Source organism: Telopea speciosissima, chromosome 4 (assembly GCF_018873765.1).
Source record: "Telopea speciosissima isolate NSW1024214 ecotype Mountain lineage chromosome 4, Tspe_v1, whole genome shotgun sequence".
Classification (NCBI taxonomy): domain Eukaryota; kingdom Viridiplantae; phylum Streptophyta; class Magnoliopsida; order Proteales; family Proteaceae; genus Telopea; species Telopea speciosissima.
In genome coordinates this window covers 61483052-61542183 of record NC_057919.1, presented here as the reverse complement: position 1 = coordinate 61542183, position 59132 = coordinate 61483052, and the positions used below count along the sequence as shown (strand labels likewise).

General features: G+C 38.8%; 2 protein-coding genes and 2 long non-coding RNA genes across 4 annotated transcripts; 2 read left to right on the top strand and 2 right to left on the bottom strand.

The window, feature by feature from the left end:
* The first annotated feature begins 5787 nt into the window (after positions 1-5787).
* On the top strand, positions 5788-8046 carry LOC122659504 (myosin-11-like). The gene has a single exon (XM_043854607.1). It carries the CDS (start codon positions 5788-5790, stop codon positions 8044-8046), a length of 2259 nt encoding a protein of 752 aa, XP_043710542.1.
* A 2140-nt stretch (positions 8047-10186) lies between these two features.
* On the bottom strand, positions 10187-16167 carry LOC122657795. Its single transcript, XR_006332360.1, has 4 exons — positions 15996-16167; positions 15248-15253; positions 14897-14966; positions 10187-10286 (listed from the first exon to the last, which is right to left on the bottom strand). It is a non-coding gene; the product is annotated as an uncharacterized LOC122657795 (long non-coding RNA).
* LOC122657796 lies at positions 11230-13931 on the bottom strand. Its single transcript, XR_006332361.1, has 4 exons — positions 13642-13931; positions 13115-13288; positions 11842-11982; positions 11230-11479 (listed from the first exon to the last, which is right to left on the bottom strand). It is a non-coding gene; the product is annotated as an uncharacterized LOC122657796 (long non-coding RNA).
* A 29648-nt stretch (positions 16168-45815) lies between the features above and the next one.
* Positions 45816-47929, top strand: LOC122658191 (pentatricopeptide repeat-containing protein At2g30780-like). Its single transcript, XM_043853102.1, has 2 exons — positions 45816-46303; positions 46593-47929. The coding sequence occupies exons 1-2, from the start codon at positions 45878-45880 to the stop codon at positions 47718-47720; spliced, it is 1554 nt and encodes a 517-aa protein (XP_043709037.1). The 5' UTR covers positions 45816-45877; the 3' UTR covers positions 47721-47929.
* The last annotated feature ends 11203 nt before the right edge of the window (positions 47930-59132 follow it).

Sequence of the window (59132 nt, the reverse complement as noted above, 5' to 3'; positions counted from 1 at the left end):
GATATATTTCATGCATCTAGGGTTTTTTCATAGAGAAACGGTTGGAGGCTAATGAGGGGAATCAGGATCGGTTGATCCAATCTAATTTTCAAAACCCTCATCTTATTTGATTGGAATAGGGACATGGAAGTTTACGGCTGTATTGGCCGATCTGTATTGGTATCAGCTCATACCGATATGGATAATTGACATCGTGCGGAAAGAGGGTAGTAATGTAAAAAAAAGATAATATATCGGTATCTTTAAGAGAAAAATCATCCGATATGGATCAACACCGATGCGATATCATATTGATACCAAAAACCATGCCCCCTCTAAGGGTGTCAATTGGGACGATTCCTGGTATTGGGAACGGGTTTGTATCATTATCGGTACCAAAAGTGTCAATGTACCATCCCATTTAGTAAATCGGACCAAACTTAGGTCCCAGTCTCGATTATTAACGGGATGGGACAGTACCAGTTCCTATTAGGTTCTAAGCCTAATAGAAAGGAAGTTTAATGGTTCCGAGATTGTTCCATTATTAAAAAGCAATTTAAAATACGAAACCAAGATAAATATCATGGATTTACTTCTTCAAACTCCTCCTTAAGATTATAATCTTAATGTAAGCTTCTCAAAACCAGGTCTAATAATTAATGAAGATGCAATAAACAAGTCCATATATGGCTTTAGTCCCATCACAAAACAAGTTTATAGAAAAAGAACTAAAGGTCCTCTATCAAAAAAAAAATTGAACTAAACGTCCATTAGTTGAAACCTCTTCAAGAAAAAATACCACTAAAAACATTAAACTACAGTCATAAACCTTCAACACAAGAACATGATATATACCTTTTGAAAAGATACTCATAGTTCCAGTATTTCGAAACTGGTACCATTCAGAATTTCATCCCAGAACTCTCTCATCCCATTTATTATTTGGTACCAAGATCAGATCCCAATACCGTCTCATTCATTAATAGGACGATCCAATATCGGGTTTTAGCGAGATGGTTCCGGTTCTGATCCCAAATTGACACCCTTAGCCCCCTCCTTCAATTATCCATGATAGAAATAAAAAATCTTATTTTGACAGGGAGTAGATGGTCATGCTCTAGCCTAATTTCAAGTCAAAACACAAGAAAGGTTGAAACATATACTACTTCAATATTGAGGCAAAAGGCCCTGGACCATGAGTTCAGTAGGGTCAACCTTTTCCCCCCTCTTTTTTTATATCCCTATCACCTATAATTAAAGTGTTAATGCTGCTTAGGTTAGCATTGGAGTGTTCTATATGTTTGTCATCTTGGTCTTTTGTAGAAAGAACTCTTCTTCTTGTCTTACTTCTACTTCCTTAGTAGGGGCCCTTAACTTTGTTTTTTTATATATATCTTTTACGGTAACCTAACACAAGGCCCACCAAATTCTCTGCTGAGGTGCAGGAGTTACATAAAAAGGGACCTCTAGAGTAGTGGACATTGTCTATTATTCTTGTCATGGTCTTATGGGTTTTGCTGATTATTATGCCTTGTTATGATGACATTGGTACTTTCCCATAAATACCTTTACCAATGTCCTAAACATATGATTAGAACCCTAAATGAGATAAAAGCAAAGTACTTTGGTTCTAGATCTCCCTTCTTTTTAATGTGTGAAGGAAACCCTTTCATATTTTGACCATTATATGCCCTTACTATCATTTTACTTGTAACTCTTTCACTTTCTTAATAAAACCTTATGTTTTGTATTGACAAAAAGTTTGGTGCACGGCTGTGTACTATTCGCGATCCAGCACTAACCGTGGGATGGGACAATAAGGGTCAAAATGACTATAAATCCCCCATTTGACTCATCATAATAATCCTTCCTCTCTCATGCGGCCGCGCATGAAAACCCTCTCCTTTGGTATTATACCACATAGCTCTTGAGGGTACCCCATCCCCTCAGAAAAAGGAAACATGAGTCATTTTTTTTTCCTCTTATCATTGTCTTGCACATTTTAAGTGTACATGAAAAATAACACGGGATTTTTCCTCATTGGGAAAAAGTGTAGTACCAAAAAGGTCAAAGAATAAATTAGGAATTGTCAACAAGCTAAAATTTTTACTTGGTGGCAATATATAAACCCTAATAGATGTGGGACAATGCTTTCAAATTGTAACATTTACATGTGGGACAATGCTTTCAAGCTAAAATTTACTTGGTGGATAAATGATGACAAACATATTGACAAATATTTTGGGACATCTAGACAACCTCATCTTGATGATCCTTGAGGGAAACTATATTAATGATGGTAAGGGTGTAAATTGGTCCGGTTCCTAATAATACTTCTATTTATCTAATCGGTTTCAAATCTAAGATCTAAAATCGTTTATGAATGGATGGGACGGTTCCAGTTCCTAATTGGTTCTATGTCTAAAATTCCAAATTTTTTACCTCAGCATACAATTAACCAAATTTCTATAAGCATAATTAGTTTAATGGGACTGGTAAAACAACTTTGTTTTCGTGTTTAAAACAACTCAAGATTCCTCAAAAATACAGTCAAACAAAGGGGTGTCAAAAAACCCGACCAGTCCGAGGCCTCCCAAACCTGCCTTGAGCATGGACAGGGCTGGGCCGGGCTTGGGGATAAGCAATGGTCAAGTTGGGTTTGATATTTGCATGGCCCTGGCAGGGCCGGGCTGGGGTTGAGGTCTCGACCTTGGTAGGGCCAGACCGACCTTGTATTATATGATATATATATATACACAATATATAGAGGGTCAAGGTTCTATTGTGACCAAGTGGTTACAAGTCCGAGTCTTGAAACAGCCTCTGTGAAAAATGCCCTTTTTTTTTTTATAATCTGGGCTTTGTTAAGTGGGTTGTGATTGGACTTTGTTATTACCACAACTTAATGGGCCAAGATATTCAGGGTTAATCAAGATCGGGCCGGGCATAGGAAAACCCTGCCAAGGTCGGGCTGGATTGAGGGTATATTTGGCCTTGGCAGGGTTTACTTGTGCTGGGGTTTAGGTTAAGGCTTCTAGGGTTGGGCTAGGGTTTAGGGCAAGCCCAACCCATTGACACCCCTAGACTCAAACATTTCAAGAAACAAATCAAAAAATACTGAATGATACATGTTTTAAACGTTTAGATTTGAAAATAGTAGACCAAAAAAAGACAAATACACATAAATTGTTACTTTATTTATCCTATTCTATGGGAGAGGGGGAGATGTGATGGGCTTCCATGCACCAAATACTACCAAGAAGTGCGCTAGATACTTGTTCACAACAAATTATGTTCTAAAGCATGCAAATAACTAAATATCCATCCCTAAGTATACATAAAAATATGAACCAAAATACTTAAAAAGAAACCCCCGTTACTAAGCATACCCAAAAATCCATAATTCCAAACTCCATATCACCAACACCAAAGATATGATTATGGGCAAGATATGATTATGGGCAAGAGAATGCTAATTGGTCGTGTAACCCCTGCACCAGTGCGATAACCAATGAAAGTGCGCATAGAGGTATTGTTTGGATGCGATTTTTTATTTCATTGAATATTCAAAGGTCTTTTCACACACAAATGCATTGGTTTGTGTCTAAGCGAAAGAACCATATGACTGATTAACAGTTTTTTTCCCTATGATATGTGCAAGTTTTAAACAAGTCCTAGCTATTCCGATCCCAGTGATCTAAAACTTAACGTATTGGTGGGTCGGTTCCATTCATAGCAGTCGGATCCAATCCGATTTTTTATTCTAGTCCTAGATTGACACTCTCACTCTCAGATGATGATACCAAAATGTTCTCTACACAACCCATCTATTTTTGACACGTGTCAGGGCGGTTCTACATTTACAACCATGGGATAGACAAGGTTGTCGAATTTGAAAGCCAAACCAATCACATGCCCCAAGTCAAAGCATTTTTATACCTTTATTTTGCAATGTAGCCAAACTGCATTACCACTGAATTGCACATGGGTAAAACTTTCACATTTGTGTCACAAGACACCCCTTGCCAGATTATTATTCTCTTCAATTCTTGAAATTCGGCAGTGCGGCAGTGTTAGGTAGAGATGCTAATACATGGCAGCTCGGACATCCAACGGTCCAAACTCAACATAGTCAATGAGCTACCACGTGTTGGCATCTCCACCTAGCATTGTCACACTGCCGAGCTTTAAGGAATCGGGGAGGATAATTTTTCCCCCTCCCCCTCCCCATGGTTTATAATCTTGGGATCTGATCGTTTATCGGATTGGCCAAATAAGACATACTTACCCCTGTTTTTTTAATTAAAAAATTGTTTTTAATTTTTATTACCATTGTCCATACAGGTGTATCAGGATCAGTCTCGACCGATACCAATCTGATCAGGGCAATTTTCCTAATCCAAGACCGAGATTCTGAATCTTACTCCATCACTTCCCTAGTAGCTAAAAAAATCCCCCTTGTGTAGGGACTTTGAACCTTTCTCCATCACTTCCCTATTTGGCCATAAAATCTCTGCCTCAGGGCAAATATTAAGGTCATGGAGGAAGGTTTTCCTAGGAAGGATGTTCTAATAATAACTAAAACGTACTCCAACCGTCCACTTTCTGTTTTTTACCATTCTTTGTTTTTTTTTTAACGTTTTATTTGTCTGTCCGTTTGCAATTGTCTACCGTTTAAAACCTGAACCATAAGATTCCATTTTTTTTTGTTGTTCCTGTTTTTACTACCTATGGCTCCAATAGGGCTAAGTATGACATGTTAGGGATCTTGTCTAGGTAGCAGCCACCCTCAGCCTAGGGGTGTCAAATGCTAGCCAAACCAGTAGGTCTCACATCTCGGACCGACCGATTATTATGGTTTGGTTTCAGCCTAACCCAATTATGAAAAGGGTCGATAACGTTGTTTGTTTTGTAACCCGATGAGTGCCTGACCAGTAATATCAACCGACTGTTTTTAATCAGTTTAAGCCCATTTGGACCGATTATAGCAGTTTATGGCCTGATAATGACCAACGGAATAGAAATGTGTCGTGCCATAGCCTATGAGGCACAATTACGGTGTGGAGCCTTAAATTGGTAAGGACCGATTAGGACCAATCGAAACCTACCTGATCCAACCGGTTGACACCCCTAACCCAGCCCATCTGAAATTCAGGGTTGAAACATGAAACCAAATAGAACCCGATTTATGAGATCGACCAGATACTTGGGCTAGTTGAGAACCCAATGAGATAGACATAGCTACACAAGCATGGTAATGAACTTAGGTGGGCCAAATATTCCTAAGCCCAATCTCCCAAAAAAATCTGAGTTTAGTTGGGCTTAAACCCATTGGCCGGCAAGATGCTGTGAATCTGCCGATTCATCTGCTGCTGAAACCATACGAACGGGCAAGCGACCACTGAGTTCGTATGCCACGTGGAAATATGTAAGGTGTAGATTATTTTATACTTTTCTACGCCCATTATCAGAACACGTGGCACACGTTAGCGACTGTAAATAAAATCAGATCATATGATTGTCACACTGTTCGGTATAACGACGAAACACGTTGACAAACCTTTCGCCTCGTATTACGGGTTTCGACTCTTCGAACGTTGTGTACGATTTGAATTCGAAAATAAAACCCCACCGATAGTCGATATATAACGAACTACCCTTTTTATCTCTCTATCTCCAACGGCTTCGTTTTTCGACCATAAACCCTAGAAGGAAAAACCCTAACCTCTCATCTGCAATCGCTTCCCACCGCCACGAGATTATTATCATCATCATCATCATCTTCCATTACCAATCCAATAACCACAAATGGCGAGAAAGAAAGCTTCCCAGCAGCAGCAACAGAAAGAGCAAGAGAAGCCTCCCAAAGAGGTCTCCCAGTTTGAGAAGCCTCACGAGACTTCCATGGAGGATTCATCAGAGAAGGTTGCCAGCTTGAAAACTCTCAATGCTCTTCTTCTCAAAGAGACAGTAGAGCGCAGACAACAAGTCGACGTTCTTGTCCAATCCAAAGAGGCCCTCGAATCGGAAATCTCTCGCTCTTTGCTCGAGAAACAGAGATTGGAGTCGGAAAAGAAGTTCTTAGAAGACGAAACCATTGTCGCCGAACTCGAGCAGAGACTGACCTTAGCTTTCGTCTCTTCCCAACTCAATCAACAAGCTGAGAGCTTGAGGGACGAAATAAGGAGAGCAGATGAAGATATGAGATCTCAGACTGCTATTTTCAAAGCTAAACTTGAGGAGAAAATCAATGACAAGGAGAAAGCACGGAAGGCGACGGAGACGAAGGTGGAAGAGCAGCAGAATGAGATCGATCAGATCAGCGAAGACTTCCGTAGGTACAGGAATGAAGTTCGAAAGGATCTGGATTTGAAACAGAAGGAGGCTGACCGGTTGAGGTCGACGGTGGTAGAGCTGGAGAAGAATAATGCTGAGGCTCGGGAAGTGATTGGACGTTCGCAGATGGAACGCTATGAAATTCGACAAGAGATGAAGAGGAAGTATCAAGACTTGAAGAAAGAGATGGAAATTGCAGTTAGGGAGAGGGAGGAGATTGAGTCGGAAAGGAACGAACAAGTTCGTGAGATTGGTTACTTGAAGAAATCAGTAGATGCACTAACTGCCGACCTCAGCAGTGAGAGAGAGGTGTCTAATCGTGTTCTTCGTGAGAAGGAATTGATTCAGCAGGACCTCGACACCCGCATGGAGGAGATAAAAGGTCTGACGTCAACTCTTCTGGAGCTGGAGAAGAATATATCCGAGACTCATGATGAGCTCCTTCAACTACAGATAGAGCACAAACTACTTTCTGAATACAAAGAGAAGATGGAGAGAAGCCTTGCAGCGCTGGAAAGAGACAAGGCCTCGGCAGAGAGAAGCCTGACGCAGTCATCACAAGAGATAGAAGGTCTGAAGAAAGAAATCACAGAACTTATGGCAGACAAGAAGCAGATACAGAATGAGAAGACTCAGCAGGCAGTAAAGATTACTGAAATGAAAAAACAAGTGGCCCAGCTCAGCTCCACCATTTCCAGTCTACAAAAGCAGGAAGAAAGTTTGCAGCTGAGGATTTCTGAGCTGGGAACAAGCAACGCAGATGCTCGAGAGAAGCAAGAGCAGTTGTTGATGGAGTTCAATACTTTGGTTGAAGAGAAAAAGGAGAGGGAAAGACTGTTTGATGAGTTAATGGAGGAGAAAATTTCAGCCATGCTGAGTCTTTCAGAGTCCTCACGGAAACTAGAGGAGCAAGGGAGAAAGATGCAGGAAATAGTCGTTGAGAAGGCAGAGATAGAGCAGGTGAAGCTTAAGCTGGAAGCTGAAATCTTCAAGTTGCATGAAGAGATGGGCAAGTTAAGGGCTACTGTATCCTCACTGCAAGAATCATGTCTAGAACATGAAGAGAACAATATCCAACTCCGATCGGAAGTCATCCAAAACAGAGATGCTCTTGATGGTGTTGCTCTTGAGAGGGATGACGCTCTGAAGCTACTTGATAAGGAGAAAAAGGAGTTGTCTAGCTTGAGATTGAAAATTCTGGAACTGGGAAAGAATGTAGAGAAGACCAAAGAAGAACTTGCTCAGCTAAGTACAGAACGTGATGGCCTAGTTGAAAAGAAGAAAGAAAGGGATAGCAGCCTTCAATTGCTGAGTGAGGAGAAGGCTTCATTGCAAGAGGCCCTATCAGAAGCTCAACAAGGTCTTGAGGATCTGCAGGTTAAGATGGCATACACAAGCAAATTGTCTGAGCAAACTTTATCCATGTTGAAAGACACTGTAGCCATTGTGCGTGGACCTGTACAGGAGGAGGAGAAGGATGGAAAGGGAGAAGCAAGAACTGATGCAGAGAACAATGAAGTAGAGATTCAACCATTTGCAACAGAGTTGGAAGTAATCAAAAAAGCCTTCAGAAACAGAGAAGCAAAGGTGGAGTACTTGTCCCAACAAATCAAGTCCCTTGAGAACTCTGTAATGGAGGCAAAGAAGAGGAATGGCTTCTGGACGTTGCTGTCCTCCGCAACAACAATTTTTGCTGCTGCATCTGTGGCCTATGTTGCCAGGGGACGCTGACTGATCTGTATCTTCTGTCTTCTTTCGAGGTTATCTCTCTTTTTTTTTAGCAGCTTCTTAAGGTTGGATCTCTCCAATGGCTAAACAAAGCCAGATGGTTTCTTTTTCCCTGAACAATGTAGGGCTTTGAGGTTCTTCCAACTAAGAAGAACCATTTTCTGATCCTGAAATGAAAATCTCAAATGTTTAAACTGTTCAATTTTATATTGACAATGCCTCAAAAGTCTATATTTTTGTTTCCCCACATGATTCTCTGTTTCCAGATGGTTGTTTTCATGTTTTTTTTTTAATTTTTTTATTTCTATTCAAGTCTACAATGCCTTTGTTCATCCATTAGGATGGAATTAGCAAAAGAAACAAACAATGGAACTGCATTACAGATGGATGTGATGAATCAAAGTTAACAGACCAATTGAATGATTTAGATCCATTGACGAGTTATCCAGCAAGCCACCTGCAGACCACCCAGTAGCACTATATCATGGGGTGGCATTTCCTTGGTGTCCCTCTTTAACCATGAAAATCATATTAATCTTACCTTGATAACAAAGAACCATACCCTGGACATGTTGAAGATCTTACTCCCATGATATTTAGGTAAAAGATAAACTACATACACAAATATCACAGGAACAGAGGCACCAAATATTTTCTGAAATGGGGGAACTGATGTTAAATATGAATTTACATGAGGAAATAGACCGCAATAACATTCAACAATTCCTTACAAGGGGGATGCTAGGTGGTGAATCTGCAACTTTCTATTGAGAAGGGTTTACAACCATATATAACTATTTTCTCTTCCCACTGTTCATCAAAATAACTTGAAAACACCAATTCATAACTACCAGATGTAACACCATAAGCTATTCATAGTTTTCAATAGATGTCTCCTCCAGGTCCTCCTCTGTGTACAACAGGAGCTGGTGCTTCCCCATCTCCAGGGAATTCCCATTTGGCTACGACCTCAATCCCAAGAAGAGCTGACAAGCATATTGGATAGGAAGGGTCTTACAGTTGATTCATGGAACTCAAGTCTAGCCCCACTCACCTGCCAAAAAGAAAAAGGGCAAGCATTACGAGGTCAGTATAGAGGACTACCTCTGTTGTAGTGAAGACAGACTTTCTATAATGCATTTTTGGTTTCACCCTAATGTATATATGTGGCTAAAACGCATGGGGAATCGGAACTAAAATTCATTTCTAGGTACCGAGCTATCACTCACTCTGTTCACAAAAGATTTTTTCGTTTCAAAAAAACCTTCAATCTTTGGGAGTTTTTATTAACACTCCAACTTCCCACTTTCCCTAAATTATTTTCCAAGTTTTCCTCACTAGCGTGATGATGAGTAAAATGGGAAAATAACTAAAATTCAACCATTAAAATATTGGAATGGACTAATATCTTGGAACAGCTAAATGCCCCGGGGTGCACAGTTTTCAAGGAATGGCCAACTTTTTGGACAGCAAAAAATTCAGTAAATCTGACTGACTTTTTTCTTTCAAGTCAGCAGAAGACATACATATTAATCTAATGATCATCAAGTGGCATGTAAAATTTTCACAAGAACATCGCTTAGGGAAACCTTCTTGAGGTGTCCCATGTGAAAACTGCAAAGCAAAGAAAGAGAGGACGTACCAAATCATAAATATACACAAAATGATTATTAGAGTCAGTATAAATGTATTTTCGACTAGTGCTGCAACAAGAGATTAGTTACAGATTAGTCAAATTTTGGAATCAGTTTCATCAATTCGATATGAAACCTATTTCAATTACCATAATTGAATACCCCAAGGGGGTTGCTCAGTTGGCAAAGACCAACACCTCGCAAAGAAGAGGTCATGAGTCCAACTCTCCTTGGGGCCCAACTATAAGAAAAAAAAAAAAAACTACCATAATTGAACTATTGAGCATGAGAGAGAATTGAGATTGACTCATTCTGTCCATCCCATACCAAGCTTTGACACTTCGAGTCTTTGACAAGTTAGGTGCTACTCAGCTTATTCAGTATGAATGAAGATTCATTAACTTGAAGCTGAGTTGACCTTACTGGACTGAGTTTGATCAGGACACACACATGCATACACGCACACAGAGGAATTCACAGGATTTCTTGATCTGACTTTAAATGATATCTAGATTATATCACCCGTCAGCTGGGGAGAAATAACGACGAATCAGAGTTCACAAAACTGAATGGCCTCTGTATGTAGCCAATGATTGATCACTTGGATGTCTTAGGTTGTGTTTGGTTGGAGGTGTTGGCGGAGCCGGATTCTGATTTTGGATCAGCTTCTTAAGAATCTGGTTCATGTGGATTCGTAGTTGAGAAAAAAAAACTGTTTGGTTACCCGGAGTCTGTCAGATGGAATCCTTCTGAATCCATCTGTATAACTGTTTGGTTACCTGGAGTCTATCAGTTGGATTCATCCTGAATCCATATAAAAAACTGTTTGGTTATCCCGAGTCTGTCAGATGGATTCTACTTGAATTTTGTTTGAAAAAAAATTTTAACCTACTTTTGGTATTCAACATATGCATACATTTAATATGAACTTTATAAAAAGTAAGATAATCAATAAATTGGATAAAAAATTTCCCAATATAATCGTTCCATAATGCCTCTACTAGAAATTCTTCTCTCTCTCTCTCTCTCTCTCTCTCTCTCTTTTGTTTCAATCCCTGCTGTGTCTACTAAAGCTCTAGAGAAGAGCATGAGAAGCGTTCACAAGGGAAAGCTTATAGATTCAATGACAAGAGTAAGCAGGGAAGTTAACATTTCCTTCTAAATTATACCAAAAAATACTTGTAAAATCATTTTCTCTCTTACCAATCTTAACATAAAATTAAAATATCTCATTAACACAACCAAGTAATTATACAAATATGTCAAATTTCAAAGATGGCTATGCTATGAACATTTGAATAAAAAGGGCCTTGGTGGATTCGAACCACCATCCCCTTGGAACATGCACATGTGTGCATGTTCCAAGTGCTCTACCAATTTGAGCTAAAGACCAATCAAGTTTTGAATTTTTTTTTCGTGGGGGTTGGTGGGGTTGGGGAGAAGAGTATCATTCATTACAGCAGAAGCATTCCTAGGCTCATTACCATCAGGCATCCTAATATTAACCACATAATATGGTATCAATGCCCCAGATTGTTCCAAGTTTAAAACAAAGTGACAAATCCTTCAAAGTTCTAGCTCTGTGGAATAAATCCCTAATAATTTTTCAAACCAAATTACCTTCCGATATGGCTTCCTTTCAGAAGCTCAATGAAAAAAGGCTAACAAACATACACTAGGAGGGGAAATTTCCTAAGGTGCATTCCAAAGGCTGACTTGATAACCATTAAGTACTATGTCTTGTCTTTGACAACCGAGAATGCAGTACCCCTTCCTCAACCTGGATAAGGAGACTAACCATTCTGCACAACAATGGCCAAGTAGCAGAGGACATCTAATTAATCATCCAGATTTAAAGGCAATAATCAATAACAGCCTCGGGTAGATTTAGACCCCAATTCCAACAAACATATAAGCTACCTATGATATATTTGAGGTTTGCATTAATGATGAAAACCACAATTCTGCTTGTGGCTCCCACCAAAAATACCCAAACCTCAAGTGAACCAAAGCTGACCCAACGATATATTGAGATCAATCTGCATCAGCATGATGCCATAATTTCTGTCACAAGGAAGCATGTTGTATATTTCACAATCTATGAACTGAATTATTCAAGCACACGTCTATCATCTCCTCTAAATGTGAAAATACAGTTAGAAACTCACTGTTCCATATCATTTCCACACTCAGCTGTGTTTTTGTGAATCTTGATAGGAAAGGAGTTAACAACAGATTCTGGAGCTGGGACAGAGACCATTGTTAGTGAAAGTGACATGGGTTGGCGATGGATTTCATCCAAGACCTGCAATCACACATTAAAGACAGTTTAAGATGGCAGAACATGTGATAATTTCAAGATTTTTCATATTACAACGTAGCAAAATCAACACAAAATAGCATCACTAAAGGAGGAGGAGGGGGGAAGAAAATCATGAAAAGGTGCTAGTTGACGCTGTAGAATCTACAAAGCCATAGCAATTCTGATCAGAATATGTTAGCCTACTGCACAAATCAGTAGTTCAATTATGAAGTCGATATTGGAGTATATGCTCAATCAAAATGACAACCATTGGGTATAGCTGTGTTCAAGCCAATAGCATAATAGAGTTAAACGACCATTGCCCTCAAATGGGCCAGGTATACCCATCCCGAAGAATTACACACTCAGAAAAAGGAAGAAGTAAAGTGAGCAGGAACACGAAAAAATAACCCATAAATAGAAAGAGTTAAGAGACTACAAATTTTTTTTAAAAAAATAGTAAGTTATGGATGCAATAGAAAATCCAATATCCCTTGCTCCCTCTCCCAAGCCCCTGTGTCTAGTGTGACTTCATAGGCATTTTCGCAACAATGGCAATCCCAATTTCCGTTCTCACTTCATAAAACAACAAATAGCTGGGAATACAAACAAACAAAGTGGAGCTATTAGTATCTACTCTCTCAAGCTAAGTGTGAAATAACTGTATATTCTGGTTAATATATTGTCTGGTATTATGCCATATCAGAAGACCCAAAAGCATAATATTAACTCCCCCCAGGACCCCCCCCCTTCTCTCTCCTAAGAACATTAGTTTAGAATCATATTCTATCAATGTTTAGGATCTGGTAACTTATTGGAACCAAGTTCTGAAAATGGAATAACTCTACATGTGCCTTCAATCCCCCTAAAGCTTTTGCCCATTTCAAAAGAGCAAACTATGACACAAACCATTAATCAACTCTCTAACAACAAATTCTACCAAAGACTTCATAAAACTAGACAGCAGAACCATAAGATGTCGGATTTACCATGCCAATGACAGTTAGACAACATGAAAGGAAGTAGATAATTTATTTACAGACATCTAATTACCAACCCCAAGGAGGAGGAAGCAATCCTAAGGAACATAAACCGACAAGAGAAAAACAAACTATTCGATTAAAAGAGAATCTACCTCAAATAATGCCTCAGCAAGCATAACTATTCGTGAAATACTTGCATGAGTACCAGACTCTTATGTCATCGAGAAACTCTCACATGAGCAGGTACCATCAGGGTGAAGCCCAGATGCACAAAAACTAGTACGTCGGCCACTCTCATCAGGTCCACCACAAAGTCTTTCCCAGATCTGATAAGACCAGCAAGATAACTATCAGTAACTATGGCTTTTGTTTCCTAAATAAAATGAATTGTATGAGAACAGACTAAATCAATACATACCATTGACTTATCAGTTATCCAAACAATAGGGGATATAAAACTAAAGAGGGATTCATGGCATCCACAGCCCCATAATCTAACAGAAACTCTAATAAATCATGTATCACAAATCTTTAAGTGGGAAATGACCCTAACTCACATATCATGGTCTAGATAAACTAATAATACAGTCAAAACATATCCTATCTGCTGGCTTACCAGGATAAGAAGTAATGACTTGTGATAAAGTCAAAAAGAAAAGAAAATTAAATAACAGATCACCTCTGATCTCGAACTCTATCGCCGTTCATTCATGCCATGACTTCTACTGCCAAGGTATCCTGAATCACCACCAAAGCCATCCTCAAAGAGATCACCACCGAAATCAAGGAGCCATCTGTCATGCATTCCCAGATCATCAGCATCCTCAGTTGAGAAAACTACGGTTGGAGAATCAATATGCCTTCTAGAACTGCGTCTCGAAAAAGCATCCCAGAACAGTCTTCTACTGTTCCTTCTTGCTTCACGGCTACTTACTTCCGCAGTACTACTACCTAAGATGCTGGAAGAAATACTTCCACAGTACTACTACCTAAGATGCCTTCCATTGAATCCACAGAATCAAGTAGCAGCAAAGCTTCTATTCATTCATCAAATCGTAGGGTAGGGCTTAGCACCTCACATACTAGTATAAAATTGGGTAAAACCAATTCAGGCTAATCACAGAAGAAAGCCTATGATGGAAGAGATGTTCAAAACGACCCTAAATAGAACTTCCTAAAAATTGGTTAGCAATCAGTACAAACCATGAAAATTTTTTAAAAAACCCTAACTATAATGCAACGATAGATAAGGGAGAGAGAGAGAGAGAGAGAGAGAGAAATATGCCATACCTGCGTTAATCCAAGATGCTCCTTCCAGTGGAGATGTTCAAAACGACTCTAATTGAATTTCCTAGGACCTGAAATGGAGAAAAAATTGGTTAGCAATCAATAATTCCAATTTTTAAAAAAACACCCTAACTACAATGCAACGAGAATGATAAAGGGAGAGACAGAGAAATAATGAGAGAGAGAGACAGAGATAAAGAAAACGAGAACGATAGAGAGAGAGAGAGGGAGCGAGAGACAGAGAAACAAAGATAGAGAGAGAGAGAGAGAGTCGTGAAGAACCTTGGAGTTGCAGAGCTTGACATGGTCTTCGTCTTCGCTTCCTTGGAGAAGAAAAACGCGACGGATGAAAACGACATGGTTGAAGACGATAGTGAGAGAAACCTTAGCAATCGAGGTTGAGTGAAGTTCAGTCTCGATTTTTGGATTCCAATAGAATCCATCTTATATATATTAGGGCCCAGCCTGGACTCGTTTTAGAATTCACCCCAATTCTTGTGGATTCCAAAATTACACTGTAAAATGGATTTTCGTGGATTCTTAGAATCTAATACGAAACCGGGTTCCGAGAAACCAAACACGCAAAAAATTAGGGAATCCAGATCCCGTCGAATCAGTCTCCGAAGAAACCTCCAACCAAACACGACCTTAGGTCTCTTGCCTGGTCCGGATCCATCAAACAGTAGTCTCATCCATAATTCCTAAATCTTGCATTGCCTATAAAAAAAGGAATATCACCATGTTAATGTTGAGCTCATAAACTATTTCAATGGTGGTCAATCCATACAAATCTTTGGACCTCAGTAGAAACCATACTTTGGCGAAACCAGACCCGACTCATTGGTTGATGATTCCAGTGAGTTCGATACATAACTCTGCCTTTTCATGAACATGTGGATGCCATATATTCAGAATTAAATGTACCCAAAGTAGAGTTACACGCTTGGGTAAATGTTTACATTATCTATTATTCAATTGTCTATAATGTACATACAGACATGCAACTATTATAGACAATTAAATAATAGGTAAACGTATATGCACAAACAAGCACCTTGGCAAAACCACAAACACCAGAGATGCCCTTACAAAAAATTCATGCAGGCTCACATACATGGATGCATAAATTTGCATGCATAACCAACTTATGTCCATGGGAGACTAGGCTACATCAAGGTTGTATTATTCGACATCAATGTGCCAATAAGACATTTGAATGCATAAGAAATTGTACAGAGAAACATGATTTATGAATTCCACAGAGAATCATGCTTAATATCTTACTCTTTCTTCAAAGCATGATCATAAACTGTGTGATTTGGATGTGATGCATTACCCAGAATTTGGAAGAAATATTGATGTCATCAAAATTCTTCTGGGCCTACTCTGCTTATAGTCTTATACAAATCCAACAAAAGATCTACAACTACATCAGAATATCTACTCTGCTTATACCTAAGTACCTAACTATGGAACTGGCCACTGGAAAGTTGTTATGATAATAAAACTGCTTCTGTGGTGATGAATGGTAGCCTGACCGGCTGACCCTCCACTTAAAAGCCAAATGTGCCATCAAATACAGAAATTACAGTTTTAGACTGCTTGATGCTTAATGCTAGTGGGGGCATGGTATCTTGATCCCCTTGCCTCATTAGGCTTGTCAACAATTGGGAAGCTCAGCACCTTAAGTCATTAGTTAATTGAACATCAGAAACCGAGAGATCCAGTTTGGGAAGGTTAACATACCATATAGCATTTGAGGACATTTTCCGGATACCCCAAAGTTTGGTGGTCTGATCTTTACCATTTGAAATAAAATAACACCCATCTCCCAGGCTGTCAATAAATGTAATGCCTTCTAGATGTCCCACCAAGATCCCTGCTGATTTCCCTTCTGCGATAAAGCAAAGTCTGTCCCACACCTGAATGAACATGCTAAATTAGTTCACAAATTCCAAAAAGAAATAACCAGAGCTCCAGAATAATTGACTGCCACTGGGTTGAAATAACACAGGGTGTTTAATATTTTTGTAGAGAACCACTTCAAGGACGGCACCAAATAAGTTGAAAGTAAATGACAAATTGACAAGACAATTTTCAGAAGGGGAAAAAAAGGCACGGATTCCAGATTCACACTATCGGAATTAGAGTAATCTTTCTTGTGAAGAAAATGACAAATTTCTTTGAAAGTACAAAACTATTTCAACCACAGAAGATATCATAGTTGTCTAGGCAGCCCAAGGTGTTGGAGAGGGTCCAAAATCAAGGTGACACCAACTAGGCGACCAAGGCATCCAAAGCGCATGCCTAGGCGACCAAGGTGCCTGGACGCCTAGGCAACGCCTTGACAACTATGGAAGATATTTGTTAAGAATCTCCACAAATGCATTGAGGAAGATCCAGTATCCAAATAGAGAGGCTTGAAATTTGGGGTGCAAGCATGAGAAAGTTGGTTTTAATTTGAACAACATTGGACCAAGCCTCAATTCAAAACTCATCATTTGCCCAACCACCCCAACCGTAATTGTACCCTTGAAACTAGATTACTGGACATTTGATATGGGGTAGGTAGGATGAAGTGATGAACCCTAGAGGTTCAGGCTAAACATCCCTCTGACAGGATCCCAAGTAAACCTAAGTCAAAAAGTCAATAAAAGTCAACCATCTCAGATGAAGGTCAAACTCTGACAATCACTCACAAATAAATAATATAGATGACCTTCAGAAGATGGTAATGACTGAATGGTTGGATTAAAAGTAATTGAACATTTAATCAAATCTGAGGTTGAAATTGAACAGGAGAAAACTTTATCATTCAAGATAACAAAATCAGATCAGCTTATAAAGCTGGTCGAGTGCCTCTTTTATGGGGTATAACAGTTTCTGAAAAACACAGCAAGATCCAATGATCAGGTCTGCTGATGTGGACAACTTCCAGAGACACTAGGATTAGGTCAAATTCAGTCAAACTAGGAATCAGATCAATGATTTATGAAACTCAACAGAAACTTGATCTATGATAATGATTTTAGTTGAAACAGATCATTAAACATCAGAGATTAAAGTCTTCAAAGTAACAAGACCCAAATCCCAATTGGAGTAGGAGTGCAATATCCACACGGCAGATTCTGAACTTGACAACAGATTAATCTATAGAGTATTGACCATATAAGATTGTTGAACTCAGAACTTGAATCAGACCTGTAGAAAGCCCTGATTCTAGCAGTCGTAGTGAGAGTAGGAAAGCCACTATCGCAGAAACCAGACTCGAAATCAATTGTGGGAAATAGAAGAACAGAAAACTGAATCGACAACCTTCAAGAGAAGATCAAGAGAATAGAAAACAATTCCTTAATTGCAAGAAGAACAAAGTATAGGCTTCTCATCATGACTGAATCACACAACACTGATGAAGAAAACTTAACTTTTATTCATCATAAATTGTCTAATGAGACTTGGCTCTTTACAAGCTTTATATAGCTAACTTATCTAACTAGGAAAAGCAAATCCTATTGCTAAGCAACAAAAAATAAGAAGCAAACTAATAAAAGGAATCCTTCTCACACAAAGTGAGGGAATTCAAAATCTATTAAACACCTTAAAATTAAAAATAACTAAGTAAGCCTTATCCCGTATGCCTACCTTCTACCTGTATTTTAGGCCCATTAAAGTGACCCATTACAATGAAAACACATGTGATCAAAGGCCCAACACATACATAACCCAACCCAAAGCTTATTTCTAATAAAATAAGCCCTCTAGCTGACTTATCTGCACTAGATGAGATGGGGTATTAGTACCTAAGGCTCTCTTTGGTTGGATTTCGATTTCGCAATCAGATTGATTTCTTAAAATTAGTCAACGAATGAGTTTATGATCATGAAACTGAAATTGTTTGATTGCATTTGGAGCTCAACTGAATCAGAGATGCAAGTGGGGCAGAGAGAGGTGGGGGATGTACGCCTACCATTCCGGCCGTGGAGTCGAACTGAAACGCACTACATTGTTGAATAGAACAGCGTCAAGGCCAGTGAAGAGACCAGCCACACATGCTGTAAGAATCACAAAATTTTCGTGAGGAATGGTTTCTTTTACCACTGAATTCTTCTCTTCTTCTCAGCACACTCCGTTGAGTATGTCATCATCACTCTGTTTCTACCACAATAACAGAGAAATCGACAACAACAGAGAGTTGAATGTCAATGGATATAGAAACTCAAGAAGTATCCTGTTGGAGAATGGAAACCCAGAAATTCGGATTTATGAAACCAGAGATAGATGGTACAATTCTAGTTTCTAATATCATAACAGAAAACAAAAACCAGAGAGAGAGACAGAGAGTTACTTGTTAATGGTGCTCTCTTCTTCTGCTTTCGCTTTTCTCCAAGAAAGATTGCCTTCCGAAAATAGAAACTGTGGGGCGAGGTAGCAAAGAAAAGGGAGGAACAAATTCTTCAGCCATAGGGTTCAGCTTAGAAAGGAGTTCCTCCAAATCCCTCGTATCTATTTTGAAACCTTCACTGGCCTCCCCGTTCCTCTGTAAGTCGACACATCGTTGGGAGCATGTAAATCCATTATTCCAGCTTTGAACTTACGAGTTGAGGTACAAACATTGACCCCCAAATCTATCCCGGATTCCCGGCATTCTCAACCACATGATCAGAACTCCACTCCACGAGCCTCTCATGACGGAAAAAGGATGGAACAAATTGAACAGAAATTGGGGGGTTATGACAGGGGTAGGGGTGGGTTTGCAGGGTGCAGGTTGGGGCCGGGAGAGAGAGGGTTGTATGGGAAGGGTGTGGGGCGGGGGTTGCAGAGAAGGGGGTGGGGAGAGAGAGCAAGCGCAAGAGAGTCAAATTGATGAAATTGAAATCCAGAGCTATTTCAGAATTTCGACTTCCACTACATTCTATTTTCCATAAACAGGGTGTAAAAACCATAACAAACACCTTAAAATTTTGAAATCACCCCCTGAATGCGAAATTGAAATCCAACCAAAGAGAGCCTAAGGTATATAATTTAAATGTGTTACTTTCTTGTCTACCCAAAATAAAAAATAATAACTTGTCCTCTAAGAGGGGGGGAGGAACAATGAATGAATTGTTTGACGTTACACGATTCAACAGAGATGTACATTACATGATTTTCAGCAATATCCGTCGTAGCTGATTGTGAATCAGGTGGATGACAGGTTCTAGGGAGAAGCATTACTTATATATTGCACAGCACTATCAAATAGATATAGACTCAGTTCCCGCAGATGTCAAATCTGTAGAACTTCAACTTCCTTGTATCTGTTTCAAAGTTCTTCTAGTCCTATTAAAGAAATTGGGTTTTTTTTAGATAAGAATTGCATTACTGTGGGAAAAACAGAGCGCCTGTATACTCATGATGATATAAGTATTGGAACCCCAACAGGACTCTTTACGAGTTACGACTCAAAAACCTTATCCCCCCCCCCCCCTTTTACACTTCAGAAAAAACCAGACCCCTAACGCATTTACAACCATGTCCAAATTTTCCCACATATTATAGTTGTTTACAATGAAGGTCAACTTGACATCAGCCTCTTGGCCTTCCTTGCTATCTTGGCCATCCCCTCCTGATTCAAAAATCTGGCCATTCATCTCCCTCCATAAAAACCAACACAGTAAAGGGAATTATTTTCCAAACAGTTGCTACTCTTCATTCCACAGACCCCTCTTCCCACTATCCCAAAGCCGACATCAAATCATTTGCAACGCTCCAGTGGGCTCCCACTAACAATAGAAAATTTCCCACAAATCAGAAGCAATCTTGAATCTCAAAAACAAATGACTAGCAACTTCTTCAAATTCAGTACACATAATGAATATGTTTCTCATCCTTCTCCCTACTAATAAGATTGAAAGGATCCTTTTGGAATCCTGTAAGAAAAAATGATTCCACCACCAAGCAACATCTTAAAGAATGGCGCCATCGAGAATTTTCCATTTCAACTACCTCCACCACCACCCAACTCAAAAAAAAAAAAAAAAAAATCCCCACACTCCTTGTTTTTCAATACTTTATCAGCTTCCACCACTTTCAACTTCCCAGTTCCCAATCAATCAAATTCCTTCTAAAGGTAGGAACCCATACTTTCCCATTCTCATCTTCTCAACGTAATCCTCCACCATTGCATTATGGTTTCACACGGTGGAAAACAAGTTCAGAAACATCTCCTCCAAGGATCTATTCCCACACCAATTTCCTTGCCAAAACTTCACCCTCCTCCCCTCCCATCCCATCAAGAAGCTCACCTCCTTCTTAAATTTACTAGGTCTCTTGTGCTTCCCTTTCCAAACCCCAGAACAACAGGTGGTATTCAGTCTACAATTTCCCCAACACCCTCTTTCAACCCATACTTGGCAGATATAACTTGTTTTCACAAATGGCAATCCCCCATCACAGGCCTCCACAGCCATTAACCTAATAAAGAATCAACCTTCACCCTCACTGGCCGAATGCTCAAACCTGCATCCATTATCTATACTCCAACAGAACCCTTTCTTTCCAACTCCACGAAGTGGTATTGCCATTGATCATCTTTCCCAATGCCAAAGAAAATTCCTTCTTAGCTTCTCTAATATCTTCACGCAGAAATAGAGAACATGGAAAGGTAATATATTGGGATACTTGATAGCGCTTTCAATCAATTTAAGCTTCCCCCATCTCAGAAAACACCTCGCCTTCCATGTGGACAGTGCCTTTGACCTATAAATAGCCCCTAAAAGTTGCCAGGGCACATGATCCAAAGGGACTCCATTTTACAACTCAATTCCAAAGCCAACTCCTTCAAATTATCCACTTCCCCAATTGTAATCACCTCAATCTTATGTAAATTCATCTTTAATCCTGAAACAGTCTCAAAGCACAAGAGTATATCCCTTACACTGCCCCCTTCACTGCCTCATCCAACAAACCACACAATGCTTCTGATAGACAAATAAGAACGAAGATAAAGGGTCCCCTGCTCAAACCACTGGCAAGGTTTTAGAACTCGGTTTCACCCCTGGTCTCGCCAGGCCATGAAACCAAGTTCTGCTGAGATCTCGGCGAGATGGTGCATTTTTTTTCGGTCTCAACTCGGTGGTGGGTTTCGATGGCCATATGGCCAAGATAGGTCCTGAAACTTGACATCCACTCTATTTTAGACCTTCTAAACACAATGGAAACATTAGTTTTTACAAATTCAAACCCAACATGGTACTTTGACTTCGGATCCTAGATTGGTAGTCTACGACGTACATGAGGTCTACCCTAGGCTATTCCACACAATATTAGAACTCATATAATTAAAGTAGAGGTGTAAAACAACTTAAATAAGCATTAGGAATAAAATACATCAAATCATAAACCATTTAAGTATTAGGCATCATATTCATATTTCATAAACATACATGGTGATGGTTCGATGGTTTGCTAATAATTGTTAGAAACGTGGAAAGAAATTGTCAACAAACAAGTTTTGATCATGTTTATATAAAAAAAAAAATTGTTTTTGAGAAGTAAATTTTACCTAAAAGTGTTCTTGAGATGCAATGCAACTCCCAAGAGAGATGTTGAAACTTCAATGTTGAATGTACAAGCTTCAATCTTCACATGGAGAAAGTTGAAGGTGAGATTTGACAACCAAAAAAAAAGCATCAAAGATGGGTTTTCCCTTCACAGCAGACCAAGAGAGGCGAGACACAGCGAGACTTGCGAGTTTGGGTCAAAATCTCGCCGAAACCAGGTATTTAATTGACTTAAAGTTGGTCTGGTTCGACCGAGTCGAACTGAGACCAAGATAAGTGCCGAGATCTCACACGAGATTTTGCTGTTTTTCTGTGTTGCCTGTAGTCCCATCTCGAGACCTGGTGAAACCAAGTTAAAAATGAGGTCTTGCCGAGATCTTGAACCATGACCACTGGAAATGTTTCATTGGGATTTGTTTCAAGTTTGTCTCTATAAAGCATCTCTTTCTACAATAAAAACGTAAATATACACTTGTTAATTATTGTAACACAGTAAAGGGGGTTTTCACGGAAGAAGAAGGGGCAAATACCAGCTGCAATCAACTCAGCAATCAATAACCATGAGCAGCAAATCAGAGGAGGAAAACAATATCAATGATCTTTGATTTCAGCCACAATAAATCAGACAACCCTATCGACTCCAGTTAGGAACGGCAGGAAGATCAGCAGTAAACGAACCATCACAGGTAACAGAATTTTTTTTTTTAATGGAGTAACAAAAATATACAGCAACAACAACAAACTAAGCCTTATCCCATCTAAATGGGGTCGGTTACATGGATCCTCGCACATCAAAGTAAGAGAAAAGAAGAAATCAAGACACAAGACTTGAGGAGAGTGTGAAAAAAGAAATGAAAGAGAAATGAAAGTAAAGGAAAGTACGAGGAAATAGGCCCAGCTCAGGAAGTCAGGAAATCTCAGCTACATGGGGTCGGAAACATGGATCTTTGGCCTCCAAAAGGCTCTATCTGAGGTCATACTTGGTACAAGACCCAAGCTATCCATGCCATCCTCACAACCTCTCTTATGGTTATTTTCGGCCTGCCCCTAGCTCTTTTAGCTCCTTCAGTCAGAATCAGATCACACCTTCGTACTGGAGCATCCTCAGGCCTCTGTTGAACATAGTCATACCACCTCAAACGACATTCTCGCAACTTGTCATTGATCGGGGCAACTCCCAAATCAGCTCTAATACGATCATTCCTTACTTTATCCTTCAAAGTCTTTCCGCACATCCATCTTAATATCCTCATCTCTGCTACACATTACTTCTTTATATGACACTTCTTAACTGCCCAACATTCCGCCCCATGCATCATAGTCGATCGGACAACAGTCCTATAGAACTTTCCTTTAAGCTTTAAAGGAATACGTCAATCACACAGTACTCCGGTCGCACCTCTCCACTTCATCCATCCCACTTAATTCTTTGTAAAACATTATCATCTATGTCACCTTCTTTATTTATGGTTTGACCCCAGATATCTAAAATAGTTGCTTTGCAGTATCTCTCTCTCCTTAATTTTCACCATATCATTATCCATCATAGAGTGACTAAAGTTACACATCATATACTCCGTCTTTGATCTACTAATCTTAAAGCCTCTAGTTTCAAGCGTTGATCTCCACATCTCTAACTTAGCATTAATCTCTGCTTTAGTCTCGTCTACCAAAACGACATCATCGGCGAAGAGCATACACCATGGGACCTCGTCTTAAATACTCTTGGTTAATTCATCCATGATAAGTGCAAACAAATAAGGGCTTAGAGTCGATCCCTGGTGTAGCTCAATCATAATTGGTAATTCCTTGCCCTGACCTCCCACAGATCTCACACTAGTCACCACGCCCTCATACATATCTTTAATTACATCAATATATTTACTCGACACCCCTCTCTTCACGAGAACATGTTGGATTACGTCTCTAGGGACTCTGTCATAGGCTTTTTCCAAATCAATAAAGACCAAATGGAGATCCTTCTTGCTAGCTCTACATCTTTCCATGAGCCTCCTCAATAGGTAAATAGCTTCTGTCGTGGATCTACCTAGCATAAAACCAAAATTAGTTCTTCGAGATATGTGTCTCTTCTCTTCGAGATATGTGACTCAAGAAATATTTAGTAGGATTGAGTCTTTTATATTTTCTTCTTAGTCTTTTCGTATTCCTAGGTGTTTTAATGTATCCCTTTAAATTCTTAGACTAGGAGTCCAAGAAATTGGAGGCTACTATTTAAGGTTTTATGGGAGTTAGTATCTAGGTGAGTAATAGTTTAGAATAGTGTGTTAGTCATTAATGTTTCTTGGTTTTAGTTTTTAGGAGTTATTAAAGTCCTAGTCATTTTCTTCTTTAACATGCTGAATTGACTTATTGAATGAAACAAAAGTTGGAGCTTTGATGGCCAGACCTGCATTGAAGCAGTCCCTCCCCCTCCCTCACGTTTTTGGTGAGTATTTCCCCTTTCCCTCTCCTCAACGTCTTCTCTTCTTTCTCTCCCCCTCTCAATCTCATCCCTTCTCCTCTCTCTCACGATACTCCCTCTCATCCCCCCCCCCCCCCCATCTCTTCTTCTATCTTCATCCACAACCCTCCTAGCTATCTCCTTCTTTACATCTTCTTCAACCTCCAACCCATCTCCATTAAACCTGCAACCCAATTTAACCTTTCATCTTCCATTCCTTTAAAAAGCCTTACCGCCCTTAAACCTAATCCTTTTATTCCTCATCTCTTCCACAATACACCAGCCCCTTCCCTCACCTATCCCTCAAAACTGTGGTCTGTTTTGAACTTGACTGTTCACCTCCCAGCAGCCTGCAACTTCTCTCTTCATCCAAGATCAGAATCTGATCTTGAAACCTCGTCTTCTCCCTTTATCCTATCCCTAACCTCCCTATAAACTAGATCTGATCTCTCTATTACAGATATGAACCTTCAGCCTGCGTCAAATAGTGTTGTGAATAGTTCCATGGACAGTATTTTGGGCTCCCCGTGTGTTTGATTTACGCACTGCTCCTTTGCACACGTTTTGGCGCAGCAAATGTGAATGCAATAAATGACTTTACTCGTCGTTGTCACCGCTCGTAAACTTCAGCTGCATTAAATGAGTTTATAGAGAGAGAGCCATTTTATGCACCATCCTCACAACGGCCTTTCTATTCATACGTTAGCTGTTGTCAGCAGCATCAAACTCTCATGCATGAGCCCTTTTCTACTTTAAACTAAAGACATACAATAAATGCATGCCTTGCATTTATTACACAAACCGTATTCTGAAGTTTGCATAAGAGAGCAATAAACACATTCCATGTTTCCCTGATTCAAAGTTTCAATGCTTTAGGAGTGATGCTCTGTCTAACTCATACCAAAATAGTTGTAAATTGTGGTCATATTTATGTTTTCTCTATCTTCAATTTACTTAAACAATGCAATTCATCTAATTATTTGTTAGTTAACTGATAGATTGTCAAAATATCAATACAACAACGACTCAGCCTTATCCCAACTAAATGGGGTCGACTAATTGTCAAATTATCAATCTTTTGGTAAAATCACCAACTTTTTTTCATCAAACTGGTACCTTTTCATATGTGAACTAATTGGAACTTATTAAAAAGTCAAATTCCCATGTGTCTATGTATAAACTTATTCTTCTTTCACACATTGAAGTTATATTAGAAGTTCCAATTAATAGGTGGTACCTAGATAACAAATCATCATTTGTATTTCAACTTGCTCTGTTGGCCATACGGGAGAATCCCCCCCATCTTCTTTTTTTTTCCTACAACAAGATTCAAGAAGATAAATAGATGGGATCTCTTGAGGAAAATTTACCTCACCGAAAAGATTCTACAAGAAAACAGACAGCATGAACAACATGTAGTGCCACATTGCCTGCCTTCTTCCATTTGATAGGTTACCATGACAAGTGGATGTACTACCAAATCAGATGCTATCAAAAACTCAGAAAAGCAAAAACCTACAATACTTGTCAATATCCTCAAAGATATGATCATCGATTTTAACAATTTACCCAAGTTACAATAACTAATTCAAAATTCTATGAGAGAGATATCAGCAAATTTGTTTGCATTTAAGAATGTGCAATGTTATACAAGGCATATATCGTAAGACTAATCAGGTATACGAAATAGAAAATACCGTTATCGCACAACATTGAGAGAAACGAACCGAGAAAGGAAGAAGCACGAAGAATCGAGTTGAGTCGTATCTGAAAGATACTTTCCTTAAGGATTTAGATGCCCCCTCTTCAGCAACGGGGTTGATCTTGCACCTTACCCTCCAAGATAAATACAACTCCTAAACGTATAGGTTGCATAACCTAATACGAGTACTGTGGATACCAAACGGCTATACAAGCCTCTTATTACTTAAACCAAAATACAGTAAGTACCTGTCTCTGGAACGGACCTTTTCATATGTGAACTAATTGGAACTTATTAAAAAGTCAAATTCCCATGTGTCTATGTATAAACTTATTCTTCTTTCACACATTGAAGTTATATTAGAAGTTCCAATTAATAGGTGGTACCTAGATAACAAATCATCATTTGTATTTCAACTTGCTCTGTTGGCCATACGGGAGAATCCCCCCCATCTTCTTTTTTTTTCCTACAACAAGATTCAAGAAGATAAATAGATGGGATCTCTTGAGGAAAATTTACCTCACCGAAAAGATTCTACAAGAAAACAGACAGCATGAACAACATGTAGTGCCACATTGCCTGCCTTCTTCCATTTGATAGGTTACCATGACAAGTGGATGTACTACCAAATCAGATGCTATCAAAAACTCAGAAAAGCAAAAACCTACAATACTTGTCAATATCCTCAAAGATATGATCATCGATTTTAACAATTTACCCAAGTTACAATAACTAATTCAAAATTCCTGCAGTAGAGATATCAGCAAATTTGTTTGCATTTAAGAATGTGCAATGTTATACAAGGCATATACTGTAAGACTAATCAGGTATACAGAAATAGAAAATACCTGTTATCGCACAACAGTTGCAGAGAGAAACGAACCAGAAAGGAAGAAGCACGAAGAACTGAGTTGAGTCGTATCTGAAAGATACTTTCCTTAAGGATTTAGATGCCCCCTCTTCAGCAACGGGGTTGATCTTGCACCTTACCCTCCAAGATAAATACAACTCCTAAACGTATAGGTTGCATAACCTAATACGAGTACTGTGGATACCAAACGGCTATACAAGCCTCTTATTACTTAAACCAAAATACAGTAAGTACCTGTCTCTGGAACGGACTGTAGCAGAGACAATACGTTTCTGTTGTGTGTCTGAAATGCAGGCATGACATGGTGTATATATAATGCTGGAGTACCCTTTCATGAAGGGATACATCCATATGAATACAGGTGATATACGTACAGGGGAGGTGTGACCGTATGTATACCCTCCACGTATAGGGAGGGGGTGTATCTATTCATATGCATGTACGAATAGACACGTAAGGTTCAACTGTATACATGAACCACGGGTGAACCAAAATGCAAAACTTCTACTTATTAAAAAATAAGGTTTTGCCCACACCCACACCCCGACCTCGACCTCGACCTCGACTCGGCTTGACTCACGCAATTCAAAAGCACCCCAAGGACCCCCCACACACTAGAGAGAAGGGTGACCACCTCTCCAAAGGGCTCACACCTTAAGGAGACAACCATATATATATACCCCTCAAGTTGCTCTCCCACAACCAATGTGGGACTATATTTGAGCTCAAAATTGCCTCTTGCACACAAGAGAGCACAACAAATTCAAACCAAAAGTTGGAGGGAAGTTAAAAAAGTAGGGAATAACAAAAAACATATTTTTGAAACTTTGACTCAATTTGAAAAGGTGTTTTTTTTTATATAACACATTGACTCAAAAAAGTGCTTTTGTAATAAAAATACAACATGCAATAGCTTACAAGATAGAGTTGATCTGGAGAAAGAAATGTATCAGTAAAGTGTCCATCTCAGACTTGTGGCAAGAATGTCCTTCTGAACTTTCCAAAAAAAGAAAAAGTACTAACAATTTTTTTCAAGTATTGGTCAATTATTATCATCAAGACAGGGGCGGAAAAGAGGAATTTACAGTAATAATCAAAATTCTTCATTCCCCCAAATGAATTACAATATGGAGGCAGACGATGAAGTACCTGAAATCAAGCAACAAAGAGGGAACCATCAGCAGAGGAGATGAGAACGATCTCCTGGTGAGAAGAAACGGGAAGCTCCTGCCTACTAGGACCCACCCGACTCAAAAGTTCACTGAGTACCGATCTAAGCTTGTGAGCTGAGAAATTTCATGATCAATGCAAGTCTCAGTGATTTCTTGGTTTTCTGGCTTTGACTGATAGAAGCTCTTTCGGTGGTCTTCTTCCCAGCTTCACAGAGATCGAAATCTATATTGGGTGTCTACTCATTGTGTAACCCATTTCATTGTTTGCAGCCTCAAGGATTGGATTGGAGAGAGATTAGAACCATCGACGACGAGTTCAAGGGCTGCTTCTACAGTGGAAATGTGAAATGATGCTAAAGCAAGACCCGTGACTATGAAAAATGACTCAAGCAGATTACGATTTAATGAATGGAATTGTCAAAAACAATTTCAAACACAAACAATTAACAAAGATTGTGCCTTAACAAATGAACAACATATAAAATGCTTGCACTAAAAAATAAACAATATAGAAAATGCAAATTACTTCCAATTTTGGTCTAAGAAAAACCATAAATTATTAATTTGACAAAGAAATACAGGAAAAATTCCCAAGGAGCAAGAATGTCTTTGATGAAGACACTCAACTCTGATAGATTGCAACTGAACGAGGAGATTAAAGGAACTAGAAAAAAGTTTCGAGGACTATTGAAATTCTCACTTAATTCTCACTTTTAACCTCAGATCGAACCTCGGATCTTGGGATTCTAATGAATCGAATCTTCTTTTTGGGAATCCGAATTGAGAAACTCTCTCTCTCTCTCTCTCTCTCTCTCTCAAAACCAGGGGGTGATTTGAATTTCATTTGAAAATTAAGGGGTGACGTGTAATTTACCCAAAAAATTTAAAAGACTATTGAAATTCTCACTTTTAACCTCAAAACCTCAGATCTTGGGATTCTAAGTGATCGAATCTTATCTCTCTCTCTCTCTCTCTCTCTGGGTCTTGGTCCAGGTTAGCCTCTGTCACCCTGCATATTAGGTTCATTTCATTGACACGAACAAGGTTAATATAGTAAGTAACGCATTGAGAAGTGAATATATATGAATGAGGGAGTTGTGAAGAATTTTGATCATGATATCATCGACTATTATGTGTGTTTTGTTTTGTTGGAAACGAAGGTTAAGGAGGATTGTGCAAATTATATTTTTTTAGGCCCATCATGTCGGGTGGCAATTTGCTCACAATAAGAACCCTCCCTCCACTCCCATTTGGATTTGGTACGTAGGGTAGGACTAAACAACTATCGAGTAGATATTATTCATAAGGTTGTTTAATTATCTCATCCATATGACAGTAGCTTTTAAAGGAACATTCACTGCACCTCCTCGGTGTATAAATCGAATCAGGTGGAGGGTAGAAGGGAGTTATGGAATGCATCCAATACAATTGGCCTTAGACATTCCTTGGGGACTTCAATGTGATAAGAAACCATAGGGAGAAAATTAGAGGGGCTTTGTATTGATCAATATGTCATAGATGACTTCAACAATCCCATATTTTCTACAAGGCTCGGATCCTTAGACCTTAAAGGGAGAGAGGAAGCTCCGACTTGGTGCAATGGTCAAATTGGTGTTATGGGAATAAGATGCAAACTTGACAGGGTCCTTGTCAATACTCAATGAGTTGATAAATTATGGTTCTCATAAGCTAAATTTCTTAGCCTTAAGAGTGTATGATCACAATTTGATTCGACTGTCCATTATGAGAGAAAGAGAGTTTGGGCTTAAGCCCTTCAAGTTCTTCAATACGTGGACTTCTATAGATAGTTTTAAGGAGGTAGTTCTTTAGGGGTGGAGGGAGCATGTTTTGTCTAGTTTCAATTGCCTATATGTTTCTGCACCTTGCTTGAAGAATGTGAAAAAGATGTTAAAGGAGTAGAATATGAGTGAATTTGGAAATGTCATAAGAAGGTGAAGGCTTCTCAGACTCAACTTATTTCTATCCAACGGTTCTTATCTTTAGACCAAATGAATTAGTAATTGGCTTTGACAGAAAAAGAAGCCGATATATGGGGAGTATGAGGTTGCCATGAGGGAAGAGGAAGTCTTCTTGAAGTAGCAGGGTAAGCTTAATTGGTTAAATCTCAACAAAGGCCATAATGTTGAACACACAGTGCAGATGGCAGTGACTGTGTGTTGGTTGTCATTATTGTCAACACAGTGCATGTGTTTTTGTGGTCAACACAATGCATCTTGGTGCAGTTACAGCACTCAGGCCAGTTCAAGCAGTATTTTGGTTGAGTAGACATGCTTATGGCAGTGCAGGCAGTGATTGGATAGTGTCCCCACCATCCCCATTAGTTCTTACAGTGTTCACAAGGGCAGTGATATCATTACAGGGGTTTGGAAGTGTATACAGAGGTCCCATAGTATTTGGGAGTCAGTCAAGGGCATTTCTGTCATTTTTAGGCATAGACAACATGTAGGGACATTTATATAATTTTATAGAGTACAAATGGCCTAGACAGGTGACAGAGAGCATCCAATAGTATGTTGGTGATTTGCTAGTCACAGAGGTCTTTGTAGTGTCGACACAACTCACAGGGGCATTTTGGTCATTTTGACAGTGATGTGAGATGTTTGGCAATGATGCTGGAGCATCTGAGGATTATGTGGCAGCATGAGATTGTTCATTGCAATGTTTAGAAGCCTTAAACAGCCTTGGGTGAAGGTTAGGTGCATTAAGAATGTTGATTTCATAGGTTTTCGCACTGGCAGCGTGTTTGTCAGAATTTTTGGAAGGTATAATGACAAAATTAGGCGGAGCATTCTGCATGAATATTTTAGTTCGTCGAGTCTTCTTCGAAATACAACTAGAATCGCGCAATTCTGAGTTCAGACGATGAAGTTATAGCGATTCCTGTTTGGTCATCTAAAAGGAAGGGCAATTTAGTCAATCCAAATTGTTTTTGGGTTCCCTGAGAAAATCAGTAAGGATTTTGCTGATGTGGCTAATTTTGATTGGTAGTGCTCATCGTCACGGACACGTGGCAGCAAACGGCGCTCAAATCGGAGCTAAAACAAAGAAGTTATGGCCTAGATTCCATTTCGGGTTCTCTGGTTGGTTGAAAGTGTAGAAGATTCTAATCGATAAGACAAGGTTCAACCGGATTTTTTGAAATTTGAATGTGTGGTCCAGATTAATCCATATCTGTAGAACCTGTGGTCCCTGATTGAGTGTGACGCCTGTGTAGAGAAGTACTCAAGAAAGATTCTGTTTCAGAGGATCTCATGAGCCCTACTGTTTCAAGATGAAATAGATGACTATCCGATGGGTAGGAAGTATTCTCGCCTTCACCGACAGATCTGACGGTTCACAGGAAGCCGTACCAGACAGCCAATAGGAGCTCGAAACGTCGCTTGCCACTGTCAGCCTTTGAAATTGACTCCATCACGTGATGCTGATCTGACAGACGAGATCTTGAGTGATCTGACGTATGAAAAACATGCATATTTCAAAATCAAGATCTGACGGACACTGACAAGTGTGCTGATGCACTGGCGCTACATGGAATCAAGCGCCGATATGTTGCTTGCGCGCGCATATGTACATAGCCCTCTAGATTCCATTTCAAGCCCTGTGAATGGTCCAACTTCAAAACGCCATATCTCACTCATCCTGTATCGAAATGAGGTGATCTTTTTTTTTATTTTGGGTGATTTTCTGAGAGAAATCCATTGGTGTGCTGAGAGAAGAGAGAAGAGAAGCAGAGGTCGCCGGAATATGGGTTGCAGCCCTAAATAGTTGATTTGTTCATTCATGGTTTGAGTCTCCCTCTCTATCTCATGTCTCCAGTCTTCCTTGATGCCATTGAAGGTCTGAAATCATAGAACCAGAGCCTCTTTTTCGTGGTTGCAGCCAAGAAAAAAAAGAAAGAAGAAAAAAGGAAGAAGAAAGAAGAAGGAGAACGGAAAAAGAAAGAAGGGAAGAAAAAGCAAAAAGGTTTGAAAGTCAAATCTCAGATTCGGTGGAGGAAAGGAGAAGAAAGGAAAGGGGAAAAGAAAAGAAAGAGAAAGAGAAAGAGAAAAGGAAAGGAAAGGAAATAGAAGGAAAAAAAAAAAAATGAAGAAGAAATTGGTTTCCCACACTGCCAGGAACCACTCCAGAGCATAAGTGATTTAGCACACTTGAAGATTCCAGTTCTCCATCAAATTGGGAGAAGTTGAAGATTCTAGTGAGCTACCAGAGTTGTCAGACTCCATCTACGGATACTAGGAATCAGAGACACTGCATGGTTGTGAGAATTTCTATCTCTTGACTTTGTAATTTTTGTATTTCGGTATTCATTGTATATACTAGCAGTAGGGATGCATGTTGAGACGTATGCTAGATGTGCTTGACATTGTAGGGCATTCATATAAGTCCAAGTATTTTTGTTGAGTTATCCAGTTGCATCTGGACACAGTGTTGGTTACTAGTGGGTGCTAGGAAACCATTGGGGTAACACCCTTATCTCTATACTTAGGGATAGAAGCAGGTCAGATGTCCTGAGTCATAGGTGTGACTAAAACATCATCTGTCGTGGGTGCGGCCTCTCAGTTTTATGCTGGGAAAATTAGTAATGAGTAGATGCTGAGGTCCAAGTGACCATTACTCCGTGCATGTAGGCAACTTGCCGAAGCACGTATTTCTCTGTGTTGTAGATGCTTGCTTGCTTTGGTTAGAAGTGCTTTTCTGCAGGATGGGTGTACACACTTGGTAGAGCCTTTGACTATCAGGCTGGGGTGTGTATGTGATTATATGTGCCAGTAGTGTGTGTGGTTGAGTGCCATATTGTGTGATAGCATCAGCTCTTGGCAGCACTTTGTTTAGCAGCTCTTGGCGACAATATCAGTGACTGTGGTTGTATGAGACTGAGTCAGGATTGCTATTAGAGTGTGATTGTGTGCCTGTGTGTATTTTGAGAAGACTGTGTGGGTGGTTGTGGTGAGTGTCAAACATCTCAATAGGTGAACTAGGAGGTGAACCTGTTGGAGGGAAAAGTTTTATAGTCCACTGATTCACCCCCCCCTCTCAGTGGCCATCACTGTTCAACACATAATGGGTTCATTCATAATGTGATTAACTGTGGACAACATTTCATTGTATTATGGTGATAGTTAGGTTTGTTGGATCTATTACTGATAAGCCTTCCCAGATTAAAGCATAAGAAGTATAATTCTTCTCCAAGCACTTTAGCACTTCCCAACAGAAAGAGGGATCTCTTCCTAGTATTATGCATGTGAGCCATACCCTTGAGGAATCCTAGAGAAATGCTCTTGTTGATGACATCACATATGATGAAATTAAGGTTGTGGCCTCTCTTTTAAGATTAGCAAAGCTCCAAGGCGTAGGATGAGATTAAGGTTGTGGTCTCTCTTTTAAAGCCTTCTTTTTCTAGAGCACTTCGAGCATAGTTGGACCAGGTCTTATTTCTGCCATCAAGTAATTCTTCTCAAACTCTTACATGCCTCAATCAGTGAATTATAAATATTTTTCTTGTTCCTAAATCTCACCATTTAGTAGGATTTAGTGGTTATAGGCCTATTGCCTTATACAATTTGCTTTATAAGTTCATATCTAAAATCATTGTCAATAAGCTCCAACTAGCTAGTAGTTGGTTCTCTTGTTTATCATATCCAATCAACATTTATAAAGGGGAGATCTATTGTTGACAACATCCTATTAATGTGACATGTTGTAGTGAGGGAGTGCTTCAGAAGCACTCCTCCCCTTCAACTATGTCATAAATAAATCTCCAAAAGGCCTATATATGCACTTTGAAGAGAGGCTATTTGTTCCTTATCATATCTTCTACAAGTATCTCTGAACAGTTTATTGAGTATGTGAAGGGGTGTGTTAAGTCTACCATGTTCTATATCTTAGTTAATGGTGGCTATGCAAGCTATTTTGCGAGTGAGGGAGGAATTCGTCAGGGAATCTCATGTCCCATTATCTCTTTACGTTGGCTAAGGAAGGGCTTACAATATTAATGAAGAACCTCATGGATGAGCGTAGAATTCATATCATTCATCGGTGCAAACTCATATCATTGTCTCACCTAGTTTTTGCAGATGATATATTGATTTTTTTAAAGACATCTTCACATGTTCCCATCACAAGGTGTCACGGGCTGCTACTATTTGGTTTCAGACTTACTCTCTTCGTCAATTATTCATAACTTGGAGATGTTTGGTAGATGTTCTCCCTACTATGGACCAACTTTGTAAGAGAACTATTCAAGTAGCCCCTTATTATTGCTTCTGATGGGTGGGACTGGAGAGTAGGAACCATTTTTTCTTCGAATTCCCCCCCCCCCTTCTTTTTTTAAAGCAAATCGATCTGTTATATAAAAAATTCATTTCAGTGTGAAGAGTTTAATTCTGTATATAAGACTCATTAATGATTGGAGTTCACACACTCCAACATGCAATACAGGGATTACCTTCATGCACAACAATGAGAAAAGTAAATTAAAAAAAAAAAAAGTTTCCACACAGCCAGTGTGCTCCCCTTGATCATGTTGGCCCCAAATGATGTTCATAGACCAGCATTTCTGATAAATGCTCCACCACCCTACTCAATGGTTGGAAATCTGGTTGTAGAGAGAAACAACAATCATGAGATGTGAACCTAATTTTTGTTGGATCATCTAAAACAATTTGGCGAGCAACTCTGCCGACAATTTCATTTGTGAAGGCTTTAACAGCTTCAGAACAAAATCATCCTCCCTCCATAGATGGGAAATGACCAACCCATAAGATCCAATAAATTGAAACATCAATGAAAGAAATTCTGGGAACATTGAAAGCATCCTACTTTCTACCACACCAAGCTGAGACCAATTGTGCGCGTACAAATTGCGAAGAAATCAAACTAGGGCAACCATGCTTTTGTACTTCGATTCATTCTGCTGATAGGTGGTAGAGCATGGTTGACTCTGTGGAATCAATTCCTACCAAGTTTTTTTGGATTTGTTTTTTAATGTTTTAATTATGACCTATTTTATTTTATTTTATCACTTCATAGATTTTTTTCCATAGCTGCATCACATACTCTCGTCTATTTTCTTAGCTCCAGAAAAAATGGATGCTCGTAGAACTTGAAAAATGATGTCAAGTTACAAAGCAAGTGATTGAAGCTGAATAAATCTCTCAAATCTGGAACTCTTTCTTCCAAAAAAGCAAAAGATTAGGCGAATTTGTTAACTAAATCCATCTCCGATTGTTTGGCCCTATCATTCATTTTTTCCTCACAAGTATTGGATGGTATTATGAGATTATTATTCCCCCTCTAGGAGCCCGCAAAGGAGTGTTTCATTGAGGCCCAATGAGTGAGGAAAGGGGATGGTGACTCTATTGGCTGCATTGCCAAGCTAGCTTTTTGTTACACTATTACCCATATATGGAAGGAAAAGAATTTTCCTATATAGAACAAAACTCGTCTCAGTCCATCCCTCATTTGGTACATTTATATAGATATGGAGGACCATTGTTAAGCTCTCATTACCAAGGGCCGAAATCCCTGCCTCTGTTTGTTCCGGCATAAAGTAGCCAGAAAGATAAATTTTAGGATAAAAAAATTCTCTTTATTTGTTTCGTAAGTTGGAAAATTTTTACCAGCCACCCCATATTTTCTAGAGAAAGCTTTGGTAAAATTTACCCCATATTTATGGGTAAAATTTTCCTCGTATGTATTGGGATTTGCTCAAAACACACTTAACAGTCTTATGTCCTCCAAAATCGGAGCTCTCATGGAGGCCTTGGAGCAGTTTGGTGACAATGCCACTTCCATTCCGTGCTTCATTGGCACTTTCTCTCTAATTACCCTGATCTATTCCCTCTCTTTATGTATATATTAACCCTAAAAATTACAGAATGTAATTGAAACTAGCAGAAAAATCTCTCTATGAGAGTTTGGAGCCATTTATGGATTCTCTTTGTTTGTGATATCTGTTTTGATACTCGTAGATCTTAGTCCTCAAATGAAGCTTATTGTTGCTCAGATCGCTTTAGTTTTTATATTACTCACTTATGTCAATCCGATTTCAACTATTTATTCCAACTCTCAATAAAGCATCAATGGTTTTGAGAAGCTAATCTTAGGTTCATCTTATTGTCCACATTCTCTTCTTAAGAAGCTCCACGAGGGGTGAGGCCGTTGGTCCATACACCCAGCTTCTTTCTTTACCTTTTGATGAAGTAGATGATGTTTCCTTAGATACTTCCCCAGTCGTCCAGTCCAAGGGTTTTGATTTCTTCCCATCATCATCGAGTTGGATCAAAGATAGTGCAAGCAACCGTAACGGCAGAGAATTTAATGGTAAGGGTGCTATCGAGCTCGTTTGAGATCTCACCAGATGGTGGAAGGTATTTGGAGGAGAGTGATTGGTTGTCGGATTTGTAATTTATATGGTTATTGTTCCTTTGTTGTTGCCAGAGGAGATTTCCTATTTCACAGTGGAATATGGATTAACATCCATGGTTTCTGGAATGCTTCTCCAACTAATTGAAGCAATTGAGGTATTAGGTGTCCATGTGGCTGTGCTTTTCGCAAAAATATCAGAAGACATCTAGTTACTTATATTTGAACGTAATTGGTATCAACAATCCAGCATTGCGCTTTATAATCATTCATTTGCATATGAATTTCTAAACATCAAGCCAAAGTTAAATCCAGATGAATCTATTGCCTAGATTTTTTCCATCTTTAACAGATCCTCATATGGATTTTTTTGACTTCTCAAATTCCATTCCAATTTCAATAGTGTGGTAACTAGGAGGGACCTCATGGATCTGAACCCACACTTTAATGTAGTTAAAACACGTCTGTTTTGCAATCATTAGCAGACATCGAACGTTTGAGAGATATCTTATGCCCTTAAATGTTCACATTCCATCAGAGAGGGCTCTTTTGATACCAAATTCAATGAAGAGTTTCAAGAAACATCCATCTTTTTTGTGCTTCAGTTTCCATCCCCACAATAGGGTTATGTACTTAATGAGACCGCACGAGCGGTAGTGGGAGAGAGGAAGTATTGCCAAGCTATTACAATCATCATTATTTCATTTTCATAAGATTACTCTACACTACCAAGTAAAAATGCCTATCAACTACGCTATTTGGCACTTTCGGTTATATTGGATTTATATATAGGGAGTGTCTGAATGACACTTATGTAGGTGTATATGGAACTTGACACCTTCTTTTAATTGCCTCTTGTCTTATCCCAAAAGTTCCTTAAGTTTGAATTAGCATATGGGATAGTATTTTAAAGAGATTTTATTTTGGGTAAAGTACACGTACCCCCCTATAATGCACCCAATATTCCTCGTACCCCCCTAAGCGTCTGATAAGTCCACGTACCACCCCTCAATATTCCACGTATCACCCCTGCTTTACCCCCTAATGCCAGATAAGTCCAAACTGTTACGTACCACCGCTAAGTGCTAAAAACTTGACCATTTTACCCTTTGTTCCATTTTATAAATTTGAAAAGACTTAATTACCCTCACTTATTTGTTCATAAAATGAATAGACCTTTTTGCCCTAACCTAATTTGAAAAGACCATTTTACCCTTTCTCTCCTATCTTGAATGACCTCCCTCAACCCTAATCTCCCTTGCACTTTCACGATCGAAGTCCCTAACCAGCAGCACCCCTTTCACGATCGAAGTCCCTGAACCAGCGGAACCCCTAGTACAATCCGGGAGATCTTGAGTAGAAGGAAAATAAGGGTTTTATTTTTATTTAGAGACCAAATTACATTCAGATTATAAATATATATATATATATATATATATATATATATATATATATATATATATATATATATATCAGGTATCAACAACCTGTATCATGCTTCTTCTAGCTAAGATCGATACTCTCACCAGAACGGAGTAAAGCAAAGTGAGCAAACAACTAGGGAAGTGGTAGCCTTGTGAAACCGTGAGATGTTTGAGAATCGAGGCTATAGAAACATGATCATTGGGGGTGGGTGTCAATTACTCGGTTTGGTCAGGTCATGATAAGGTTCTGAATCAGTTTTGGAGTGAAATTGGGTAAAGTCCAAATCAAACTGTTAACGGACTCTTATCGTGTTGTTATCGGTTAAGTTTTTATTTTACCCATATATATTAAAAAAAAAAATACTGAAACTAATAGTTTGAATCGCTTTTTTTTTGGTTTGCTTCTCGTTTTGATGGTTTTGATAGGTCCAGCTCGTTTTATGATCTATCAGTTACATAAAACCCCAATTCGAAAACTAAAATGAGTAGGGTTCGATTCAATTCAGGCTGCAAAATCAATCGTTTTAATTCGATAGAGTAGCTAGGATCAATCACTTGTTTTAGGTTCAATTTTTCTTTTTTTCTCTTTGATTTTTCTCTTTTTTTAAAAAAAAAAACTTTTTGATTTTCTTTCTCTTGGAAGATTCTGTCGTCTCTTTCCCCTAAATTATATCCCTTTAATATAAGAAGGAAATCAGAAGAAGGAGAAGAAGAAGGAGCAGAGAACGATGGAGCAGATAAGAACCAGAAGAAGGAACAGAGACGAAGCAGAAGAAGAAACAGAGAAGGGAATGTGAGTCGAAGCAAAGAAGAAAGAGCATAGAAGAAGTAGAAGAAGGAGAAGCTGAGAAGAAGTTACCTGCAGGCTTAGATCGTCGCCGGAGAAGGAAGGAAGTGGACAGAGCAGGGAGCAGGGAGCTGGATGCCTCGCTGGAGCAGCAGGTTCTCCTCCCAAGCTTTTTGTTTCTCTCTCCACTAGGTATGCAACGGTAATATTAGGTTGGGTTGGTTTTTAAGAACAAATAGTTGGGGGTAAAATGGTCTTTTCCAATTAGGTTAGGGCAATACCTAAGTGAGGGTAATTAAGTCTTTTCAAATTTATAAAATGGAACAAAGGGTAAAATGGTCAAGTTTTTAGCACTTAATGGTGGTACTTAACAGTTTGGACTTATCTGGCATTAGGGGGGTAAAGCAGGGGTGGGACGTGGACTTATCAGACGCTTAGGGGGGTACGAGGAATATTGGATGCATTATAGGGGGGTACGTGTACTTTACCCTTTTATTTTATGAGTTGTGCTTAACCTATGAGCATTCTTAGCTGCTTTCTCATGTATTATTTTCAAGCTTTTTCTTATCAGAGATTAACACAGTTGAATCAGTGGAATGAATCTTCTCCATAGCTATGCAGAACTTTACCAATAAATTTTTTGTGTACTTTGTAATTTTAAGTTTTAATCTTGAGAACAGAAACTAGAGTCAAACGCTTCTAGTCGGGTTAGTATTCGGTCGGTCTGGTTGGTTGCCCGACAGCCTAGGACCCCACACCGGGACTGCCCGATTATTAAACGCATCAGGCTTAAGCCTGACATGTTTAGTTTACGGGCTAGGCCGTGTTTTAGCTAAGTGGGCTCGGTCGGGTCTGCCGAGCCTGGCTTGGAATTGACACCCCTAATAAAAATCTGTCATTGTCATACACATTTTTCGATAGTACTTTCCCTCGTTAGAAAAAAAAAAAGTATTTTAGATTAAAAGAATCAAAAAGTAAGGTGATCAAAAAGTAAGGTCATAAATTAGGGATTGCCTAAAAGTACATCTATAGGTGTAATCAGAACTTGTAACTTTCTTTTGACTGGCTATTGTCTTATTCCTAAAAGATTTTTAAGCCAAGGGCAAAAATGGGTTTCAAAATAATCTGAAAATGACTTATCATGTCATTATCAAAAGTTGTCATTGTCTTTGCACATTTTATGAGTATACATGTGAAATGATAGGTTTTGCCCTCATTAAAAAATTGTTTTACATCTAAAGGGTAAAAAAGGAAGGTTACAAATTATTTGTCACTGTAAGGGGTGTTAATAAGAAATTCCCAATAAATTATTTGACATCTTAAAAGATGTCAATAAGAAAATTCCTCTGTTAAAAAAATTTTCCATTTAATTACTATAAATCCCACATGGACTTAGTTATCCTTCACCTGTCTACATCAATGATGTGATTCCATTATTGGTGTCTTGTGTCATCATTACACTCCTACTTCTTATTTACAAAGTCTAATTTATCTTTCTAAAATGTAATCCAATGGTTTTGAAGGTCGTGGTAAAAGAATTCCTCTTCCATCGTGGGTAAAAAAGAAAACTCAGTTCAATGTTTATTGGGACAAAAAGTGCATAACACCAAAGTGCAAATTCTAATGTGCGTCCTCTCACATAATGAGATATGGGGCCCACATTGGCACTTTCATGTTTTGACACAGGTTGGCCCCATATGGATGATACTATTCTCTATGCCATAATTGGTGTGGTATGAAGATTCTTCCCCACACTGATATCGTAGGGAATCTACTCTCATGTTTATTATATAAATAAATCTTATCTTTTAATTTTATGTATCGTATCAAACATGTGGTCCATAACATGGTGGATCATCACCCTTTATTGTGGATGGTTGATTATTTGGAATGGCCATTTATCGAAACTCAAAACCAAATTCAATGATTAAAAAAAATTCAATGACAACTCCACTTGGGGTTGAGTTATCAAAGGGTTGTCAGGTAAGATATAAAGTGAAGTGACATAAAATGAAACAAAAGCTAATAGAAGTTTTTTAATCATTACTAAGTGATTGTGTATCTAACTCAGTAATATACTAAGGAAAAAGGTTCTGTGAGCCACTGGGGGGAACAATACACTAGCATTGCAGTGTCTACCTCTCCTTCAAACATGAAATGACCTCGCTGCCCTCCCATGTATGGTACCGCTCAAAGAACCCTCTCACTAAACTTTATATAACATTGACAAAATTTGTAATAACATTTTCGACAAAAAGAAAAATTAATTTTAACTGTCAAATTTAGCATGTTGTTTCATTAGTTACACAATAATTTTTTTTTTAATGATTGCAAAACTTTTCCCATTTACTTTTGTTCTAATTTTATTTCACTTCACATCTAACCAAATGACTTCTAAAAATGCAAAATCATTCCTTTAAACTTATATTAGATTGGAAAGTATATAATTTCCTCATTTGGGCCATAGACAATTTGATGTAATCTTCCATGAAACTTTTAATACTTAAAATAATCATTACATAATCATTTGATATTTAGGTGTGCTTTACTTAACATAATAATCACGAAAATTTTAGTTTAATAGATGATCTTGGCCATCTGGCTCTCTTGTTTACCATAGAAAAAGAAAAGACATGGTTTTCTTGGTTTTGCTTTAATTTGTTTTCAATTTCAACATCTTGTGATGAAATGGGAAAATTACACCTATTTATTTATTTGTTGAATATAATAAAGGATAAATTACACGTCAACCCCTGATTTTCAAACGAAACTCAGATCATCCCCTGATTTTTGAAAAAATTCAAATCACCCCCTTTATAGTAACGGTGTTAGTCTGTTGTTAGTTAGGGTAAATTACACATCACCCCTTGGTTTTCAAACAAAACTTAGATCACCCCCTGGTTTTTGAAAAAACTCAAATCACCCCCTCTACAGTACCGGTGTTAGTCTACTATTAGTTATTGGTGTGAAAGGACTATTTTACCCTTTTACTAAAACATTATAATTAAATTTACAATAATACCCTTCAAAATCTATGTTTGGGTGTCAAGGGTAGTTTAGGGATTTAAATTTATTTAACTGGCTGACATCATCACTTAACAACATATATAAACCTAACGGTAGGGACTAATTTGTCATATTGGGGTCTAAACCAGGGGGTGATTTGAGTTTTTTTCAAAAACCAGGGGGTGATCTGAGTTTCGTTTGAAAATCAGGGGGTGACGTGTAATTTAACCTATTAGTTATTGGTGTGAAAGGACTAGTTTACCCTTGTACTAAAACATTAAAATTAAATTTACAATACTACCATTTCTTCATCTTCAACATTGGTCAAGGGTAGTTTAGGGATTTAAATTTATTTAATTGGCTGACATCATCACTTAACTGCATAAAACTATCGGTTGGGACTAATTTGTCATATTGGGGTCTAAACCAGAGGGTGATTTAAGTTTTTTCAAAAACCAGGGGGTGACGTGTAATTTACCCTATAATAAAATAGAATTAAGGGTTCATAAAAAATAAAATAAAAAAAAAGAATTAAGGGAAAAAATTGTACTTCATCCATACCATTCAAAACACTTTCAAGTAAAAAAATAATCATCAAAGCTTTGTAGAGACCATACAAATAATCCACTTAATGAAGATAATTATCATAATTGTTGGTGGTTTTATTTTGTTATTTGGCTAACTCTAATTGAATTAGGGTAAACCAAATATACTTCTTCTATTTTTAAAGTGCTAAATCCTTTTTTTTTTTTTTTGTAGAAAGAGGGCCTATTCATTCATGCATGCCTAATGCCAAACAAAGGAAAACAAGATATATAAAACAGATAGAGAACATAATAAACACAAGGTATTGATATACAGTATCCAAAACCAATGAGTGAAAATTGACCCGGTCTCACATGCCATTGACTGAGTCATCCAGATTAGGGGATGGGACACAACCACTTCCATAGATAAAAAGCTGTAGACATAGCTAAAATTAAGCGCATGCACTTGCGTGCCAATAGAGGGGGCCCCATACATGCCGAACAGGCCAACGCCAAACTGCCCATGCGTGCCGACAAGCTGCCACAACCTACTTTCAAACAAACTTGCCAGATCGACAAAGGTTTGCTGGATCGACGAGTGGAGCTTCGATCGACAGCAACAAGGCCACCAGAAGCATTACCATAACCTACTTTCGAACAGATCTGCAAGGATTTGCTGGATTGGCGAGTGGAGCTTTGTCCGACGGCAGGAGAGGGATGGTGAAGGTTAAACAATGACTGGAGCTTCAAAATCACGATAGTCTCGGTCATGGTTTGAGGTATCGGATCGGATCAACCGATTTGGCCAGATCGGATCGGTATCGGTCGAGACCGATCTCGACACCGATCGGATCCAGCTGTACGGATAGGGGTAAAAATGTAAAAAAAAAATAGTTTTTTTTATATAAGAAAACAGGGACAAAAGTGTCATATTTGCCTGAGTTTGGACGATCCCGATCCGTATCGGTCAATCCGATCTAATCCAGCCGATACTAAGATCACGAACAATGGTCTCGATGCTACCAGCACCTGGGTCAGCATCACCTGCAAGCACACAAATAAAGAAAAAAGAAAAACCTCCCTTGTTTGAGAGCTCCTCGGTACGATGGCTAAAAACCATAACCAACCACAGAGCTGAGGCTGGATAGGGCACAACGGGGAGCTTTAGGGGAGGGGTTTTGGCGGTGACAGCCATGGTAGGAGCAAGGCAGAAGGGGGTGGGCGCCGAGGGTGGTGGAACAAGGCAGAATGGAGGCGGGCATAGAAGGCGTTGGAGCAGGGCGGAAGGTGGGGGTGCTTATCCAGGTAGGTTCGTCATCATCGTCGTCGGCGTCATCGGCATCGTCACCAATGGCGGTAAAAGGTGTCAAATCTAACCGAACCAGGTTGATGGATTGGAACATACCTAACCCTTATGGTGCAGTTTCGAATTTGGTTCATGGAGACCCAATCCGAAATAAAACTGGAAACCGAACCAAACTGAATCTGGAACCAAAACATAAAGCGCCATAGGAAACCGTAAAAATTTGAGAAAATGAAAAATAAAACATGTTAGAGAAAATTACTTGGACACCCCTTGTACTATGGCCTAATTACTTATTCTCCCCAACGTTTGAAACAATTATTTGAACACCCCCTACAGTTTACCATTTCTTTCAAGTAAGTCCTATTCATTAGTTTAGTGATGATGTCATCGGTTAAATTTTTTGTAACGCCTAAACTACCTTTAAAGGGTAGTGAAGTGACCCTTTTACCTTCTTCTTCTTCTTTTTCTTCTTCTTCTTACAACCCAATTCCAGATTCAAACTCTAATTGATTTCAGAAAAAAATCTCTTTTCTTAACAAATTTCAAATCAAAATAACCCAAAACCCTTAATTGATTTCAGATTTAAACCCTAATAAATCTCTTTCATGGCCGATTCAAGTACCAAAAAAAAATTAATTTGAGATCACGCTGCCTGTTCCTCTGTTCATAGAGGTAAAAACTTGATTTCTGATTAAGTATTTTCGCTACACTCATGGTTCTGATTTTGAAGAATATTATTTCATTATCATTCAATTGGGATGCTTCTAGATTAGTTCCCCATTACCAACAACATAAGTGGATTATTTGAGCTTAAAGTATCCGGTATCACAGGCTGAAGATAGTATGGTAGTTTGATTTTGTCCATTCTGAGATTATTGCTGCAAATGGTGTACATCGATTGACCTTTACAAATGACTGTTGGGTTCCACCGATTGAAAATTTTGACCTCTACAAATGCACTGATATTATTTTTGCATAAGTGGACTATTGCTGTGAGATGAACTGAGATTATTACTCCACCCCTACTCCCTCTAGGGTTCCACCGATTGAAAAAAAAAAAAAAAGAGAGAAGAAGAAGAAGAAGAGCAGAGAGGGCGAGAAACCGAGAATCCCTCCCGATGTACCCATCATGCGTTGATGGTGATGGTGGTGAGGTTCGGTCCTCCCTCTGCAGTTGAACTGTAGTTGCAGGAAGAAGAAGAAGAAAAAGTTAAAGAAGAAAGGAGAAGGAGGAGGGTAATTTGGTCATTTAACTTCATAAGTTTAAGTTAAATAACTCATAAGGGTAAAATGGACATTTCCATTTAAACACTAACAACAGACTAACATCGTTAGGTTTCGGGGGCTGTCAAGTAATTGTTTCAAACGTTGGTAATCATAAGCAAAATGGCCATAGTACAGGGGGTGTTCAAGTAATTTTCTCAACATGTTATTATTATTATTATTTGTTTAAATGTTTTTATGTAACAACGAAATTGAACTAGACAAAATTGATAGTATACCGATAAGAGGAAAATGATACAAAATTGAATCGAATCAGACCGTCATCGAACGTTAACCTAACATTTTGATTTGGTTTTCCTTATATTAGTCAAACGTAATCAGGGTTTTATGTATCAGCCGACACCGATATAGGTGTTGGTTTAGGATCAATTGTATCGGTCGACACTATAACCTGTTGTTTAGGTATCGGCCGACATCGATACCAATACTTGGGTCAATACTAGATTGATGAACGGTATGAACACAGTATGGACAGAAGGTATAATTGTCAAATTATGGTACGGTATTGATATCTTTGAGGGTAAGACTGTCTTACATGACTGAACTGATATACCCAAGGTTTTAGTGCATAGTATTGAATCAAGTATCGGTCTCCTTTAAAAACCGATATGAAACCGACATAGATTGGCATGGGTCGACATTGATCGAAAATGTTTGCCCATGGTTTTCGTAAAAAAATGAATTCTTTTTTTTACTATTTTACCCTTGGTCTGTTCCATTTCATTGATACAGTATCAGCATGGTATTGGGATCCTTGACTAGCGATATTGATACTGATACCGATACCTAAAACCATGTGTGCAATAGTGTAAATCGGTCAATAGTAATCCCCAGAGGCCCAACGTCTCAAGACTTGGACTAATGTGTGACTCAAGGCCTCAGCTCACCGTGACAAAGCCCAACCCGAATACATACAAGCCAAGGTCCACAGAGTTATTCGCCGGTTTGACACTTTGGCCCATGGAGTTCCGGAGTTCGGACAATCGGACCAGGCAAAGCTTCAGAATCCAAGTCCATCTTATAATCCATTTGTTTTTCTCGGCCGATTCGCCGTTGTTTGGGTGGTGCAGGCCATGGCCATGCTTCTCCTCTGCTAACAGCTCCTCGAAGTAGAATCTTAGAACCCTAAAACCTAAAAAATGCTAACTTCACTTCGGAGACGATGAAGCGAGCACGGAAAGTCTCCGACGCCGCAGCGTTGGAGATGCTTATGCAGTTATGTTCCTTAAAAGCCAAGTCTTTGTCTTTGTCTTTGTTCACTCCACTCTCAAATATCTCGAGTAGCTCAAGCCGGAGTTTCATCAGAGGAATCTCTGGTCAGAAACCTAATTGCTGCTCCGATGGCATCTCCAAGTCTGTCAGTTTACTTACGGAGAAGAAAACTTCTTTGCGTCTCATCGGAGAAAAAAATATCACCGAGATTGTGTCTGAGTTGACGAATGAATTGACCTCACATATCGGTGACTCGGAGAGGATCTCTTCAATCTTGGAAGCCAACCTTCCTTACTTGATTCGGAGGTACTGCAGAGGATCTCCCTTTTTTGAGCTGTTGGAGCGGTTGAGTACCTGGCCTCAGTTAGCCCTAGAGGTACCATTATTCTCATTCCAGAACTTTTTTATTTGAAGTCATTGAAAACGTTCTATTGTACATAATAAGCATGTTCGCGAATGCCCATCAATAATCTCACGTTTCAAATAACAATACCTACAACAAAAAGTTTGACTTTCGGTACAGTGGATTTTATTTCAATTAACACAAGCAGGAGAAATACAGAGATTGTTGGGATTTGGGAAGGAATTTTAGTTGGTTTATTAATTTATTTCTTTGGATGTTATATTTATTGTTTGTCAAATCTTTGGAAACTACATATTTTCAGGTATTTAATTGGAGAAGGAAACAAGGAGATAATGGGGGTGTACCAATGGTAACAGAGGAATATGCCAAAGGAATTACAATTGCAGGCAGAGTTAAGAATGTTGATCTCGCTGTTGAGTTGTTTATTGACGCTGTTAATAAGGGAATGAAGTCTTCTTCTATTTATAATGCACTGATGGCTGCCTATATGTATAATGGTTTGGCTGAGAAATCTCAATCCCTTTTTCGAGATTTAAAAAGAGAACCAAATTGTTGCCCTACAATTGTGACATACAACATTCTCATTTCAATTTTTGGTCGTCTGATGCTGGTAGATCACATGGAGGCGACTTTCCGGGAGACACAAGAGTTGAATCTTTTCCCTAATTTGTGTACATATAATAATCTGATTGCTGGGTATGTCACAGCATGGATGTGGGACGAAATGGAGAAGACTTTCAGGATTATGAAAGCAGGCCCTGTCAAACCCAATATTGACACACACTTGCTAATGCTTCGTGGGTATGCACATTCAGGCAATTTGGAGAAGATGGAAAAGGCTTATGAGTTGGTGAAGGATCATGTGAATACAAGGGAAATTCCTTTGGTTAGAGCCATGATATGTGCATATTGTAAGAGCTCAGATACTGATAGAATTAGAAAGATTGAGGCACTACTGAAGCTAATTCCAGAGGACGAGTATAGGCCTTGGTTGAATGTGCTGTTAATTAGGGTTTATGCACAAGAGGACTTGATGGAAGGGATGGAGAATTCCATAAACGAAGCATTTGAACATAAAACTTCAGTCACAACTATACATGTGATGCGTTCTATCATAGCAAGTTATTTCCGGTGCAATGCAGTGGACCAGCTTGCAAAGTTTGTGAAGCAGGCAGAGTCTGCTGGCTGGAGAATTTGTCGGTCCTTGTACCATTGTAAGATGGTCATGTATGGGTCACAGAATCGGCTGGAGGAGATGGAAAATGTGCTTGATGAGATGGGGAATTTCAACATTGATCCCTCAAAGAAGACATTTGTTATCATGTGTAAGGCCTACTTAAAGTATGGCCAAAGACATAAGTTAGAGCGATTGCGGGGGACAATGTGCAAACATGGGTTTGGAGTTCCATTGGATGCCTCCATTTCCTAGGTTACATTGTCACATTGGAAACATGCTATTCAAATATTCAGAATCTCATTCATCAAATTGGTGCAAATGGTTCATGACATCTGAGAGGACAATTTCAGCTCCTAGAAGAATGTAAGCTGCTTCTTTTTATTTCATCTGGCACACTTTGTCAGTAGTTTCTCTTGCTGTATCTTCTAAGCTTGAAAAATAAGTGCATGATCCTTTTTTTTGTGGGGGGAAGTGGGGGCAGGTTTCTCCTGGCGATATGGCATTATTATGAACTCAATAACTCCCCTCCCTCGGCCAAAATCATCTTTTAATTTGGATGATGTTGTATCTTCTTCTTTTTTTCCCCACGCTAGTTCATATCATTGTTCATTATTGCCCTGTTGGAAACGTGGTTAATTGTTCATCATATTCATAACATCAAAATTTGTTCTTGCTACCCCAAACCATTTAATTCTCATAATTACTAGACTTGCTGTCGGATTACAATTATAAAAGATACCTCTTGTTTTTATGGAGCTGTTAGCATTTTGTTCTCACACATTGACATAGATGAATGCCTTTATGTTCCCTAATTATTACATTTTTGGAGACATGATGTTTGTAACTCCAAATCATGATTGTTTAACCATGGATAATATGCCTTTCTTTATTTTCTTCTTACTTTAGTTAGCTTTCCTATTGGTACAAGGACTTGTGATAGTTTACTAGGAGTTTGTTTTGTCTCTAATTTCTTTCTTTTGTTCTTTCCTAGTCTGAGTAGGAAAGCCTCTTGTACTATGTTTGCTGGCTATAAATAAGATTGGAAAGGGAGAGACTGTCATCGGTTGTTAGTCTCTCTGGCAGCATAGTTGTCACGTCGTCACGGCGATCCAAGTCGGTGGAGGGGTGTCATGTTGATACATCGACATGTCGCTAACGCCATGGCGATCATATCGACCATGTTTTATTTTTTATTTTCTGTATTTTTAATGTCATTTAGTATGCTATAATATATACCCTATAACATAAAAAATTAACATGAAAGTGTACTACTAATCTACTATGGTTTAATTCATGAAAGTGTAATATCCATTAGTGTATATGAAATCATGGATTATCAAATAATTGATAGCAATAGTCTTGCTGATAATAAAGTTGAAAAATCATGAGAGTTGAGATATGATTCATATGAAAGTGACTAAAAAAGTAACCAAAAAAAAAAAAAAAAAACAAGTACAAGAACGTAATTTATATTGAGTGAATAAAGCTAATAAACAACCCATCTAAATAAATAAAAAAAAAATTGCTGATGTGAAGATGTGATTGTGTATTAGTCAATAGTGTATTAGTGTTTTCTGTTTGATGTTTCTTTAATTTTTTTATGTTAAGGAAAAAGCATTAAAATAAAAAATGGTTAAAAAAAATGATTGTTAAAAAATTAAATTTTATAATTTGAAACAACCATGTCGCCCGATATGGCCATATGTCGTGGTATGGCGACGACATGGAGGCCATAACGGTCGATATTCTTACATCATCCATATCGGTGGTCGATATGCCCACTTCTCCAGCGATATGACGCCATGGCGACGCCATGACAACTATTGCTGGCAGCCTCCCCATTGCTGGTTCTATTTTCTGATCTTGTTACAATGATTTTAACTTGAACGACTCTGCTATTTCTATTTCCCTTTCCAGTGATATGTAAGGAAACTTTGTGAATGGCAAAAATGATCCCTAATATAGTAAAGGGAAAAAAAAAATAGGCCTGCTATACTTTACAGGGCCACAAGTCATTACAAGTTTCAATGAGAAAGAGAACCATGTTAATTGAATCTGGTACAGTCTCTAATTATTGAAAGTATCGGCACTTTCAATAATCATTTAAAATCTCCATCATGTATGGTGATTGTAAATGATTCTTGAAAGTGCTGCTACTTCTTTTGAGCTATATTCACAATGTTAGTATAACGACCCAGCCCCTCTCTTGGCATGATATTGTCCGTTTTGGCCCAATGGGCCTCACGGCTTTAAAACGTGTCATACCAAGTAGAGGAGACTACCTTTTATTAATAGCTCAGGAACTCCCTCCCTAGCCGATGTGGGACTAAGTTTGCACCCCTTGACCAATCTCCTAAACCCCCTGGTACTAAGCCGTCTCTTGGTGGGGACACCTCACTGATCTTCCAGGCGGCCCGATACTATGCCGTTTTCTTGGGGAATTACATTCTCCCCCCTTACGGGCACAACTTCCCCGCTGTGGCCCCACCACCGGTGTCAGGAGTTTGCTCTAATACCACTATAACGACCCAGCCCCATACTTGACATGATATTGTCCGCTTTGGCCCAATGGGCCTCATGGCTTTAAAACGCATCATAGCATCATACCAAGTAGAGGAGGCCACCCTTTATTAATAGCTCAAGATCTCCTCTCCAACCGATGTGGGATTAACTTTACACCCCCTCACCGATCTCCCAAACCCCCTGGTACTAAGCCGTCTCTTAGTGGGGACATCTCACCGATCTCCCAAGCGGGCTGGTACTATGCTGTTTTTCTTGGGGCGTTACAGTCAGCCCTTCAAATTGCAAGCTTTAGGACCCTATGTCTGAGTGTACCACTACCAAACCAGCTCCAAAACTCCCTCTGGCATGGCCTAGTCAACACCTAGTTATGATTGTAAGGTTCAGTAAAACCTCACATCTGGAGCTTACTGGCAGAACATGAGAAAGTAGACTACTGTTTCAGCATCCCCAGGGCAAAGGAGGCAGGAAGAAAGGATAATATGGTCCCTGGAAATTTTTCTTTTGTGAGTTTGCCACCCAAAGAATAATAAAATTTGAATGATTGGATTCCTTTCCCAAACCATGATAGCAGGGAAGGAGGTGGCTTTGGAGACAGTAAACTAAAAAATCAACAAACTGAGTCTTCACAATGAAAGTAGCAGATCTATCATAAATACCATTTTCTATGATCACCCTTGGTCCTTGGTGTTCTTGCATTTCTGTTTTAGCAACTAAGAACTGAAAGAGGTTAGGGTTTTCAGAGTCATCTTGGTCATTCTTGTACAACGGATAGCGACACTTGGTGCTGCAAGTGAAGCATGGTTTACCCTAGCAGTTGAAGTGTTGATTCTGGGAGCATACTTGGAAAGAGATTTTCACCACTCAAAATATTTTCTTTCTCAAAGAAAGGTGGAATTTTAGAGTTCAAACAAGGGTAACAGTAGGTTTAAAACACAAATCTAAACCATGGCAAAGATAATAGTGAAGATTAATCAACAGAGAGAAAAGAAAAATGCAACTATGAAGGTCTCTCTGCCAAGATGTCTTCAGAATCCTCTGCAAGTGGTAATAGAACGAATTCACCTTCAAATTCTTGAAATTGATCAGGCAATAGTTTTTTGCAACTTAATAATTGAAAATCTACCAAAAGTAACTTGGATGTTTATGGTTGATGAGATGACATCTGGCCTTGTTTCTTGGACAATTAGACTTGACTTCAACTCTTCACAAAAGAATAGGAGCTTTTTTTCCTTGTCTTTTCAATGAATTCGGAGGATCATTCTGTTTTCAGTACAGAATGTGATGGTGATGTTTTGTAACTCTTATTTTAGTCACTCTTTTGGCATTATTACTGTTATTTGTTGTATATCTGACACAAATGCAATTTTCTTTTACCAAAAAGAAATTGCTGCTCATGCTGATTGTGTCCTTTTCTCTTCCTCATTAATAATTTATTATGCTATCTAAAAACAGTTGAAAGGGACAAAAATAAAACCACAAACTTTTCCTAGGCATTGCGGTTGAATTTTCTGTTTGGTGGGTTGATTGACTCTCTTGGTAGAATTTATATTTCATGATATGACAACTCGACAAAATGGATTGCAAATCTCCTTAGAAATTGTCCTTGGCATATGAATGATAGAAGGGTCACGGCATTATTTTTTTGCTATCACACTCATAGTATTAAATCTCGTCTCGTAAGGCCATTTTGGCCGGACCGGTATTTCCAAGATTCACCGAAATATTGTTTCTATGAGTTTTGCTTGGCCATTTTGGGGTGTAAAATCCTGAAATGACCGAAATGCCGAAATGAAATAACCAAAATTTCAACAAAACGGTGCATTTTTGAGACCGATATTTCTGAAATATTGCAGTTTTTTTTGTTTTGTTTTTTTTTTGGTTTCATTTTGACATAGCATCTCGTCTCGGCCTGGCCAAAATTTAGCAAGATTTTGAACTATGATCACACTAAAGTGACATGTTTTCAATTGAGTCGTTAAAGTGGTGAGGAGGCATTCAAGTAATCATCTATTTCAAATAGTGAATAAAATAGACTTATTCATCTATGGTTACACAATCTTTCCAAGGAGAAGAAAGGAGGGTGATATGTGGTGGGGTGAAATATTCAGTGTCTGGAATATTTGACTTAGTTATTGCAGCTTCTTCTATATCTGAATAGACCAGTTGACATGCATACGAACCTGTAACTGTTAGTATGTATCCTTGAAACAATAATTTGTAACATTATATATCTTTTTTCCATGATTTCATCCGTGCAGCTGAAAATGTCAAATAACTTGAGCTATTGAATAAGTTGTCAACTGTTTCCAAGTTCTGGATAAATTTTATGGTCTCAACAAATTTAAAACATTTTGGTTCACTGTCAACCCTCAAGAGTCCGACAAAATGGGGCAAGGGCTGGTCCAGAATCTGGCATTGTATTGTTGACTTTTTTTTTGGGGGGGGGGGGTTGTTGGGTGGGTTTAATTGAAGGTTTGGTGCAGACCTAAAAGACTACAAGCCAAGATCGATTCTGGTTGTTTGAGGTTAGAGAAAAGAGGGCTATGGATGGGGTTTTATGGGCAGAAAAGGGTTGTAAATGAAATGAAGGTGCAGGGACAGATTATAGGATAGTTTGATGAACTTACTTGATGATTGACTGCTGAGATTGATAGTCTAAATTTGAAATGATAGAAGGATAGATAATTCAGAACTAGAGTCTCACTAGTGTCCCACCATAGGAGTCCCTCCTAGGCCACTTGATAAACTCACAAGCATTTCTCTAAGAGAAGAAGACTAAGTCTTTTTTTGATGAATTTGGGAATGCCGTTGTAAATGAAACGAAGGTGCAGGGACAGATTATAGGATAGTTTGATGAACTTACTTGATGATTGACTGCTGAGATTGATAGTCTAAACTTGAAATGATAGAAGGATAGATAATTCAGACAACTAGAGTGTCACTAGTGTCCCACCATAGGAGTCCCCCCTAGGCCACTTGATAAACTCACAAGCATTTCTCTAAGAGAAGAAGACTAAGTCTTTTTTTGATGAATTCGGGAATGCCAAAGTAGCCTTCCACAATTTGTATTTATAAGGGAGGAAGAGCTTCCAAAAACCCCTTAGATACATGTATGGTAATTAATGGACTGTTGGTATTCCCAACTTAGTGGAGCACCCATTACATAGAAAACATAAACCCAATACATTGAACCCCACCCCCAAGAAAACTAGAGACTTGTTCCAAGACTTTGGAACTACAAACAAGGAAAATAATAAATCTGCCTAGGAATATGAAAAGACACTTAACTACCTAGATATATGAAAATAAGCTACTACTAAGCCTAATCCCGTATGCCTTCCTTGTACCCACATTTTAGGCCCATTAAAGTGGCCCATTACGAAGAAAACATATAGAATCAAAGGCCCTATGTATACATAACCCCACCCAAGGCTTATTTCCAATAAAATAAGTCCATTATGTGACTTCTCTGCATCAAGGTTTATTGGCTTGATTATGTGGACATTTATCTTCACTGTGATTGACCTAGAGGATTTGAACTTTTGATGGAGTTGAATAGTACGAGAGGATTTGTGAAGCAGTTATGCGTAGGGATAATTAGGGATTTTTCTTCTTATTTGGAGTGTTTTTTTGTTGACTTGTATTCCTTATTTTATTCTTGTTTAGTAGTGGTAGGAGTCCAAGTTAGTTTGAACTCTATCTTCAGTTTGGTTTCAGGATGGGAATAGGTTTGGTTTTTTGTCTTTTAATACAAGCATGTAATTAACTATTGGGCATTGGAATGAAATTTGAGTTGATACCGTTAGCTGCCAAGAGCTGTGGTTTCACAAGTCTGTTTCATCCTGTCTGATCTCCTCTTTTGCTTCAGGTGTGATCCTTCCTTAATCCCATCCGTACTCCTATTACTTCTTACTTGTTATCTTCCTTTTATTCCTGTCTTTATTTTCAATTACTGTTTCTATTCCTTCGTTGACCGTACTACTGGAGCAGAAAAGATCTGCATACCCATCATAACAGCCCTGTTTGGTGTTAGATTTTGGGAATAGACTGCCTTCCATTGGGCGATTCACATCCCAGAATCTCAGCCCCTAAAAAGTCCTTATCTGTGAGATTTCGATTTGACACTAAACCTGGTTTTGAAGCCAGCACCTATAAATTATCAAGTTGCTGCTCCAAGTGTATGATTCTTGGATTTCATAGGGTTGTGGTCCTTGTAGATTGGAAACTTAGATCTACATTTTTATGTTGGGTGAAGCCCGTGTGGATGAGCTCTTACATTCAAAACTGAACCAGGTTTTCCACTGGTTCTGAAAATCCATTGTGAGTTTGTGAGGTTGACCTATTCTTCTTTCAATATTAAAGACTCTAATTATTGGTATTTGCAAATGTGCCCATCTTTCTTTAAATTTGTTTCTGATTCTCTCCTCTTTGTTTTTAATACCAAAAACGTTCTCCTAACTTAAACTAATTCAGTCTTGTATCCCTGCTCTTGTTGACCCTTCCCAAGAAGGCTTTAAACTTCAAATTATTGAGTCTATTGACAGAATTGCCATTGCTTCTTTGTATTTGTAAGTGTAACAAAATTAAACAAAAGAGAACCAGTACCGAGAGAAGAATAGAGGAGAAGTGGGAGAAGAGAGGAGAACTGTCAAGAGTGATTGAACTTCAGTCTCCCTCACTATGCCTTTATTTATATAGTTTAGATTACAGCAAAAAGGAGGGATTCCTAACTAAGTTAGGAATCCTGGTTACAATCTGAAAATAGAAACTACTCCTAGTTACAATAGATCTGTCATAAACAAACTAGGACTGGACAATCCTAACTAAATTCTATAGATAGGAGAGACGCACAGGAGGAGGGAATCTCGATTAGAATAATGGAATATTCTGATCGAGATTATCTACTTCACTATGTGCTTGATATACTTCAATACTCCCCCTCAAGCTAGAGTGTACAAATCACCTCATAGTTCTAAAACTCGTCTCGACTCGGCGAAATCTCAGCGAGTTTCTCAGTTTTCTGAGAAACCGAGACGAGATGGCATACAGTACATAAAAGTGCAATATCTCGGCGAGATCTCAGGTTGACCCATGGAAATGACCCTTCTACTATGTATTTACTTACCTAACTCGACAGAAGTTGACATATCTTAGCGAGATCTCGGATCTCGGTCGAGATCTCAGGTTGACCCATGGAAATGACCCATCTACTATATATTTACTTACCTAACTCGACAGAACTCTTATATGCTTGCTGTGGAGCACTATATGCAACATTACAACAACACTATGTCATGGGAAGACTATGTGACATTAGCGGGGACTGAATACTTGATTCAAAGTCATTTTATGTGATGATAGTTGTAACACTGTTAAACAGTTTGATATATCACTTTAACATTTCTAATTCTTATTTAAGTTGTTTAGCTATTAATTGAATGTTTTGCTTGCTTTCTATTACTAAATTATGTGTAGAGTAGGGTATTTTAGTACATCATCGCCTATCAACCTATGGTCCAAATTGAAGCTCATATTTGGACTTTGTTTTTGCAAAATCTGATAGTGCCATTGTGTTTAAATGGCCTAAAATAGGCTGAATACCAAGTTTCAGACCCAACTAGGTTTAAAACCCACCGAGTTGAGGCTTCGAGTCGGAAAAAAAAATGCACCAACCCGGTGAGTGAGATCTCGAATCGACTCGGTTTTTCCAAGGGCTTAGTTGGTACTGAGACCAAAGTTTTAGTACCTTGAATCACCTAGACCCAGCTTGGAACAACTCCTCCGAAAGGCAGTTTCAAACAGCGGCTTAGTAAACATATCACCAAGTTAATTGGTAGTAGAGGTGAAGGGAGTAGAAATCAACTTCTTCATAACAGCATCATGAACAAAGTGACAATCAACCTCAATGTGCTTAGTCCTCTCATGAAACACTGGATTACTTGTAATATAAATTGCGGCTTGATTATCACAAAACATCTTCATAGGTTGAGCAATAGAAAATCTCAACTCCTGGAGCAATGATTTTACCCACATCAACTCAGCTTTAGTATGTGGCGTTGCCTCTATTCTGAGCAATATTAGTTTGTTTCTTGCTTTTCCAGGTGACTAGATTACTACCCACAAATGTACATTACCAGTGGTGGATGTGGAGGAGTTGTTTATCAATGCTAGGTTGAAAAATGTGAACAAAACATACACAGCGAAAAACATGGTGGAGAAGTAAATAAAGAACTATCTGGATAAAGAACAGAAAAAGGAATTTTATTATTTAAAACAGAAGACGACATTCGATTAATAAAGTAACAAGCTATAAGGATAACATCACACCAAAAACGTTTGGTGACATTCATGTGAAGCATAATGGAACGAGCTACTTCCAGTAAGTGTCTCTTTTTGCGTTCGGCCACTCCATTTTGTTGTGGAGTGTACTAGCAACTAGTGTGATGAATAATACCATAAATAAAGCAAAAATCAGAAATCTCAGCTTAAGTGTATTCAAGAGCATTATCAGACCGGAAAATTTTTATGGTCAAACTAAACTGATTTTTTATTTCTTGATAAATTTTTTTGAATACAATAAGAAATTGAGTCCTGTCTTTTAACAACTAAACCCAAGTAGAATGGGAAAAATTGTCTACAAAACTATAAAAACAAGAAAATCCTAACCTATTACAAACTCGACACAGACCCCAAATGTTAGAGTACACTAAAGATAACAATGAAAAACTTCAAGGTATAGTACGAGCAGAAAAGGAGGCACGGTGATGTCTGCCAAGTTCACAGGCTTCACATTCAAGGCGGGATGTAGATCTGCAACCAAGAACCATTAATGGGAGTTTAGGTAGAGATGGGTGACTGAGACGTAAATGCCATTGCATGGGATATGGTTTGGTAGTGGATGTAGCTGCAATAGAAGGTCTAATGCCATCCAGGTAATATTAGCGCATCGTGCTCAAGCCCGCCACCAATCATCTTCCTTGTCTAAAGGTCCTGAAAAACACGGTAAGAAAGATAGAAAGTGACCGAATAGTTGACTGATAGATAACAGGTTTAAAGGTAATTTAGGAACATGAAGAACGAGAGAGAAGGTCATGGAAGATGTGGTAGAAACAGTTCCATGACCAGCTACCTGAGTAGAGGACCCATCAACAAGAATAACAGTAGAAGAGGTTTGAACTGGACTTGTTGCAGAAAACAAACTTGACTTATCAGTCATGTGACACGAAGCACTCGAATCAATAAGCCATGAATTAGAAGAAGGATAAAAAGCAGAGTTACCTTTATAGGTTAAGGTCATTGTAGAAGTGGAGGTAGTGGCAGCTTCAAGTTGTTGAAGGCGTTTGATTAGCTGATTGTAATCATCCCGAGAGACGGAAGATGAAGTACTAGAACTCTGATTCACATCACCAGTGGGTTTCTCAATAGTAGTGTCAGTCATGGCAGCATTGGCTAGTTGCCCACTCAGGTTTTCCATTCTTAGCCCAACAAGTCCACAGTATGATTTGGTTTACCACAAAAAGAGCATTGGCAAGAAGACTTGTCAATAATTTGATGACCGGTACCACGACCACAGTGCCATGGCCACGGCCTCTGGATTGGCCACGACCATGTCCTCATCCACGATTTGCAAGAAAGGCTGAGGTATCGTTGGGTGTAGTATCATTTTTGGATGGATTAGCCAGACAATTAATACGAGAAAAGACTTCATTGAGAGAATGAACTTTCTCTCCTATGAGTAACTGACTCTTTACAATTTGGTAGTCAGGATGGAGTCCAGCTAGAAATTTTGCAACATGGAATTCAGCTCTTTGTTGTTTCAACTGATCCAAATCAGTGGTTAGGGGCTGATGTATCTAGAGTTCTTCAACCATCCCTTTATAACTGGCAAAATATCCGCTCAAGGTCTTATCTCCCTCTTGGAATTCTCATAGAGATCATACATGCAGGAGATATTCCTTTCTTGAGAGAAACTTTCTCGCCGATCATTCCAGACATCCTTAGCAAGTGTATGAAACATCACATTTGAAGCAATAGCAGGTTCAACACTATTCCATAACCATATCTGGATAACAGAATTGTCACGCATCCATTCATCATAAGCTGTGATTTTAGCAGGATCCTTTGGATCACGGTTAGGTGGATCATCAATAATGTATTTCAGTTTTCCTTTGGCATGAATGTAGGCTTGTACTGCCAGCGCCCATAGTAGATAATATGAAACTCCGGAGAGTTTAATGGTAGTAATCTGAACTTGGACATTGTCCGTAGGTGGTTTAGGATTAGCCATAATGAAGACTGTGATTGATCGCAAGTAGCAGAAGCAGCAGCAGTAATAAATTTAGGGTTTAAAAGAACCCAAATTTCAATGTAATGGAATCCACAATAACTAGTAGCAGCAGTGGTAATAATCGGCTCTTTATTAGAACCAGATTTGGGTTTAAACAACCCAAAAACAGCAGCAGGTATGAAATTAGGATTGGAGATCCCAAACTCTCAACAACGATCGAGTCTTCAAGGATCAGCAGCACAGTTGTAGCAATCGGTTCTCTAATAGAACCAAATTATTTGTCAAAACAACCCAGAAAAGTAGCAGCAACAGAGTAGGTGATGATAACCCAGAAAAAAAACAGGGGGAAAGATGTATGGTCTACCAACCTCAAAAAAAAAAAACCAGCAGAGAAGATTAACCGAGACTTGCAGATGATAAATAATAAACTTGCAAAGCCCTTGAACCAGTATTAAATCGATTGGAGAAGAAAAAAGTTGATGGGAGAAACCCAAACAGGGTACCGCAGGTATGATATACCCAGAAAACAGGGAAAAGTCCACCAATCTTCAATGAGAAACTTAACAGGGTGCCACAAGTGTGATAGAACCAGAAAACCTTGAATAATCCACCAATCTTCAAGGAAAATCCACTGACTTGTTCAGCAGTGAGGTAGTAATGATCTCCAATCGATCTTGGTAAGTAATAATAATCCTAATTTTCAATGGAAAACTACATCTCGTGTTTAACTTGTAGCAGTATGCAGCATAGGGTGCTGCACCCCTTTAGGAAAAGCTTGAAAAGACCTTCAAACCAGAATTCGATTCAACAACCAGCTATTGGTTGTGCTCTGATACCACGTAACAAAATTAAAC

Excerpts from the sequence above, each read along its gene's own strand:
- LOC122659504 (XM_043854607.1), top strand. The coding sequence starts at position 5,788 with ATGGCGAGAAAGAAAGCTTCCCAGCAGCAGCAACAGAAAGAGCAAGAG.
- LOC122658191 (XM_043853102.1), top strand. The coding sequence starts at position 45,878 with ATGAAGCGAGCACGGAAAGTCTCCGACGCCGCAGCGTTGGAGATGCTT. Across the intron at positions 46,304-46,592 it reads GGCCTCAGTTAGCCCTAGAG|GTATTTAATTGGAGAAGGAA; the intron begins GTACCATTATTC and ends ACATATTTTCAG.